At 42.1% G+C, this 51,115-nt stretch overlaps 2 protein-coding genes and 1 long non-coding RNA gene across 3 annotated transcripts; all 3 read left to right on the top strand.

The window, feature by feature from the left end:
* Positions 1 to 5,595: 5,595 nt before the first annotated feature.
* LOC124279366 lies at positions 5,596 to 17,890 on the top strand. The gene is made up of 3 exons (XM_046715182.1): positions 5,596 to 5,960; positions 16,319 to 16,465; positions 17,183 to 17,890. The coding sequence occupies exons 1-3, from the start codon at positions 5,735 to 5,737 to the stop codon at positions 17,329 to 17,331; spliced, it is 522 nt and encodes a 173-aa protein (XP_046571138.1). The 5' UTR covers positions 5,596 to 5,734; the 3' UTR covers positions 17,332 to 17,890.
* Positions 17,891 to 18,154: 264 nt separating this feature from the next.
* LOC124279367 lies at positions 18,155 to 19,689 on the top strand. Its single transcript, XR_006899347.1, has 2 exons — positions 18,155 to 19,056; positions 19,129 to 19,689. It is a non-coding gene; the product is annotated as an uncharacterized LOC124279367 (long non-coding RNA).
* Positions 19,690 to 35,027: 15,338 nt separating this feature from the next.
* LOC124279365 (sorting nexin-6-like) lies at positions 35,028 to 50,665 on the top strand. The gene is made up of 14 exons (XM_046715181.1): positions 35,028 to 35,095; positions 35,201 to 35,251; positions 39,755 to 39,856; positions 40,281 to 40,391; positions 40,609 to 40,730; positions 41,610 to 41,733; positions 42,031 to 42,126; positions 42,410 to 42,515; positions 43,200 to 43,275; positions 43,979 to 44,018; positions 44,392 to 44,574; positions 46,148 to 46,211; positions 46,525 to 46,610; positions 47,629 to 50,665. The coding sequence occupies exons 1-14, from the start codon at positions 35,090 to 35,092 to the stop codon at positions 47,686 to 47,688; spliced, it is 1,227 nt and encodes a 408-aa protein (XP_046571137.1). The 5' UTR covers positions 35,028 to 35,089; the 3' UTR covers positions 47,689 to 50,665.
* The last annotated feature ends 450 nt before the right edge of the window (positions 50,666 to 51,115 follow it).

The following is a 51,115-nucleotide window of genomic DNA, read 5'->3' as shown; positions in this document are numbered from 1 at the left end:
CCTGGCTTGCATTTCTTTATTGTCATTTCCCTTGTTAAATGCTAACATTGTTATCTCATTATTCATGCCGGGATTAACAATCCCTGGCTTCCATTTGTCCATCCACCCTACCAATTTAGCGTTAATTAAGTACTGGCTTCCCTTGTTTTCTTAGCACTGTTGTTTCAAATGTACGTCTTTAGCTTTCTCTTCCTAGTTTCTAGTCTCTTCATTTACCTGATGAAGGATAAGAATATACTCCGTAACATCGTGTTTCAGTCCGGTGTTAAACAACAAACCAACCAAACGAACTCCCGTCGGGCTTTATTGTATCAGTGATGGAATTTCATACACCCTGTGCCTTTCATCTGGTCTTTTTACGTGTGCCTATTTCCACTATTATGTGAAAAAGGTATTGTTCTAAATGTATGTGCCATCGTCTCCCATACTTCTACAAGAATGGCTTGTCTACATACTTATATGTCTGTCTGTCCCAATATCCCAACTATCTACTTGAGACAGTGCCACAAGTCATCGACCGACGTGATAGGTGTGTTTAACAAAAACGTAATATAATTATTACTTGGGGAATAAAGCACTGTATCGTAAAACACCTGTATATTGAAGATAATTTAGTTTAGATGGGGAGTTGAGAAGTTGGACGTAAGAGGGTTGGGAACTTGATTGCGTATAAGTTCAACTAAGTAAGTAGTGTAAAGTATATTGTGACTTATTGTGCAGAACAGTTCAACTGTTGCTGATAAGCTAATAAGGAGTCTACTAAATAGATGAAAAGGGGTTAAATGTTAAAACGTAGGGCTGGGGAGGCAGGGTACGGTGTTTATGTTTTGGTTGTAAAACGTGCGGTGTGTGGCCTTGACATTGTGAGTTAGTCTGGATAATCGACTTTACACTGTAATGTGTGGCTGGATAGGGATGTTTTAAAGGGTTTATTCTGAATTTAAGGGTGCCTAATTTTGTTTGGTGTTTTGATATTTTGTTTTCAGACCCAGTCTGGTAGTTATTGAGTAATTTGGTTTCTTCTAGTAACTGCTATCTAGTAGGTACTAGTCTTTGCACCTATGGCATTTTTTATATATTGTAAGGAGTTTAGTTGGGGATGAAGAAGGACGGGAACCACTCACTCCAGTGTGTACATGATAAATGTTTTGTAGATGTGTAGGAGGGTTTATTTGGCTGCAGTGACCTCAATGCTCACAAATATGAAAGATACATTTTAGAAAGTCCGATATGCTCATGTGGACTAGCAAAATGAGGATAGTTTTCACTTTTTCTTTACTTGTCCAATATATACTGTAACTCGAAATAACATGTACTTTTACCAAAAGGGATATACATTAGACTCAGTACTATTCGGAAATGCCCATGCAACTGCACCTGTAAATATGCAGATTCTTGAATCTGTTCATTTATATATATCGTAAAATCAGGCAGATTTGACGCCCTTTTCTCATTTGTCTGTCTGCATCCCAGTGAATGTCACCTATTGCTCTCATTCGATTTGAATCGTTTTGACATGAGTTGACCAAATTATAATTAAGATGATACAGGTAGATAGTTCCATGTATTGAACGAGTTTCAAGTCCTCCTCTGGAAACGAAAATGTTACGAAAGGTTAATTGGATACACGCGTAACCAATCACTTTTTCAAAACCTATGCGACCACGTCCAGCTGTAGCCTTTACTTTACTTTTATTCTCAATAGACAACCAATAGTGGTATAAGAGTACATATCACACACATCAATTATTACATACAGTCAAAATGGCGGCGGAGGGTAACAATATATTGTAGAAAACCTGTTGGTATAACATGTCTATTATCTAACTTTTGTCAGAAGAAAACATGGCGGAAAAAATGGGTTTTGATAGATATTTTGATGGCAGAACAGGTTTGAAATTGGCGGACCAAAGTGTCGCTTACATTATAATAATTGGCGGACCAAAGTGTCGCTTACATTATAATAAAGGAGTTGTATATCCATATAACTTTCCCCGTCGTTAAGCACACCAGCTTCTAAATGCCATCCAAAGATGTTCACTATATATGGCTAGACCAGCGTTTAACTGCGTACTATTTTCAGCTTTGATTAGACGAACGTTTGACTGCATCCTTTTATTTGCTTAGATTACACCATTGACTGTGGAATGGTTCTGTTACTACATTGAGGTACCAAGGTGCTTTAATGTCACGTGCGTCTCCTCCATCTTTGGGTAGGAGCGAATTGGGTTCATGTAGGTGAAGTTCTTCAGTTAATAAATTTCATCGTCTTTTTTAATTCAAAGAAACTACAGCTGTATTTTGATCACCCTGCAATACAATAAAGTGACATAAACATAAATGGTTAAGTTCCCATGCCTCATTTCTAATTCCTTCACTTATAACCAAACAGCGAGAACAGATAATTATTTTTGAATTGTCTACATACGGCTCATTTATAGTGTCACATACTTCAAAACTCTCTGAATGTGATGTATATGTAATGAACTGAGCTGCAAAAGAAACGCAATCTCCAATTTGTTTGAAATGTAAGTGTAACTCACCATTCCATTAAGTTGGAATTGAACTGGTGGCGTACAATAAGGCGTCACAAAACCATCAACAATGAACCTAAAACATGAATATTGCTCTTAGGCGACATATATTTCAATTCACACACTCACTCAGTGATTTTATTTTAGGATGATGGTTTGGATGTGGTTGATTGTCTTAGTGCTGGCCACTCATGGTGGAAATCGCCATGAAAATATACTCGTCACAATGCCTTATTTGTCATAGGTCCCTCCCGTTCATCTGGCACTTCCGACACATTTCTCACACAACATCATAATTCAAAGAAAACCATAGAAAAGAACCAGTCAGACTAGACAATTCGGAAACTTTTGGAAGCAGTACACATCAAGAAGATACGATCCGCTCTCAACAGAGATGAAGGATAGTACATTCCCAATGCCTACCATCACTTGATAAAGTAATCAATAATATTTCTTGTGTACATTATCTGTTTCAATTCAACTATGTACATCAAACCCATCTTTTGTATATACATCCACCTGGCCTCCTATAAATTCTAATTCAGTCCTTGTAGATGACCCTTCTGGCTTCCAATCAACTTACTCAATCTCTTCTACAAGCGTTGTACATCAACCTCATTTATTGTATAAACAACGCATTCCCTATCTACTGTAATAACAACTCCTGTATATATTCTCTCAATTTGTTACTCATGTATCACTTGCTTGACAACGACATTAGAACCTATGTCGAAACATCGCCTCCACAGAATAAAAGAAGTTGTATATCCAATATAATTGTCATTATATTTCATCAACTCAACTTCTAAAATGCCCATCAAAGAAACAATTCAATTGGTTGGTGTGATTAAGTTGGTTAAGACAATTCGAATCCAGTCATGTCATAAAATATGTAATTCCTGAAGTCACATCACAAAATGAACGTTTCCGTTTTTTCACGATATGACTATTGCATAAGTGCAAATTACATGTCAAAGGAAAGTCTACATCTCTATTATATATTCTCTAAACGTCAAGTCATACACCGCCATTCGTGGGCAAGAACATTACTGAAAACCATTTAATACTATCCAGAAATTACGATGGCGACTGAGCTCCCGTTTGTAGTCGATCATGCGCAGACAGCACTGAATTGTGGGTAATATAGCTTTCTCGCTTTCTCGCTCTATCGCGCAATGATATCCCTTTCTCGTCTCGTGCTCTCGCTTTCTCGTCTCGTGTTATCGCTTTCTCGTCTCGCGTTATCGCTTTCTCGTCTCGCGCTATCGCTTTCTCGTCTCGTGTTATCGCTTTCTCGCCTCGTGCTATCGCTTTCTCGTCTCGTGATATCGCTTTCTCGCCTCCGAATTTTAAGGCGAGAAAGCGATGGCCCTAATCAGCCACCATAGATCTCGGCATGAAATGAGCCGCCCGAATATACTGTAATCAGCGCTGTCTAATCCGGCGCGTGGCGAGGATTTGGCTGGATGTGTATTGTCACCAATTAAGCCTGCGTTGAAACTACATGGTTGTCGACAAAGACATTTTAATCTTAGTGCAGCATGGGTATACATGTACATGTAACTGGTGAGTTGACATGTTTTATTGTGATAGAACAATGTATATGAGAGTGACAAAGCTTGTTCACTTCTAGTCGGTAGTAACCGTGTCATCTGTACAATCCGGCGCGCTGTCTAAACCGGATTATTTCTTTAGTCCCGATATAACATACAACCTTGAGGAAATCCAAAAGCTTCTCTAGCTACGAAATATGTCTGTGAGGCAAGCCACAGCGCTTCTTCAGGGTAACACCTCTTTGCTTCGCTAGCTATATAGTCCACGTCTATGACGTTACCGACGATGCTGCTTTAGCTGTAATATACGTCTATGACGAAATCCACAACGATTTCTAGCCTTAACACACGTCTTTGACGAAATCCACAACGAATTCTAGCCTTAACACACGTCTGTGACGAAATCCACAACGTTTTCTAGCCTTAACACACGTCTATGACGAAATCCACAACGATTTCTAGCCTTAACACACGTCTATGACGAAATCCACAACGATTTCTAGCCTTAACACACGTCTATGACGAAATCCACAACGTTTTCTAGCCTTAACACACGTTTATGACGAAATCCACAACGTTTTCTAGCCTTAACACACGTCTATGACGAAATCCACAACGATTTCTAGCCTTACCACACGTCTTTGACGAAATCCACAACGTTTTCTAGCCTTAACACACGTCTATGACGAAATCCACAACGTTTTCTAGCCTTAACACACGTCTATGGCGAAATCCACAACGTTTTCTAGCCTTAACACACGTCTATGACGAAATCCACAACGATTTCTAGCCTTACCACACGTCTATGACGAAATCCACAACGTTTTCTAGCCTTAACACACGTCTATGACGAAATCCACAACGTTTTCTAGCCTTAACACACGTCTATGACGAAATCCACAACGATTTCTAGCCTTAACACACGTCTTTGACGAAATCCACAACGCTTTTTAACCATAACGCACGTCTATGATGTAATCCATAACACTTTTTAGCCTTAGTATACGTCTATATGGCGAACTCCACAAAGCTATGAGACAATCTACATTTCTGTTTTAGCTATAACACGATGCAGTTCACCAAGCTGAAGCTATTGCTTGACGACTTGCATTTATCATTGTGCATAAATGGGACGTTACTAGTTAGAAAATAGGTTACAATTAATCCAACTAGCCTAGAACGAAATGACCAGGCTTGATAGGCCAGCTGTATACAGTTGGATTGTACTTTTTATTTTGTATATTTAAATTTTGAAATACGATGACTTTATGACTAAATGTTAATGTAACAGCAGTACCTTCGCTGACGACAAGTAGGTGTTTCAGTGGAAGACACGGGCACGTACACTGTGTCAGGAGGGGCTGGATTGTAGGATTGGGGAGGGAAGTGGAGGGGGTGTTTCGGTAGAATTCGACCTTGGCAGCTGCACTGTGCTGATCGCACCACGGGCCATACATTGAAACTCATCCCCACAGGTTGCTATGGCAACTCGCGCAATTCCGGTAAAAATAGTAAACTGTGGTCGAGTCCTTCTACCAGTGGCCCACACATACGCCCCATAGCTAACTTAGTCAGACAGCTTCCTTGAACTAGTTAGGCGGGATTTGCTGCCTCTCTCCTCGACACTTTTCACTTACTGCTAGCAAGATGGCGAATTTTATGGCTGCCTCGATGTATTTGAAGATTGCCTTGGTATGCCTGCTGGTGGGGCTGTTGTTGTATATAATCGGCTTCTCCACCGTGTCTTGGATGGTCACCGCTTACACCAGATGGGAAGCCCGTGGTGTATGGAGAGTCTACTCATGCAGAGTGGCTGCCTTCTGCACATATCTGCCCTACGGTGCTTGGAATTACTTTGGACGCAGTGATCTAGGTGGGTAAATCATTTTATTTAATTCCCAAAAACTGATGATAATTGATTCTTGGTCAAATTTGTTCTTGCATGTGTGGGGAAGAGAGTTTCGCTAATGTTTCGTTAATGCTCAAGAGCCCCGATGTTTACAAGCACCATTTCTACACCTACGTGCATCTTCTTATAAATTCATACTTTTAGAGAGCAGTTTGACTGCATTTTATCCTCAGGGCCAGTGTTCCATCTGGGAATGTTTGTATACGCTTGGGTCCCCGCCCGTCCCACGACCAGCATTCCTCGGCAGTGGTTATCGATATGACGCCTGTCTCCCCCATCCCCATCACAGCCCCTCCCCTTCCTCCTCCTTCCGTTCTCAGTTCCCCGGATTCCACGATATCTGATACTGCAGTGCTGCCGTCTCATACCTTATACAAAGGCAGCGGGGGTTGCCGAGTTCAGGTAGTGCCGGCAGAGGGCTGAGATGCAGAGGTCGGGGGGCTGTTGCAGGGCTAGGTTTGATTCCGTCTTCTTACGGTGTCCTTTGTTTATTGTTTTTATGAACTAATCAGTCGAAACAGAATGTATGGCGTAGTTCTGTGATCTTTATAACCTGTTCACGATATTGCAATACAACCTTCCGTTACCATAGTTACCATGTCGCAATTCCCCAAACGTACCGCCCTGAATGTGTCTTTCCCATGGGGACTGGCCGCTGCGAGAGCCTATGTATGAAGACAATGTATTTATTCAAAAGAAAAACTGACCTATGTACTTGGTTTCTTGCTCTGCGCCTAGGCATACCTACATACATATCAGTCACTCATACCTACATACATATCACTCACTCACTCGTACCTACATAAATATCACTCACTCATACCTACATACATATCACTCACTCATACCTACATACATATCACTCACTCATACCTACATACATATATCACTCACTCATACCTACATACATATCACTTACTCATACCTACATACATATCACTTACTCATACCTACATACATATCACTTACTCATACCTACATACATATCACTCACTCATACCTACATACATACATAAATATCACTCACTCATACCTACATACATATCACTTACTCATACCTACATACATATCACTCACTCATACCTACATACATACGTATCACTTACTCATACCTACATACATATCACTCACTCATACCTACATACATATCATCACTTACTCATACCTACATACATATCACTCACTCATACCTACATACATACGTATCACTTACTCATACCTACATACATATCAGTCACTCGTACCTACATACATACGTATCACTTACTCATACTCATACCTACATACATATCACTCACTACATACATACAATACACTACTCATACATACATACGTATCACTTCTCATACCTACATACATATCACTCACTCATACCTACATACATATCATATCACTCACTCATACCTACATACATATCACTCACTCATACCTACATACATATCACTCACTCATACCTACATACATATCATATCACTCATACCTCATACATATCACTTTACTCATACCTCACATACCTATATCACTCACTCATACCTACATACATATCACTCACTCATACCTACATACATATCACTTACTCATACCTACATACATATCACTCATACTCTCATACCTACATACATATCACTTACTCATACCTACATACATATTATATCATCCTACATACTCATACCTACCTACATACATATCACTTACTCATACCTACATACATATCACATACATATCACCTACCTACATACACATCACTTCACTCATACCTACATACATATCACCCACTCATACCTACATACATATCACCCACTATCATACATATCACTCTCATACCTACATACACATCACTCCCACTCATACCTACATACATATCACTCACTCATACCTACATACATATCACTCACTCATACCTACATACATATCACCCACTCATACATACATACATATCACTCACTCATCACCATACCTACATACATATCACCCACTCATACCTACATACATATCACTCACTCATACATACACATCACCCACTCATACCTACATACATATTACCCACTCATACATACACATCACCCACTCATACCTACATACATATCACTCACTCATACCTACTTACATAAATATCACTCACTCATACATACATACATATCACTCACTCATACCTACATACATATCACTCACTCATACTTACATACATATCACTTACTCATACTTACATACATATCACTCACTCATACCTACTTACATAAATATCACTCACTCATACACTACATACATATCACTCACTCATACCTACATACATATCATAAATATCACTCACATACATATCACTCACTCATACCTACTTACATAAATATCACTCACTCATACCTACATACATATCACTTACTCAAACCTACATACACATCACTTACTCATACCTACATACATATCACTTACTCATACCTACATACATATCACTCACTCATACCTACATACATACATATCACCCACTCATACATACATACATATCACTCACTCATACCTACATACACATCACTCACTCATACATACATACATATCACCCACTCATACCTACATACATATCACCCACTCATACCTACATACATATCACTCACTCATACCTACATACACATCACCCACTCATACCTACATACATATCACTCACTCATACATACACATCACCCACTCATACCTACATACATATCACCCACTCATACATACACATCACTCACTCATACCTACATACACATCACCCACTCATACCTACATACATATCACTCACTCATACATACACATCACTCACTCATACCTACATACATATTACCCACTAATAGACATCACAACGACACAGAAAGTTCTGTTACTGGTTGCCACGTGTAACAGCATGTGTTCGGTGAAGAAAACTAACAAGTACGTAATTGACTGTGCAATATCAGGCAATTACCAATGCCCTTTACTGTTCATTAAGCCTAAGTACTGGCTGTCATTAGCACTGGCAATGTTGGAAATGTCGCTGGGACGTTTGAGTGTACAAACTCCCAGGTTGGTGGTTGGTTGGGGTGCGACTCTCCATATTGTACACAATGTTCGTGGCCTCCACAGAGGTCTCTATCCTTAGACTCACGTATGTAGGACCCTTTGTTTGGAAATCTCCGAACGGATCATGGCAATATATGTATGGCTTCGCATTTTTCAAACTTATTTAAGAGCAGCCTGTCTGTGATCAGGCAGCCCGAAGCCGCCCCGAACCCGAACTGTAGTGTCAGTAAGTGAGAACAGATGTCCGCCAGTTTTGCCAGTATATTCCACAAATATCGGGAAACGTCCACGCACTTTATTTGTGGGGAGGTAACTATTTGACCAGCAGACGATCACATCACCCCTGGAATTCACGGAGGGCATGAGTGCAGTTTATGAATCAGAGGAATATGAATATGGATGTGGCTGCGAGGATATTGATCGTCCCTAAATGGGCCCGTCATTACGATAACATTTACATTCGAAGACCTGTGGTTAGATATGATGTATATCTGCACGAGATGCTATGCCTTAGTTGATGTGGTTACGTCTTCATATGCGGCATATTCCAACCCAGATCCCTCAGACGAGGGACAAGTAACTACCTTGTGCTGATACCTGTTGGGAGTGGGTTACCGAGGCATATGAAGTGTTGCCGTCTTTTGAGCGCCTTTAACGACTATCTATGGTCCCAATGCCTGATTGTTACTTACAGCTGCAGAGTGGGTCATCGTCGGCCATTACGTCTATCACTGTCGGCCAGGACGTCTGCATTACGTCTATCACTGTCGGCCAGTACGTCTGTGTGACTTTAAATTTTAACTCACTCACTCCATTACGTCTGTTGAGGAGTGCCCCAGCGGCGGCCATTACGTCAGTTGAGTGCCCCAAAGTCGGCCAATGCGTCTATTGAGTGCCCCACCGTCGGCCATTACATCTGTTGAGGAGAGCCCCAGCCCCGGTGTTCTGGAACCGCCCCAATGGTGGTATCGGTCTCGCAGATCTACTGCTGCAATACAAAAATATCTCATTCTTTTACCTCACACTGTTATGGGTACAAATATTGTATACGAATTCTTTGCATTTGGTACATTCAAGTGAGTGGATCATTTGGGTTTCACGCCCCGTTGGAAAGGAGGCAACATTCAAACGATAATAATTCGTTGCAGGCATCAGTGAATTTCACCTGACATGAACTCTTATTACCAATGACCTGATCCCCAGTTTCCCAGAATTATAAATACCATGTTACTATCCTCAAGTATATACATGTACTTCCTTTAGGTTGTTTCATTATGAATGTGTAAGTCTGATCTCTACACCCACCTTTCCCCTGTTCTCTACACCCTTCCCGTTCTCTACACCTTTCCCCTGTTCTCTACACCCTTCCACTATTCTCTACACCCTTCCCCTGTTCTCTACACCCTTCCCCTGTTCTCTACACCCTTCCCCTATTCTCTACACCCTTCCCCTATTCTCTACACCCTTCCCCTGATCTCTACACCCTTCCACTATTCTCTACATCCTTCCCCTGTTCTCTACACCCTTCCCCTGTTCTCTACACCCTTCCACTTTTCTCTACACCCTTGCACTGTCAACCTTGTGACAGGTATACTTTCCGTTCCCTTACACCCTGGGCTGTCACCTTTCAAAGTAAACTGAATTCGATCCCTGTACACCTTTCTGTACAGTGTTTCTGCATAAACTGCCACGTCTGCATGTCTGTAACGACTGACAGGAAGTACAGAGACAGATGTGTCTGCTGTGATCATCAGGACAGCGCTGGCGCCCACACTCGTGGAATGCAGATGGATTCCATTTCAAGCAAGAGATACCGGTCCTGGAACCTGCCGATATGTGTGTGTAGAGTTGCCGGTGTTTACGGACTGGTTCGACGGCTGCTTATATGACCTTGACACTGAAGGCAGTGCTGACAGCTCTCGCGAGAGTTTGGGGCGTAGCTGTACGCGGTAGAAGGTTACCGTCTGACGTAACGCTTGTGCCAGCTTCTGCCATACACTCCCATGTTTATGGACCCGTCGTTGTGTAATACTTAATGGCGAAATGTGTATTCGTTTGGCCACGTTCCATCTGTGAGAGCAATAATTCTGCAACAATACCGTTTGACTCCTAGGAAGGCGCTCCTGGTATGTTAATGTCAAGTAGGTTGAAGGAACAACGCAACATAGAAATCTTGATATGTACACGTAGAGCCTCACAGGGTTAGAGTTGGTCTTCATAGAGTTGAATGGTGGGGTGCACCGTCGATTCAGACTTATTGCACTTGCTTAGCATCAGGCTAGTACTGTCTGGACTAATGTAACTATCATAGCTGTAACCCCGCTGACATGCGTGGATACCCCAAAAAGATACTGACAAGTATTTGATTCCATGGCGGGCGTCAGACAGGCTTACAACAAGTACCATCTCAATCTCACAACTCAACATGGGCGTGGCCATTTTGAATGCCATTGCGCAGAACCGGAAATCCCGTGCTGGGGTTTTGTAAGAATAGACAGAAATGACTCAATTGTTGTTTTAAGTTTAATTGATCATCAATAAGTATGGGGACACTTATTTTCACAATGGCACACGTAAAGTATCAGTCTGGTGCCCGATGACATATTTCTAGCCCTGGGCACACTTCTGCTGTCTGGACAGACTCAGTGTCCACTAGACCACCTGTCGAAAGTTGTGTGTAGTTTGTCGTGTTTATATAGTAACTCCACAAGCAGGCTAAGTGTTTTGTTTTTCTTTGTAGAAACACCGGTAGAACTCGTTAAGTCAGGAAACGACGCTCTTGTATAATGTGAAAAACCCCATGCGACCTGTCGTGCTTGTTGGTGTCCCCCGCCGTGGTACTGCTGGATAATTGCTAAAGGCGACGTAAAACTAAACTAACTCACTCACTCACTCCAGCTTGTATATTCTAGGTATTTATCTAAAGTACACTCAGAACAATTGTCAGTTTTTTTCTCGAAGGTAGTAAGTAAATGCGTAATTATTTAGCTAAACATTATGATTAATTGTTCAAAGTAAAGAATGTTTTCGAGGAGGACATACAAGAGTATAGTAATTAGAGCTGGCCTATACTCCGCTGCGTGTACTGTCATGCTGATGTATCATTACACCAAGTGGTTCCGCCCTTCCTTGATACGCCCGCCACTCGATGATATTGTTGTTACAACTGCAGTAGGATCCCAGTCGAGGAATCAGGATGGGCAAACTGACACCAGAGGGCGTGGCAATGAGTCACGCTTCCTCATGGTACATGTATGACATGCTTCGTCTATTTCTGGAAATATATTTTTATACCGGTTCTTGTGAAAATAATGTTAGATTAGATTTTGGAGCATTTTATTAGGCATAGCCATAACTGTATCCCCGGATTCCTGGCCTAGCGACTGAATACTATTAGGCAAGGTCCAGCCACTTCACCACTCAATCTGTGTTCCAGTCTCGCCCGCTTACATGAGGACATTAACTTTGTGCATAATTCAGAAGAATATCTGATGAGAAAAGTCTTCAAAAGCAGCACCAGCAAAACGTCCTCACAGTTGGCAATGCTTGTTAGTAAAGCCACTCGTTTCTGTTTTTCTGTTCTCGAGCGTTCAAACACACTTCCAAGCTTGGGTGGGGTGTGTTTCTGACATAGTCAAGTCGGCTTTCTAGGAACTTTTTGCGAACTGAAGTCAGCTAAAACACCGGTCTGGGCGGACGTCTCAGGTTGCTGTCGCAGGGAGAACATTTAAAAAATACCGTTGTGTTTTACTATGGTTTTAAGGGGCCTTGTTTTTACGAAGAATAACGTTCTAGAAGAGAAGTGACTTTTTAAAGATATGTGTGGCCCAGGGATGTTCTATTGAGAGTCCCCGAGGTTTCAGGAAGAGACACTTATGACGAGGATGGGGGTGTAGTCAGGAGGGGGGGGGGAGAGAGATTAAGATATTCAATCACGTTATCAACAGGCTTCAGTACATATCCAATCCGAACTAAACACCCCATGGTTTCACACTATACATCCAGTTCCGACACCCACTGAACATACGATCCCATTCCCAAAACTTTTCAATAAACATCCAAATCCTGATTCCACCCACGGCTGGCAATACGGGCATAGTGCCCCGTGAAGGGGAATCGATACTAAGGGCCTGGCGGTGTGCCTGGTATGGGAAGCGTGATTAATTCTCTCACCAAACACATGGCTCATAGCACGTGTGGCTATTGTCATAGATCAGAAACCAATCTGGCGTAACAGTCACAGTATCGATGTGTGTTGGCTTCGCTGGGCAGACGTCATCACTGGATCTAACTTTCTGTATTTGGGTTACACTTTCTCAGTAAAGTACAAAGTTCTAGTACTTTTGTTAGGTTTAGTCCCGTCCGGGATTCTAACCCTCACTCTCAGTGTCACCCACCTTATCGCCAGTACACAAAGTCAGCTACCGCAGTCTTAAACCCAACAAAAGTTACAGAATCTGTACTTTACTGAGAAAGGCTAATCCCACAACGTATGTTACATTGGCCCCTTTCTTTAATGACATTGTGTAGGGGCGCGGTGGGCGAGCTGGCTAAGGCGGAAGGCCAGTCAGGGGGTGGAAATAACCCATTGCCCGACGTCCGAGTCCAGTGTTTTTTTTCTGTCGGGCAAGCAAATTTGTATATCACACTGTACCGGTGTCAAGTTGACTTTCCAATGTTAATTATGTTGTTTATTTTAAAAAATCAGCAAGAAAACGGTCAGTATAGTGGGAATATTATCAGGGCAAGTGACTTTACATTTGCCACTGTACCGGAGTACACTATCAGTTTTAAAGTTATTTCCACCCCTGCTAGTGATCAAGCGATGTTGAGGTGTCGGGATCGAGCCCACCTGTGACCGGGTGTAAAAAACCTTGGAGTCAACTTTGTGTGCAGACCCTTTCAGTGTTGTCACAACCCCTAGTGTACAGTACACAACCCTGTGCACTTTAAAGAACCCACGAATCCGTTGGTATTTGACAGGATGGTGGCCACATGAATATGTGCAAACACCTAGTTGCGGGTACAGTTATGTGTCCCAGTCCACCCAGCTGTGAATGGATACCTCGTTAGGATGAGAAAGCCACAATAACTCGGTGCGCCTAGTGGCTGCAAGAGTTGTATACTCCCCAGGGAGTTGAGATTGATAATGCGATGTGCCGTTGAGATTTACATCCAGTGATCGAGGGAATACATACCAGCGTCTTGAGCATGCACTAGTTGCCTGGATATGTGCGCTATATAAATATCCTATAATACAAAATATCCTTTTCAATAATGAATAAAAAAAACCTGCTAAAAACGGCCATTGTATATATCATAAGCCTGTTTCTTGGGATCACTATTTGGGGCGGTGGGGTAGCCTAATGGTTAAAGCGTTGGCTCGTCACGCCGAAGATCCGGGTTCGAATCCCCACATGGGCACAATGTGTGAAGCCAATTTCTGGTGTCCCCCGCCGTGATGTTGCTGGAAAATTGCTAAAAGTGGGGTAAAACCAAACTCAGTCAGTCAGTCAGTGGGATCACTATGTACTTGTGATGGTATTTTCTGCCGCACCAGCACAAGGCAACTTGTGTTTTTTGTCCATGGGTTGTCCCACCACAGTATGGAGTAGCGTTCCCTGACCATGCACACAGCCTCCTACAGTCTGTAACCGAGGTTTCCCAGCAGAACATGTGTGTTGGACCCATGCATATGTTAGTCTTTAATTTTAAAATCAGGATTTGTCCTGGTTTGACAAGATTTGATTGTATGTTATCAGTGTTGTGTTACTGAATTAAACGACGATGTTATTATGTGGCGATCACACTTCACATTCAAGCGTAATATAGACTTGTTTACTGTCATGTATTACGATATTCCCTCTCAACATTTGCAGCGTTCGTGAGTGTATGCCAATGGTAAAGTCGCTTCAGTTTTCAGAAAGTGTCTCTTCCTTAGTACTTGCATACAGTGCAAGATCGGAGTGACAGTATTAAAGGGGAGGGGAGATCTCTACTGACACCTGTGGTTTCTCTGTTTCAGACTACGTGCGAGCTCCTACTGACACCTGTGGTTTCTCTGTTTCAGACTACGTGCGAGCTACCTTCAGACACGTGTGGTCTCTGTTTCAGACTACGTGCGAGCTTCCACTGACACCTGTGGTCTCTCTGTTTTAGAATACGTGCGAGCTTCCTACTGACACCTGTGGTCTCTGTTTCAGACTACGTGCGAGCTTCCTACTGACACCTGTGGTCTCTCTGTTTCAGACTACGTGCGAGCTTCCTACTGACACCTGTGGTCTCTGTTTCAGACTACGTGCGAGCTTCCACTGACACCTGTGGTCTCTCTGTTTTAGAATACGTGCGAGCTTCCTACTGACACCTGTTGTCTCTCTGTTTCAGACTATGTGCGAGCTATCTTCAGACACATGTGGTTTCTCTGTTTCAGACTACGTGCGAGCTTCCTACTGACACCTGTGGTCTCTGTTTCAGACTACGTGCGAGCTTCCTACTGACACCTGTGGTCTCTGTTTCAGACAATGTGCGAGCTTCCTACTGACACCTGTGGTCTCTGTTTCAGACTACGTGCGAGCTTCCTACCGACACCTGTTGTCTCTCTGTTTCAGACTACGTGCGAGCTATCTTCAGACACATGTGGTTTCTCTGTTTCAGACTACGTGCGAGCTTCCTACTGACACCTGTGGTCTCTGTTTCAGACTACCTGCGAGCTTCCTACTGACACCTGTTGTCTCTCTGTTTCAGACTACGTGCGAGCTTCCTACTGACACCTGTGGTCTCTGTTTCAGACTACGTGCGAGCTATCTTCAGACACATGTGGTTTCTCTGTTTCAGACTACGTGCGAGCTTCCTACTGACACCTGTTGTCTCTCTGTTTCAGACTACGTGCGAGCTTCCTACTGACACCTGTGGTCTCTGTTTCAGACTACGTGCGAGCTTCCTACCGACACCTGTTGTCTCTCTGTTTCAGACTACGTGCGAGCTATCTTCAGACACATGTGGTTTCTGTTTCAGACTACGTGCGAGCTATCTTCAGACACATGTGGTTTCTGTTTCAGACTACGTGCGAGCTATCTTCAGACACGTGTGGTTTCTCTGTTTCAGACTACGTGCGAGCTTCCTACTGACACCTGTTGTCTCTCTGTTTCAGACAACGTGCGAGCTTCCTACTGACACCTGTTGTCTCTCTGTTTCAGACTAACGTGCGAGCTTCCTACTGACACCTGTGGTCTCTCTGTTTCAGACTACGTGCGAGCTTCCTACTGACACCTGTGGTCTCTCTGTTTCAGACTACGTGCGAGCTACCCAGGCCTTGGAGTGTATTGGTTTCATCTTTGCCGTGGTGGCGTTCATTGTGCTGGTGCTGTACCTCCTCGTGGACAGCTGTCGGCGCAGGAACGCCCTCATTGCCTTCCTGGTCTGCGTGTTTGCTGCAGGTTAGTCTTTGAACGACGGAGTGAATGAGTCAATGAATGGGTGGGTGAGTGAATAAGTGAGGGTGTCAGTGAGTGAGTGGATGAGAAGGGGTATGCTAGCGAGTGAGTTAGTGGGTGAATGAGTAGATGCGTGAGAGAGTGGGTGAGTGAGTGAATGGGTGGATTGGTGAGTAAGAGGAGACGGATGGGTGGGTTAGTGAGGCTGCAGGCAGCAGAAGACTTTAGACACATCATCTCTGATTTGCCTTCAGACTGAAAGTGAGAGCTTTCACATCTTGACCAGCATTGTTATGTGAAGCGGAAACGATTCGTCCATGGTGCTTGGTGCCTGCTGACTATGAAGATATCACAAGCGTATAATGCACGTGTATGGTTCTGGGACCAGTATTTATCTGTAGAGACGGATGCTGGATCAATGCGTAATACCGACTCCGTCTGTAACAAATAACAACCCTCTCTAGACAATGTCGATAGGTCTGATGATTCAGATTATGGATTATTAGCTGACCAAATATAATCTCACTTTCTGTAATATTCTATCCTGTATGTATCCCTAGTTATAGTAGTTTGGGACGTAAGTGTTATTCCAGACATGAACGGTCTGAACGAAACTGGAGTTTATGCTATGCTGCGCCACACTGTGGGCTGCGGTCGGATTGCGAGACCATGTTGCTTCTCTGTATGCAAATGTAAAACTGGTGGCCGGTTGTGTTTCAGTGTTCTTCATCATTGTCGGTGTTGCCGTGTTCGCCACCAAGCATGGCGACCTTTACCGTGTCGGCTGGTCCATGGGCTTCGCCATCGTTGGCACCATCTTCATGTTCGTCTCCGGCATCATGGGCATCCTGCAATTGACTTGCCGGTAGTTTGGTCACGTGATAGACATTCTAACCAATCAGGGCTCGGGGACATGCTGTGGCGGTCACAGGACGGGACTGATGGTTTGCTCGCTCATGTCATTTGCTTTGACGGTGTACTCAGAAGCAAGGAGAGGAAAGTGCTCTTATAACATTTTTCCGTCAGTCACTATTTTACTATATTTATACTTTTTTCTGTTTTTCTATTGAATTTTATCTTTGTAGGCAACTTTTAATATGCGTTTTTTATCCAAAGATATGAAGTGAACATTCTATATTTTGCCAACTGAAAAAAAAACATTGTGGAGGTGAACGCGGGTACAATTTGAACCATGTTATTCCTCAAAGCATATGTGACCGTGAAGCAAAACTCACTGATTCATGTGTTTGAGTTTCAGGTCATTTGTTCACTGGTCTCGCCCCATGGTAAAAGTGACCTTTGGTATGGATAAATGTTATTCATTCAACGACAAATACTGAAGGCCTCGGGTTTGGGATTGTCTAAAGGAGGGCCCAGAACACGTTAGGTCCGAGAGTAATGCTAGAAATGGATTGCGGTATAATAAAATGAAACATGTGTTTCTGGGAAGTATATGGGGTGTGATGAACCGCAGGTCTTGTATTTATACTTAAATATTAAACAATCTTACGTCAGATTCGTTACAACAAAGACTATTATATTTTGTGAAGATTTTCAAAAGCGCACACATTTTCAAATATAAGTCGGAATATTATTAAATGGATTTTTAAAGCTATCATGATTCATTAATGTTTTGAAAATAGATCTGGTGTGATTTCAAAAACCAACGCGAATACAATGGTATCAATTTTCAAAAGCGCACACATTATCATAGATAAGTTGGAATATTATAAAATGGATTTTAAAATTATCAGGATTCATTGACGTTTTGAAAATAGATCTGGTGTGATTTCAAAAACCAACGCGAATACAATGGTATTAATTTTCAAAAGCGTACACATTATCATAGATAAGTTGGAATATTATAAAATGGATTTTAAAATTATCAGGATTCATTGACGTTTTGAAAATAGATCTGGTGTGATTTCAGTATTCAACGCGAATTAAATATTCACTTGTCTGGGGGCACGGTGGCCCTCGTCGTCCAAGAAACCATAATTCACTGTTCAGAGTTGCGTCCCTTTGGCACACCGGAAACCTATTCTTGTGGGTTCGAATCCCAGTTCGCAACGACTATGTTTCTAAGTGTATCGGCATCAGACCAGTGCCCGTGGGTTTCACTAAAGACATAAATGTCAGAGACCGGCATGGCGTCCCACAGTAAACTTACGCGCAGTTTATAACTGGAATACCGTCCACATTACTGTAGCGGGAAGACAACTGAAGGACATTGACAAAGACCGTTAACATAGTCATGTTAATTCTCTGTGCCTGTATTTAGGGTTACAACTAGTCTTAACACCAGATGTGCTTTAAGGCAGTAACATGTTGACTAGTTGAGACTATTTCTGTTTGTTATAATTATGTACACATTTTCACCGTTCTTCTTGAAAAACTTTTGTATTTTGTATTGTTATATCAGGATGTAAGTTTTTTCCGTTATATCGAGCCTGCTTGTATACTTTGCAATGGGTTTTGTTCTTCTATACATTTACAACTTGTTATACTCTGTCACTATACAAGGGCTGTCTCTATTCGTGATCTCGGTTCTAGCGGTTATTATTCTGTACTAGACGTTGCTAGTACTAGACGTTGTTAATACTAGACGTTGTTAGTACTAGACGTCAGTACTAGACGTTGTCAGTACTAGACGTTGCTAGTACTAGACGTTGTCAGTACTAGACGTTGTAAGTACTAGACGTTGCTAGTACTAGACGTTGTCAGTACTAGACGTTGCTAGTACTAGACGTTGTTAGTACTAGACGTCAGTACTAGACGTCAGTTCTAAACGTTGTCAGTACTAGACGTTTTCAGTTCTAAACGTTGTCAGTACTAGACGTTTTAAGTACTAGACGTTGCTAGTACTAGACGTTGTCAGTACTAGACGTTGCTAGTGCTAGACGTTGTTAGTGCTAGACGTTGTCAGTACTAGACATCAGTACTAGACGTTGTCAGTACTAGACGTTGCCAGTGCTAGACGTTGTCAGTACTAGACGTTGTCAGTACTAGACGTTGTCAGTACTAGACGTTGCTAGTACTAGACGTCAGTACTAGACGTTGCTAGTACTAGACGTTGTCAGTACTAGACGTTGTCAGTCAACGCAGATGTACAATTTGAAGTCGGCACTTGTCTCTCACCTTGCCATAGTTATTTAGATGTGGTGTTAATTAATAGCAACTGCTGTCCTAACCTTTGTGAGTTGAATAAATGTCTTTTGTAATAGTCAGCAATCGTGGTTATAGTTTGTGCTCATCCCACTTAAGGTCAGGCGAGTGCGTGGCGAGTGGTCAGTCTATCGTTTCACATTTCCGACATCTGCCCAAACCTACAAAGCTTATGGAGATGAGAATTGTAATAAAGATGTATCTCCAAACCGTGCGTCCATATTTGAAATACCAGTTTTGCCTAACACTCTGTGACTTTTCCGTATGTATGATTATGACACTGATGTTCAGCAAGTGTCAGGCCACAGACTAATTTATTATCTCTGTTTCACAATCCTTTGCGCCATAAGGTTGAAGCGACAACACGTTATATTGTTTTATCATAGGTCAGGTTAGCTTCAGAGCCTTGCGGTTCTCTGTTTGGGGATTTTAATATACCAAGCATATGAACAATGTAAAGAAAGCTGTAACCCCTCTGTGGTCTTGATGCAAATTGAGTAAGCTAACCCATGTGATTATGTAAACCGACCAACAATAGTGAATGCTGACCCCACGTCCAGTACCATCAACACCCCAACAATCAACACATGAGCGCTGACGTGCATATATAACCAACTAGCAACACCTGAGCGCTGATCCCACGTGCATATATAGCCAACTAACAATACCTGAGCGCTGATCCCACGTGCATGTATAGCCAACCATCAACACCTGAGAGCTGATCCCACGTGGCTATATAGCCAACTAGCAATACCTGAGCCAACTAGCAATACCTGAGCCAACTAGCAACACCTGAGCGCTGATCCCACGTGCATATATAGCCAACTAGCAATACCTGAGCGCTGATCCCACGTGCATGTATAGCCAACCATCAACACCTGAGAGCTGATCCCACGTGGCTATATAGCCAACTAGCAATACCTGAGCCAACTAGCAATACCTGAGCCAACTAGCAATACCTGAGCGCTGATCCCACGTGCATATATAGCCAACTATCAATACCTGAGCCAACTAGCAATACCTGAGCGTAGATCTCACGTGCATATAAACCAACCATCAACACCTGAGCACTGATTCCACGTGCATATATAGCCACCTAGCATTACCTGAGAGCTGATCCCACGTGCATATATAACCAACTAGCAATACCTGAGCGCTGATCCCACGTGCATATATAGCCAACCATCAACACCTGAGCGCTGATCCCACGTGCATATATAGCCAACTAGCAATACCTGAGCCAACTAGCAATACCTGAGCGCTGATCCCACGTGCATATATAGCCAACTAGCAATAGCTGAGCGCTGATCCCACGTGCATATATAGCCAACTAGCAATACCTGAGCGCTGATCCCACGTGCATATATAGCCAACCAATCCAACTAGCAATACCTGAGCGCTGATCCCACGTGCATATATAGCCAACCATCAATACCTGAGCGCTGATCCCACGTGCATATATAGCCAACTAGCAATACCTGAGCGCTGATCCCACGTGCATATATAGCCAACCATCAACACCTGAGCGCTGCCCAGGTGATCCCATCGTGCATATATATAGCCAACCATCAACACCTGAGCGCTGATCCCACGTGCATATATAGCCAACTAGCAATACCTGAGAGATGATCCCACGTGCATATATAGCCAACCATCAACACCTGAGCGCTGATCCCACGTGCATATATAGCCAACTACCAATACCTGAGCCAACTAGCAATACCTGAGCGCAGATCTCACGTGCATATAAAACCAACCATCAATACCTGAGCGCTGATCCCACGTGCATATAAAACCAACTACCAATACCTGAGCGCAAATCTCACGTGCATATAAACCAACCATCAACACCTGAGCGCTGATCCCACGTGCATATAAAACCAACTAGCAATACCTGAGCGCAGATCTCACGTGCATATAAAACCAACCATCAATACCTGAGCGCTGATCCCACGTGCATATAAAACCAACTACCAATACCTGAGCGCAAATCTCACGTGCATATAAAACCAGCAATACCTGAGCACTGATTCCACGTGCATATAAAACAACTCGGAATACCTGAGCGCAGATCACACGTGCATATAAACCAACCATCAACACCTGAGAGCTGATCCAACGTGCATATATAGCCAACTAGCAATACCTGAGCGCAGATATCACGCGCATATAAAACCAACCATCAATACCTGAGCGCTGATCCCACGTGCATATAAAGCCAACTCGGAAGACCTGAGCGCTGATCCCACGTGCAAATATAACCAGTCAGAAATACCTGAGCGCTGATCCCACGTGCAAATATAACCAGCCATCAATACGTGAGCGCTGATCCCACGTCATAAGACGGTACACACGCGTCACGACCTTCACGTTCACTGGGAAAACACCGTGAAATTCAATCACTTTTCACATGGAAGTCACAGAATTAACATCGTGTACGTTAAATACATGCCAGTGTCAACAGGAAACAGCATCGCGTGATCAGACCAAAGAGGGAAAAGATATCAACCTACATTGGGAATAAGTCAGCAAACTGTCAGACAAGTAAACGATGTAACCAAACATCTGTGCACACCAACGGATATACGGTACATGCTTGTACCTGCCTCAGTACCATGGCGAAGGTGCCGCCCATCTTCAGTGCGGTCAAGGGGACATAACTCTGCATGCCCTCCAGCACTACTCATCGTGTAAAGACTGATATATCTTCTCTCTGATATGAAAATTATACTCAAAGAAAACAGTTGCCAAGCTATCTTAATGAAGTATGATCAAATAGACGGAGCAGATTTTCATTTTCAGACCTAAACCGACAGTATTCTACATTTGCCAAACACCATACGCTTGCGTTTTCTGTGTAGACGATCTGTGTTTCAGATCCCCGTGGTTTCCATGCCGACGTTAATCATATCAGTCACGTTCTGTCCTGATGTGAAATCCGGCACGTGAATGAGATGTTAAATAGTTTGTCATTTGCGCAGGTCGGTCGAGAAACCAGTTGGAAGTCTGTATTTCTATACACTTTAGTCGGGTCTGCATCTGTTGGAAAATAGGTCAGTCAATTCGTCACAGTGAGTTCGTCACAGATTATCTACGGTTGAAACCATAGAATTAATTCATAGCCGGAACCATCTAACACCCTTCACCTCTGACTGTACTCTCACATAAAGCTAACACCCTTCACCTCTGACTGTACTCTCACATAAAGCTAACACCCTTCACTTCTGACTGTACTCTCACATAAAGCTAACACTCTTCACCTCTGACTGTACTCTCACATAAAGCTAACACCCTTCACCTCTGACTGTACTCTCACATAAAGCTCGTAGCTAAACCCGTCTAACACCCTTCACCTCTGACTGTACTCTCACATAAAGCTCATAGCTGAACCCGTCTAACACCCTTCACCTCTGACTGTACTCTCACATAAAGCTGACACCCTTCACCTCTGACTGTACTCTCACATAAAGCTAACACCCTTCACCTCTGACTGTACTCTCACATAAAGCTGACACCCTTCAGCTGACACCCTTCACCTCTGACTGTACTCTCACATAAAGCTCCCGTAGCTGAACCTCTGTCTAACACACCTTCACCTCTGACTGTACTCTCACATAAAGCTAACACCCTTCACCTCTGACTGTACTCTCACATAAAGCTCATAGCTGAACCCGTCTAACACCCTTCACCTCTGACTGTACTCTCACATAAAGCTGACACCCTTCACCTCTGACTGTACTCTCACATAAAGCTAACACCCTTCACCTCTGACTGTACTCTCACATAAAGCTCATAGCTGAACCCGTCTAACACCCTTCACCTCTGACTGTACTCTCACATAAAGCTAACACCCTTCACCTCTGACTGTACTCTCACATAAAGCTCATAGCTGAACCCGTCTAACACCATCACCTATGACTGTACTCTCACATAAAGCTAACGCCCTTCACCTCTGACTGTACTCTCACATAAAGCTCATAGCTGAACCCGTCTAACACCATCACCTCTGACTGTACTCTCACATAAAGCTAACACTCTTCACCTCTGACTCTACTCTCACATAAAGCTAACACCCTTCACCTCTGACTGTACTCTCACATAAAGCTCATAGCTGAACCCGTCTAACACCATCACCTCTGACTGTACTCTCACATAAAGCTAACACCCTTCACCTCTGACTGTACTCTCACATAAAGCTAACACTCTTCACCTCTCTACCGTACCTCTGACATACTCTCTAAAGCCCTTCACCTCTGACTGTACTCTCACATAAAGCTCATAGCTGAACCCGTCTAACACCATCACCTCTGACTGTACTCTCACATAAAGCTCATAAAGTCTAACACCCTTCACCTCTGACTGTACTCTCACATAAAGCTAACACTCTTCACCTCTGACTGTACTCTCACATAAAGCTAACACCCTTCACCTCTGACTGTACTCTCACATAAAGCTCATAGCTGAACCCGTCTAACACCCTTCACCTCTGACTGTACTCTCACATAAAGCTAACACCCTTCACCTCTGACTGTACTCTCACATAAAGCTAACATCCTTCACCTCTGACTGTACTCTCACATAAAGCTCATAGCTGAACCCGTCTAACACCCTTCACCTCTGACTGTACTCTCACATACAGCTAACGCCCTTCACCTCTGACTGTACTCTCACATAAAGCTAACATCCTTCACCTCTGACTGTCACTCTCACATGCTGAACCTGCTCATACACCTGACTGTAGACATACAGCTAAACGCCCTTCACCTCTGACTGTAATCTCACATGAAGCAAATACACATGACGTCCAACAGGTAGCTGTGGTCATCTACTGTACCCTAGCCGCTTGACTCCCGACATTTTGTCCAGAATAAACATAAAAGTACACGCAACTTCAGCGATATCATGCAGGTTCTCCAGGGTCCCACGTCAACATCACACCACAGTAGCCGTATCGCCGCGGGTACCCATGGCTGGCAGAATACAGTGTTTAATCCCAATAAAGCACGTTTACCCCACCCAAACACTCGCGCGATAGGCTCTCTGTATCCTTTATTTCCAATCCAAATCTGGTTTGTTAGTAAAACGTGTCCATACATTACATGGCTATACTACATGATCTCGTATAGAACTGTGACCATATAAAACAGGCTATACTACATGATCTCGTATAGAACTGTGACCATATAAAACAGGGCTATACTACATGATCTCGTGTAGAACTGTGTCCATATAAGACGGGGCTATACTATATGATCTCGTGCACAAATGTGTCCAATTAAAACATGGCTATACTACATGATCTCGTGTACAACCGTGCCAATACAATACAGGGCTATACCACATGGACTCGTGTCCATACAATACAGTCCTATACTCCATTGTCTCGTGTAGAACTGTGTCCATACAATACAGGGCTATACTGCACGGTCCCGTGTCCATACAATACAGGGCTATACTGCATGGTCCCGTGTCCATACAATATAGGGCGATACTGCACGGTCTCGTGTCCATGCAATACAGGGATATACTACATGGTCTCGTGTACAACTGTGTTCATACTATACAGGGCTAGACTGCATGGTCTCGTGTACAACTGTGTTCATACTATACAGGGCTATACTGCAGGGTCTCGTGTACAACTGTGTTCATACTATACAGGGCTAGACTGCATGGTCTCGAGTCCATACAAAACAGGGCTATACTGCATGGTCTCGTGTACAACTGTGTTCATACTATACAGGGCTATACTGCATGGTCTCGTGTACAACTGTGTTCATACTATACAGGGCTAGACTGCATGGTCCCCTATACAACCGTGTTCATACTATACAGGGCTATACTGCATGGTCTCGTGTACAACTGTGTTCATACTATACAGGGCTAGACTGCATGGTCCCCTGTACAACCGTGTTCATACTATACAGGGCTATACTACATGGTGTCGTGTACAACTGTGTTCATACTATACAGGGCTAGAATGCATGGTCCCCTGTACAACCGTGTTCATACTATACAGGGCTATACTACATGGTCCCCTGTACAACCGTGTTCATACTATACAGGGCTATACTGCATGGTCTCGTGTACAACTGTGTTCATACTATACAGGGCTAGACTGCATGGTCCCCTATACAACCGTGTTCATACTATACAGGGCTATACTGCATGGTCTCGTGTACAACTGTGTTCATACTATACAGGGCTAGACTGCATGGTCCCCTGTACAACCGTGTTCATACTATACAGGGCTATACTACATGGTCTCGTGTACAACTGTGTTCATACTATACAGGGCTAGAATGCATGGTCCCCTGTACAACCGTGTCCGTGTTCATACTATACAGGGCTATACTACATGGTCCCCTGTACAACCGTGTTCATACTATACAGGGCTAGACTGCATGGTCCCCTGTACAACCGTGTTCATACTATACAGGGCTAGACTGCATGGTCCCCAGTACAACTGCGTTCATACTATACAGGGCTAGACTGCATGGTCCCCTGTACAACTGTGTCTATACTATACAGGGCTAGACTGCATGGTCTCGTGTACAACTGTGTCTATACTATACAGGGCTATACTGCATGGTCTCGTGTACAACTGTGTCTATACTATACAGGGCTATACTGCATGGTCCCCTGTACAACCGTGTTCATACTATACAGGGCTATACTACATGGTCTCGTGTACAACTGTGTTCATACTATACAGGGCTATACTACATGGTCCCATGTACAACCGTGTTCATACTATACAGGGCTAGACTGCATGGTCTCGTGTACAACTGTGTCTATACTATACAGGGCTATACTGCATGGTCTCGTGTACAACTGTGTTCATACTATACAGGGCTATACTACATGGTCCCATGTACAACCGTGTTCATACTATACAGGGCTAGACTGCATGGTCTCGTGTACAACTGTGTTCATACTATACAGGGCTATACTACATGGTCCCATGTACAACCGTGTTCATACTATACAGGGCTAGACTGCATGGTCTCGTGTACAACTGTGTCTATACTATACAGGGCTATACTGCATGGTCTCGTGTACAACTGTGTCTATACTATACAGGGCTATACTGCATGGTCTCGTGTACAACTGTGTCTATACTATACAGGGCTATACTGCATGGTCTCGTGTACAACTGTGTTCATACTATACAGGGCTATACTGCATGGTCTCGTGTACAACTGTGTTCATACTATACAGGGCTAGACTGCATGGTCTCGTGTACAACTGTGTCTATACTATACAGGGCTAGACTGCATGGTCCCCTGTACAACCGTGTTCATACTATACAGGGCTATACTGCATGGTCTCGTGTACAACTGTGTTCATACTATACAGGGCTATACTGCATGGTCTCGTGCACAACTGTGTTCATACTATACAGGGCTAGACTGCATGGTCTCGTGTACAACTGTGTTCATACTATACAGGGCTATACTACATGGTCTCGTGTACAACCGTGTTCATACAATACAGGGCTATACTGCATGGTCTCGTGTACAACTGTGTTCATACTATACAGGGCTAGACTGCATGGTCCCCTGTACAACCGTGTTCATACAATACAGGGCTAGACTGCATGGTCCCCTGTACAACCGTGTTAATACAATACAGGGCTAGACTGCATGGTCTCGTGTACAACTGTGTTCATACTATACAGGGCTAGACTGCATGGTCCCCTGTAGAACCGTGTTCATACTATACAGGGCTAGACTGCATGGTCTCGTGTACAACTGTGTATATACTATACAGGGCTATACTGCATGGTCTCGTGTACAACCGTGTTCATACTATACAGGGCTAGACTGCATGGTCCCCTGTACAACCGTGTTCATACTATACAGGGCTATACTGCATGGTCTCGTGTCCATGGAACCAGGGGGTGTTGAGTAATGACACACAAGTCGGGTTTGAGTTTCAAGGATTTATTTGCGAGTCGGAGTCAGAACAAACGCTCCTGTGGGTTTTGCTGGGGCGCTACATGGTCTCGTGTACAAATGCGTCAATACAATACAGGGCTATACTGCATGGTCTCGTGTCCATACAAAACAGGGCTATACTGCGCGGTCCCGTGTCCATACAATACAGGGCTATACTACATGGTCTCGTGTAGAACTGTGTCAATACAATACAGGGATGTACTACTGAAAAGATGCCATTAATACAGCTACTGGACAGAAGGAAGTGTTCAGAATTGCCAACAGCTTGTTGTTTAAACGGAACTCTCTTGTTCTCCCATCTCACACATCTATTGATGAACTTGCTGATCGGTTTTCGGGCTTCTTCACTGACAAGATCAACATCATACGCCAATCCTTCAAATATCACCATGATGCCGCGAAAGTTCCAGTAATCACGAACTCCCTTCCTTTGTCCTCGTTTAGATCTGTGACGGAAGATGAAATGTCCAAACTTGTCTCCAAATGTCCAGCGAAATCATGTTTGCTTGACCCATTACCAACGTGGCTCTTGAAACAAACCATTCAATCTCTTCTTCCTATCTGGACGTATATCACCAACAGTTCGCTAAGCCAAGGTGTAATGCCTGATCAACTGAAGACAGCAATTATCACTCCCCTCATAAAGAAGAAGAATCTCGATCACGAATTGTTAAAACACTACAGACCAATATCCAATTTGACATTCATTTCTAAGCTGATTGAGCGCATTGTTGCTTCTCAATTCAGAGACCATATGAGCAGAAACAGCTTCTATGAAGAGTGCCAATCTGCCTACCGATCCTTCCACAGTACGGAAACTGCGTTGCTGAAGGTTCAGAACGACATCCTAAGAGGCATAGACACCGATGGAGCGGCCATTCTTGTATTGCTGGATCTCTCAGCTGCTTTTGACACTGTTGACCATTCTGTGCTACTCTCTACCCTTGAAAACAGGTTCAACGTCAAAGATCTTGCATTAAGGTGGTTTGTCTCCTACTTAACAGACCGGAGGCAGGCAGTTGTCATCCAGGGTGAAAGGTCAGAGGCAACGTACTTGAAGTTTGGAGTGCCTCAGGGCTCCGTCCTAGGCCCCCCTACTTTTCACATGCTACACATCTTCCCTCGGTGATATTGTAAGGTCCTACAACTTAAGTATGCACCTCTATGCTGATGACACGCAAGTCTACTTATCCTTCAAGCCATCTGACGCATCTTCAACCAAGTTCTCCTTTTCAAGAGTAGAAGAATGTGTTGATTGTATCAAGAGTTGGATGTCATCGAAATATCTTAAATTAAATGATGATAAAACTGAGCTCATTGTGTTCCACCCTCTTCGACTTCAGAAAAAGCTTCTGCTTCCACAGTTTTGCATCGGTGAATCTGCAATAAAAGTGCGGCCACATATTCGCAATCTTGGTGTAATCTTTGACTCTGCCCTCAGCATGGAACCCCATGTTCGCAATGTCTGTCGCCAATGTTATTTCCATCTGCGCAACATTGGTTTGATCCGTCGATACTTGGATGTGAAATCTGCACAAGCTCTAGTTCAAGCATATGTAACATCCCGCTTGGATTATTGTAACTCTTTGCTGTCTGGTGTGCCAAAACAAGTCCTCTACAGGCTACAGAAGGCACAAAATTCAGCCGCACGATTGATCTGTCAAATTAAAAGGACTGAACACGTCTCTCCTGCCCTCAAAACCCTACATTGGCTTCCAATTCGCTTCAGAATCGACTACAAAATCCTGCTCCTTGTTTTCAAGTGTCTAAACGGTCTAGCTCCAAAATACCTCTCGGATCTCCTTACACCATATCACCCAACTAGATCACTCCGCTCAAGGGACCAGTCTCTCCTTGAAATACCACAAACTAGAACTAAGTCATATGGGGACAGGTCTTTCTCTAGAGCAGGACCCTTCCTCTGGAACAATTTACCATCCATCCTTCGTTCCGAAACAGAACTGTCAAATTTTAAAAGTGGACTCAAGACGCACCTATTCACCTCTGCACATGGATAAGGTGGACTCAGATAGCGCTTTTGAGCAATTAGATTGATAAAAAGCGCTTTACAAATATTTGTATGTATGTATGTGTATGTACATGGTCTCGTGTACATACAATACAGGGCTATACTACATGGTCTCGTGTACAATTTCGCCCATACAATACCGGGCTGTACTACATGGTCCCGTGTACATACAATACAGGGCTATACTGCATGGTCTTGTGTACAACTGTGTCAATATAAAATAGGCATTTCTACATGGTCGCGTGTACAAATGCGTCAATACAATACAGGGCTATACTGCATGGTCTCTTGTCCATACAATACAGGGCTATACTGCGCGGTCCCGTGTCCATACAAAACAGGGCTATACTACCTGGTCTCGTGTAGAACTGTGTCAATACAATACAGGGCTATACTGCATGATCTCGCGTACAATTGTGCCCATACAATACCGGGCTGTACTACATGGTCTCGTGTACATACAATACAGGGCTATACTGCATGGTCTTGTGTACAACTGTGTCAATATAAAACAGGCATTTCTACATGGTTTCGTGTCCATGTAACCGGGGAGTGTTCAGTAATGACACACAGGTTGGGTTTGAGTTTCAATGATTTATTTGGGAGTCAGTGTCAGAACAAACGCTCCTGTGGGTTGTACTGGGGCGCGGACTGACTGCACCTGTTGATTATACCAACTGCATTCATTCTCAAGGACAGAAATAGGAAAGTGAAAAGATGACGTTTATGTGAATTAAATTATGAATAGATTTACTGTTTTATTTAATTAATGTAGATAATATTAAAACATAATTTGGAAAGATTACCGCCCGTAGCCCCCGTATTTCTTTTTAATCAATCTATGCCTAAGAATATAGGCCTATGTTTTTGTTTCATAAAAAGCCTAAGCCTTAACATAAACCCTAACCATAAACCTAAACCCTTCGAAATAATCCCAATAAATAGAATACATTTCAAGCGGGGGAACTCTTGCCTATGATTTTACTATAAATGATTAAGTACATAATTGTAAAAACATACAAAGTACATAACTTACCTGTAGGAACGTCTGGTCAGTCTCAGTCTACAGTGGCTTGTGTGCTGTGCTGGTGGAGTGCTCAACATTAGTATTTTAAACAAGGCCAATCAGGCGTGAGCTGTCTTAAACAAAGGAGTGACCCAAGCTGTACAATCTTACCCCACAGCTACCCAAAGGCAGTTAAATAATATTAAAGCTGAATTAAAGACAAGTCAACCAGGAGCTGAGTAGAAAGCAAGTTTATTTATTCTGTACATCATGGTAAAAGCTGTATTATTATTTCATTACAATATGATATATACACAAATAAAGTATAGACATACATGTATATGCAGCACTGCTACATGGCCTTGTGTACAACTGTGTACACACAATACAGGGCTACACTACATGGTCTCGCGTATCTGTATACTATACAGAGGTATATTGCAGGACCTCGGTCCAGCTGTGGAGCAATCCCAGGTTGAGTTTGTGAGGAAGGTTTCCATCACCACACTGTCAGTTATAATCTTACAGGACACACGGACATACAAGAGCGGATTAGCCATTCTGTGCCTTCACCATTGTAGATGTAACCAAAGCATTAGAATCAGTCAGGTGGTCTTTCTGTTGATCTTGGCTTTAAAGTGTGCTCAAAACAAGCACCTAGACCGGGTAATCATGTGCCACTTTCTCATCCACAAGGTACAGCTGAACACTTCTCTACGTCCGTATTAAGGGAGCTGGTAACAATGGAGTACTGTAAGCTTTAACAGCTCCTTGAAACGTCGGGGTATTATCCTGGAGGGTACTCTGCACTGATCAGGACAGATCTTTGTGGATTGAGGAAAAGAAGTCAGAAAGTGTCTCCCCACCCATTCCACATCACAGGTCTTTCTGGTAGGGAGGGGAGGACATCGTGACGCTGCATTCCAGTACAGGTTTGTTGGGGTAAGGCGTTCTGTGACTGAGTCAAAACTAGAGACCTTTGGGAATCTGATCGAACTACAGGTAACATCAGTTGAGCATGGTTACCTGTGACAAACTTAGGGTCTTTTAGGTTTTGGGAGATCCACATATTCGGCCTAGTGCAGCTCCTTAGAACTAGACTAATGCTTAGTCTCTGAATATATATTAATTTTGATAGTAACAAACAAACCCATTTAAATTGAAAAGGATCCCCAGGGAGACCAGAGATTCAGAACCTGAGGAAATCTAGACTTGCATTATTTAAGGCTGACAGACTAACTTGGAGCCACCGAGCTGTTCTCCACACTGGTGACACCAGATGCGTCGTGAAGCTAAGTTGTCACTGGAGGAAGCCGCGTGTGCTTCACGGATCTGTTGCTTATGGGGTGTATCAAGTAGAGCTGTCCGTCTGTCTTGGGTATTCTTTCGCATTTTATTCCAACTAGGTCGATGTTTCTGCTGGACGATTAAAGTCACCGATTTCCAACACAAGCTCAGTAGCATATGTAAGTATGCTAAATCAACTATAAAAGAAACGTTTGGGTCGAGACGTTAACACTGACCCCTAGTGTGTTGTTGAAACAAAATCTACTTCCCAAACGTGTTGCTTTACTTATAAGCATCGTAATCTCTAAGCTTCTACACGCCAGTCATAATTCATCGTGACCTTGAAACGAAACATATCAGTGGGACATATATACAAGATACCTGAAAATGTCTGATAATAACAGGTGTTCGCGAATAGGGACTAAATTTCTGCTGAAAGCTGGGTTCATTGTACTAGCATTTGCCTGTGAATCACTGTCAAAAATAATGTAACCATGTGTTGGTCAAAAGGTGAGAATATCCTGTCTCCTCGTCACAAACACTCGCAAAGAATATAAAACACGGGAATCTGTGGCAGAAGTCGCAATAAGGAATGACGTCCGACATTATTCCCGTCATCAGTCCGACAATCTGGAAATGTCCTCCAACTGCTCACCATAAAACCTATTTAAAAGTTTACTGAATCCTTAAATGTAGAAACTTTGATCAAGCAACGTTAGAGCTAGAGTCGCATCATATTCTTTGAAATCTGTGTTGAAAGGGTATGCCTAGTTAATCACTTTACAGATTTAAATTGCTCAATGCGGAGGGTGCGGGTGATCTTGGCACAGCCATGCTGGTGAAGCTCACCATCAGTTCAGGGTCCTTGCACTCTTTATACGCAGCACAGACAGCGAATGCAACTTCTCCCAGGAAGCGCTGCCTTCTCGAAATTACAAGAACTTTCCTAAAGAATAAGGAGACTCCCCAACACTGCCGGATTCTGCTCTACGTAGAGTGTCAGAAGGGGTGTGCTCCCAATGGAGAACCCAGGCTTACTCCTAATCTGCGCCAAGAGATCAGGAGGTACCCAAGGCTTCAATAGGAACCTGAGGACAGTGTACTTGGGATGCAAGCGAGACATTACAAAGGCGAGGTCCGCATATTTGCATGTTAAATCAATACGTTATCTACTTTCTATGTTTCCATTTGGCGTAAAATCACACCTTGACGGTGAAGATGTTGACAGTGTTAGAACCTACACCGAAACGTACGTCGCTCTCATTTGTAATAAAGAAGTTGTTCACATATATATATATATAGTGTTATCCATCATTACCTAAGCGAGATGTGCATCGGGTGCAGGATATTACATTTGTTGAGTCCACAAGACATGAAATATATGTATCAAAATGGTTTCATTAATAACTGAATCAGTACCTAGAATGAGTTATGTTACTATGAACTGTGACGTCATTTGAGTACCGTACCCCAAGGGTTAAGTAGTTATAGACTAGCTACAACCGAAGCATGACGTCAGTCAGTTAACATCAGTTTTGTTTTCGTTCGCTTACGGCACGTAACGTCCTCATGAGACCTACAGTACAACCAGAAATTATGGAGAATTTAAGATTGTAATTTTTTTAAAAGAAATTTCACTCATTACTCACGTATTAAATGTGAATATTACCGGAACATAACTCCAGATTCAAAGACAAGTGAACAGTTAGTATTTTGTCAAGTCACCATGGGCAGCAATGCTGGCTTCAATGCGGCGGGGCATACTACTGATCAAAGACGTCGTGGTCCATGCTGTCCCAATATCGGACCACCTCTTCTTTCATTTCAGCAATATTTGTCAGAGTTTTCTTATTGACACTTTCCTTCATAAGTCTCCAAACATATTCTAGTCTGTCATATTTTGGGTCTGAAACCAGGCCAGTGAATGCTTTGAATGATGTTTTGGGTCGTTGTCCTGCTGGAAAATCCAAAAGTTTCCATAGAACACGTGAGTAGATGGAAGTAAATGTCCCTCGAGAATATCTGTGTACTGCTAACCGTTCATATTCCCTTTAAATACATAGAGCGGCGTTGCCCCTAACACAGATATTTTCAGTTTTTCAGTTTGTTTGGTCCAGAATTTCGGTGTATTAGGGAACAGCCACACAGAACTTTCATCTGAGAAAATCACATTGTCCCAGTTCAAATTTCTATGCTGTAAGCACCAGTTCTACCTTCGCTCCTTTTGTTCAGGTTTCATGATCGGTGATGGAATTCCTCGACTTTTCTGCCAACCCATTGCATGCAGCTCAGTTCTAATTGTCTCCTTACAGACAGCCACAGTTCCTCTATCAATCATATCCAGCCTTAAGTTTTCTAAACTCCTTCGTTTGTTTTTAGAAACAAGAATACCAAGCCGCCTCCTGTCACCGACAGTCAATTTTCTGGGCCTACCTGCGCCTCCGTGGTGCTCAATGCCATATCCATTTGCAATATTTTTCAAAACACGATAAACAGTGGACAAAGGGATGCCTGCTCTACTTGAAATCACTTTAGCTGATCTGATGTCCTTGTTATAATACTCTAAAATCAACTTCCTCTTCTCTAAATCATCCATACTGAGGATCACTGAAAATGTCGTCTGCTAGCAAGTAAACAAAGGGGGATAACTGTTCACAAACTATTGAAAAAGGATTAATGGAGTTGTCTCTCTTGATTGAACCCAAGCACTTGATAGCTGGTCAAGGTTGTTTATACTAGAAATCCAATTAAACATATTCCTAAAATTCTCAATAATTTCTGGTCATACTATATAATCACTGTTGCAAATACATCTTCCCCGGTGTTTAAATTTCCATGTACTGTATTTCATGTGTTGGAAGGATGATAAAGTTGTTTGGTTTCGTTAGTTGCAAGGGTCGATTTCCTGTCAGAAACATTAAAACGAAAGAAATGACTGCTCCCTTGCAGGCAAAAATAATGGTAGATCCCTTGCTTCGAATTTCGCGTGATCTCAATCCACTCTAGCAGATTCTGGTGAAGCTATACACTAATCGATGTCCTTTTCATGTACTTTGTGAACAGTGTTTTGCAATAAATTAAAATCTCCACACAATCCTTTCAGATAAAGCATGACTCAAAAATACGAAAATAACAATATAGCTCTGTGTCACTCATTTCGTCACGTGACAAAAGCTGCAGCCATGATGGTGGGTGTGCTTCTTGTTTCGGGTACCTTATCAGACATTTTATTACCAGGTTTATAATATGTTGTGTAAGACTTTGATAAAAATGTGTTGTTGTTGTCTTTTAAGGACGGAATCGATGACAGTCCTGACCTCTTGGCAGAGGATCATGGAAACAAGGTACGTGTGAATGCCGGCAAAGGAGGGTAGCAACGCCTACCAGCGACCTAACTAGGAAATGGGATATGGAATAAGAGCTTATTCGCTTGTTGACAGCTGTATATTGTGATCCGCGTATTATAGGTAGATAATTAAAGATGAGGCCAGTTTTGCTGAGGTATATGAGTTATCAGTGACAGCTTGTGACTGGCTTATTGTATGAGGCATGACATTCGAGTTATCGGATCGTCACTGAAGTGGGTGTTTCTGAAGTGGAACATGGGTGACTGACAGTAATAATTATAAAATGGAAAAAGTGGAGGTTTGAGAGTCTTATTATAAACCATCATGCGGATTGTAAAAGTGCGAAGGGCTTTTGTTGTCACTCAAAAATTAAATCATAATATGATGCAAAATTAACATTTGCGCTTGTTGAATAATAACAATGGTAAGACTTCCGCCCGTATCCCCCATACATTTTAACGATGAGGAACAATTTCTTTCAGTGCCACTTGTGGAAGTTGGATATGTATTCAAGTATGTTCCGATACAATTAAAGAAACATATTAAAACTCATTTATTATTCCAACAAAAATTCACCTATCAGCTTTATATTGGGAAATAGATTGTTTGCAATACACGTATCAGTATTGTGATATGTTTTAAACTAAGTGTTTTATTACACATACAGATGTTATTTTCTACATACTAAAGCTCTGAAAATACATCTTACGTTTCTGATAAGTGATCTCAAAATTAGGTTGTATACATGGAGATTCTTCCTTTCCTTTTCATAAATATATATTGGGTAAAACTGAATTATTGTAAAACTGTATTCAACACTTTTGTGAATTGTGTTGATCAATGCTCATGCTGTTGATCACTGGTATGTCTGGTCCAGACTCGATTATTATCCCCACGGCATGTAATGCGGGGGGATATAGTCGTTGCCTAGTCTGTCTGTCTGTCCATCGTCCGTAATCATTTTATTTCCGGAGCATAACTCAAAGACCATTTGATATTTTTCAACAAAAATTGGTAGATATGTCAAACATAGCCTAAGGTGGTGCCTTTTGCTATTTACAGATTATTGTCATTTTTATTTTTCTCGGTTTCCATGGAAACGTTTTGGACTTAGTCTTAAAGAGGGGTGGGCTTCGTTTCCGGAGCATAACTCAAAAACGTTTCAATATTTTTCAAAAAGACTTGGTAGATATATCAAACAGAACCTTAAGTGGTGCCTTTTGCTATTTGCAGATTTTTGGCATTTTTATTTTTCCCGGTTTCCATGGAAACGATTTAGACTTAGTCTCTAAAGGGAGGGGTGGGTTTCGTTTCTGGAGCACAACTCAAGAACCGTTAAATATTTTTCAACAAAACTTGGTAGATATATCAAACAGAACGTTAAATGGTGCCTTTTGCTATTTGCAGATTTTTAGCTTTTTTTTTTCCCGGTTTCCATGGAAACAAATCGAACTTAGTCTGAAAAGGGAGGGGTGGGCTTCGTTTCCGGAGCTCGAACTCGAAAACTTCTTAATATCTTTCAGCAAAACTTGGCAGATACGTGAGGCAGATCCCCAAATGGTGCCTTTTGCTATTTACAGAGTTTTGTCTTTTTTATTTTTCTAGGTTTCCATGGAAACGATTTAGACTTAGTCTCTAAAGGGAGGGGTGGGTTTCGTTTCAAAAACTATGGCAAAACTTGGCAGCTATGTGAGGCAGATCTTGAAGTGGTGCCTTTTGCTATTTGCTGATTTTTGTCATTTATGTTTTTCATCATTTCCATAGAAACGATTTGCACTTAGTGTAAAATCAAGCTAGACTTTAAGTAACTGTCAGATGAATTGTTCTTTCAAAGATGTGGGGGCCGGGGGGATATGTCATCGTCTGTGTGATGTTAGACAACAATCCAACCAATGTTCTACTTTTAACTCAGTTTTCACAAAAGAAGAAAGATTTTGATTTGCTTTCAACAGTACCAGTGTGGACTGTTTCTCCCTGTCTTTGTTTCTGTCCATTGGCTCAGAATTCCATACAAGACCACTATTACTAGTTCCAGTGTTAATGCCATCTTCATTTTCACTCACCATATTCAATAATACAATCAGTTTTACTCTATTTTCTTTTCTGTGTGAAGAATAATAATTATTTACCATGATGTTCAGTAAAGTTAAATGGTCTGTCATACTCATGTCCTGAGCATGATTAGATCAATCCACTGCATACAGTAATAATATTCAACATCTTACAAGTGATGCCTACAAACCTCTAGACCAGACTACCTTCGAGTTGCTGACACAGAAGACTATGTTCCTGCTTGCGCTAGCCACGGCAGCTCGAATATCAGAGATACATGCGCTGGACTTTGTTCGAACCAGATTCGACACGGGGCAACATGCTGCAGTTCATCTAGGACTTAGATGGGACTTCATTGCTAAGAACCAACTACTTGGTCAGCCAGATAGACGTACCAGCGCTATCTACAATCCTCGGACCAGAGGATATAGAAGACCTATCCCTGTGTCTGGTCAGAGCCCTGAAGGTATATCTTCAAAAGACATAAGACAAGGAGAAGAAAATTCAAGCGCCTGTTCATCCCATTATCCACAGAGACATCAGCAGAAGTCTCAAGAACGACGATATCGTTTGGGATGAGAGCCGTCATATTGAGAACCTATAAAGCAGCAGGACTAGAACCTCCTGGAGCTTCCAACCCACACGAAGTCAGAGCACTGGCGTCAACACTGGCTCTGCACGGAAATTGCTCTATATCAGCAATTATGGAGGGCTGCTTTTGGAAATCGGACACGGTGTTTGCCAACCACTACCTCCGAGACATAGCCACCGAAGACATCTCAGGCATTCACCAATTTGGGCCTCTCGTTGTAGCACAGCAACTCTCACAGAAAATCTCACCCTTTATCATGTTGAGTTGTTGATAACTTTTACTAAGAAAAGTATTAGTTTGGAAGTCCATGCGCATAGTCTAGGACAGGCTTGCATGAGTGATTAACTTATTTATGATAAAATCTTATCATAATCTATGGGTTGTTATAAGATATCTACATACACACGCATGCACGTCGTCATATGAGCGAAATATTCTCAAGCACGACGTTAAACCCAATTTCACATCACACATATGAGATATCTAGTAATAAGAAAATACTAGTTTATCTGAAGCCACATGAATCAAGATGATTCAAGTTGTCTGAGATTGAAGTAAGACAAGAAGTGGTCCCCCCGAGTTATAACGGAAGTTGGAACAATAGGATCTCGGAAATGCCGCAACGCAGTTCCCATGGGGGGGATACAGGACGTATCTAAAGGACAGCTGATGAATCCAGGAAGTGGCCTGACCCACCACCAATCCGAAGGATTCTATAAGCAAAAGATCATGAGTCAGGATAAGAAAAAATATGTAATTTTTCAAGTAAAATTGATATTTTATACTTATCCTGACTCATGAGGTCAAGCCCTCCCGACCTCCCGCTCAAACACTTTGGATTGCACAGCAGATCCAGTGCTTGGGCAGAAAAATGAGGAGAGAGTGACATGTAAGGCTGGTCACATGACTGTTTACGTGGGAAAAGGGAGGTAACTCGTGGGTGAGTGTAGTTTTTACGTCCCCTTTGAGAACTTCAAGGGATTCAAGTGTTCCACTACCATTTGCAAGGGAAAGGGAGATAAGCAAAAGATCATGAGTCAGGATAAGTATAAAATATCAATTTTACTTGAAAAATTGCATTTTTCTAAAATAGGATTAGAACTACTGCAACAACATGTAATGAATTTCTTTTAATCTTACTTTTTTCTAAAAGTTTGGCCCTTTGACTTAAGTCTATGGCCCTTTTGACTTTCTGTTGACCCTTTTGACTTTTTTCAATTTTGTCCCTTTTGTCCTTTCGCCCTTTTGACCTGTTCCTGTTTCATGATGATTGGAAAACACGTGTTCAAGCAACTGTCTGAGCAAAGTCAGTTTACAGTCATCCATTGCAATAATGCCCTTTGCGATACTGCAGTCTCAGTTAAGCCACAGGGTAATCAGTGGATCCGACAACAGTTCTCCAGCAATCTTCACATGAACATAAATAGCATACCCCAGCAGATGCCATATAACGCGGGCTGTCATCCATGGATAACAAGGGATGACTATCATGAATAACACATACATTTCGGTTGGAATGATTTATATGGTAAATAGGGTTTTACTGAACTTCAAGATGTACAGTAAATATTAAGATGTCAAACAGCAAGATCAGTTATTCTGTTGTCATGGCTAGGCCTTCAAGGGAAGTAATTGAGTAAAATCTGCTGACTGCTTCTGTACACTGTTGGATACTGAAGCAGCTGGCTAGAATCCACCAGATGTTTACCTGTCACACTTGTCCTTATGTCCACACTTCTTGTGGCATCTAATTTCAACATGCTCAAATGTCATAGCAGGTCATTGTCAGACATGGCAAGTCATATGCATTAAAAACATTCTGGTCGTATGGACATGTTTATGTTTTTTTTTTCCAGGGTCGATCTGATACTGTGGACTTGACAGACACCTCGCTTGTTGTTGATATTTCGGATGCTCTGAGTGAGAGAGACAAAGTCAAGTTTACTGTTCACACAAAGGTTGGTAATGAACTTTTAGAAATGTGAGGTTTCAGATGTCAGGAAGAGCATGTTTGACTGTTTGTCCCCAAAGTGTGATGCATATTAACATTTCATACAGCCATCATGTTAATGTTTTGAATTTTTATGTGCATCTTAAAAAGCAAGCTGGGCAAATTAAATAGGCAGGTGGCAGTACTGGTCTAATTCTTGTTATTAGCTAAATATGAAGTATGAAATTAGGTTTTTGCTTGTTGAGGCATTTTTCTTCATCAGCAAATTTAAGAAAAGGAGATGTTGAGATTCAAACCTAGATTTGTTTAGTGGTAAAGTCATATCATGATTCTAAATACCAGTGAGCCAAGCTGACGTTTTGATAGCTTCTCTTAACGATTTGATTCAACCAAGAAAAAAGAAAAGTGAATATGATTTATTTCACTTGCAGACGACTTTGCAACAGTTCAGAAACCCTGAGTTTTCAGTTGTTCGTCAGCATGAAGAATTCATTTGGCTTCATGACAGATATGGCGAGAATGAAGAATATGCTGGCATCATTGTAAGTTTGTCTTTTTAGAACTTTTAATTTTGAAATGATTATTATTCTATGTTTAGAAAGTGCTACTCAGCACAGAAAGTGTAACTTCTTATTTCCTGATACAAACAAACATGACAAATACAGTCTTGATATTATTTTGTTTTAGCCACTGATGTGAAGTATCTTTAAATGCATTTGTAAGATGTTAGATAACTGAGTGCCATGATGTCTGGTGTAGATCCCGCCAGCGCCACCCAAGCCTGACTTTGATGCCTCACGAGAGAAGCTGCAGAGGTTGGGAGAGGGGGAGGGGACAATGACGAGGGAGGAGTTCACCAAAATGAAACAAGAACTAGAAGCGTAAGCAAACTGATGTGGTGACTTTAACAAATCATGTAGATCCATCAACACTGTCTGAATCCTAGGATTGTAAGAGGCAAGTGTATTATGACCTTACCAGTGGAGATGCTTGTATGAGGGGGCTGAAATTGGGATGCTTGTGGAAGGCACCTCAACTGGGGATCAACTGGTCACAGTGCTGTCTGATATGGCAGGAAGTTATGGACTGCAACCCAGTTATGTGTTGTCCCCGCCAACAAGTTGCTATTTCCTTCTGTATAAGACACTGGTTTAAGCACTACTTTTGTTACTGGAAAATCTCGCACTAACACATGGAACAAAAATACTAATGTGTCATACAAAATTTCAGTTTCAAGCATATTATAATGTAGGTAATCTCTCACGAAGGTATCTGCATTTTTTGCTGATCAAGATTATATAAGACAAAACATATTCTGCACAAAAGCTTTGTCATGTGTATGTTCTTGTGTTCTGTGAAGGCAGTGAGTGGTCAAGGACAGATAACTCTGATTAGTTACCATGGATCACCATGGATGAAATAGGGGCACTGTGTTCTGTGTTATATAATCAATATGAATGAGGAATGAGGGAATTTTGTTGTCTTAGGATAAGTATGCTGATATCATGAATGTCCAAGTTTGTAGGTCTTTACTTGTGATAATAATCACTTGAATGTCTGGTCCAGACTTGATTATTTCCTACTGTATCCATATATGGCTCGAATATTGTTGAATCTGGTGTTAAACAGCAAATACACAAACATTTTGAAATGATGCTGGGAATTTTTTTAAACCTATGATCAACTTTTGACTTAGTGAATGAGCTGCACAGACTGTACGTGTCAGCTGTGTAGATACTGACATGAAACGTGTATTACAGAGAGTACCTGGCTACATTCAAGAAGACCGTGGCCATGCATGAAGTGTTCCTGCAGAGGTTGGCAGCCCACCCGGCTCTCCGGAATGATGTCAACTTTGAGGTTTTCCTAGAGTTTGATGGGGATGTATGTGGAATTCTTTATGTAAAACTTTCCATTCATGTGTGTAACATACTCAGAGCACATGTTAATATTGTTAGTTGCACAGAGACAAAATAAGAAAATTCCGCCTCTAGTTTATACCAGTTTCAAGTATTTTCTTCAGCAAAACTGAAGCAGGCCATGTTCCTATTAGCTCTGTTTCATCATTTGTCATATTTGATTTACTCTAACACTAGAATATCCGTAACATGTATCATGTATTCACTAGAGGAGTGTGTATCCCTGTTTGTCTCGCTGCTGCATGTTTGGGTGTATTTCCAGCTCAGTGTACGGGGAAAGAACAAAAGAGAGAAATTAGGAGGATTTTTCAAAACTATAACAAAGTCGGCGGACGAGGTGCTGCTGTCATCCCAAAAGGTAAGGTGATTGTTGTCCATAGTCACTGGTGACTGTTGAACAGCCTCACTGGTTCTGAGGACTGATTGTGTTTAGTGGGAGATTGCTCATTACTTCAACCACTGGTTTATCTGGTCCATCATGCTATGGCTGAAATATTGCTTATGTTGAACGACCGACAAATAATTGTAAGAACTGCATAGATACACGTTCTTTCTACTTGCATGTACAAAAACTATAAAGTCATTTGTGTTTAGTACTTTCACAAGGAAACATTGTAGAATTTTTTTATCATTTTTTGCAGGATGTGGATGACTTTTTTGAAGCAGAAAAAGTATTTTTGGTGGACTACCACGTCAAGATCAAAGACAGCACTGGCAAGTCAGATAGAATGACAAGAACACATAAAAGTAAGTAGAGATAGAAGGCACTTTGCAGTCTGTTGGTGATTCACTGAAAGTGTACGCTGGCTTTATACTGACCTTGTAACTGTTCATGTTCCTGGCAGTTTACACTGACTCAGTGACTGAGTGTCTGAATATGCCGCTTATCATTGTGTCTGTGAATTTACACTGGTTTGTTGTGTCGTTTCTCTCACCCTGGGATTTTCACTGACCGTGCAGCTTTTCACTGACCGTGCAGCTTTTCACTGACCGTGCAGCCTTTCACTGACCGTGCAGCTTTTCACTTCCCCCCGTGGCTTTTTTCTGACCATGTGAATTTTTGTTGCCACCTACTGTCTTCCTGGGTGCCGTTGTAGAAAGTGATTTTAGCGCTAAGGTGACTGTAACTCCCATACCTTAACATAGACTTAAGGTAGTCTTAACGCTAAGGTTGTTTTGTACAGCAGCACCCTGATCGTCTTATAACCAAACAGTAGAAGGGGAAAAATTTGCATCCTTAATTATGACAAGAACAACAGATATGATCCCATAACCCAAGTCAGGAAGGCATCACCCTAGCTGCCATGAAAGAACAAGTTCGCTGTTGACCAGCTGGGTACCAGTGCTATATCTGTGAATATTTTGATTGATTTAGTAAAACATTTGTTGGGTGTATATTGTTTAGTCATTGTTTTGTGTTACTTATTTCAGATGTTGCTGACACATATATTCAAATATCATCTGGATTAGTGCAGCTAGCGACTATTGAAAATACTGAACTTAATAAGTAAGTCATGTAAACCTTTAATTCTTGTGATCTTCTGTAGATACCAACTCCGGAGGTTATCAAATGTAATTCAGTTGGTATGTTTGCCCCTCTTGTGTATTCGTAACAGCTAAGATCCACCCAATCTGTACATCATCCTTATAGTGGACACTTGACATCACATCAAAGTTGTGTTATCATGTGAATAATTTTGGGGCGTAGAGGGCGAGCTGGTAGCGGCGCCAGTCTAGTGATCCAGCGAGCATGAGGTGCTGGGATCGAGCCCACCTATGACTGGGTATAAAAACCTTGGAGTCAGCTCTTTCAGTGTTGTTTAAACCCCTAGTGTACAGTACACAGCCCTGTGCACTTAAAAGAACCCACGAATCTGTTGGTATATGACCAGATGGTGGCCAATTGAATACGTGCAAACACCTAACTTGGACAAAGTACTGTGACTATGTGTCCCAGTCCACCCAACTGTGAATGGGTACCTCGTAAGGATGGGAAAGCCGCAATAACTGGGTGGGCCTTGTGGCAGCAACAGTTGTATAATCCCCAGGGAGGTGAGATTGATAATAAGATGTGCCGTTGAGATTGACATCCAATGATCAAGGGAAAAAATACCAGCGCCTTGAGCATGCACTAGTGCGTGGATATGTGCGCTATATAAATATCCAATAATAGTAATATAATAATAAATAAAAATAATTTGCCTTTTCAGAATTTTCACAAAAGTAGCTGAAGCCTTGGAGAAAGCAAGGGTAAGTTGAGCATGACAGATGACTCTGTCATATCTGACTGCTGTAGGCTGCAGTTTGTGTAATTTAATCTTGACCAGACAATCTGGTGATTGACATGCTCATTTATCTGTGCCATTAGAATATGAGACATGCATGAACCAAGTAACTGAGTCTGAGTCATTTATCCAGCTGGTCATCTCTTGCTTCAATCGTGGGTTGCTGATGTCCAAATTTTCACAGGGTATACTATTAACACATTGGCTCTGGGTGTAAAAAATATTGCAAGGTGCGCATATAACCACCAAAGAGTCACAATCACATTAATGTGTTTCCCCGGTGTGAAAACGACACAAATTCACTCTACATGGTACATGTCTATACCTGTCTTTTGCAGAAACTAGAGGGTCGAGTGGCATCAGATGAAGATCTCAAGTTGAGTGATACACTGCGATATTACATGAGAGATTCCTCAGCAGCCAAAGACCTCTTGTACCGCCGCACACGCTCCCTTGCAGACTATGAAGCTGCCAACAAAGCTCTTGAGAAGGCCAGAACCAAGAACAAAGAAGTTCAACAGGTGTGTTCTCACTGTACATTGTCTTCAGGTCATTTAGGACTGTCACTGTACATTGTCTTCAGGTCATTTAGGACTGTCACTGTACATTGTCTTCAGGTCATTTGGGACACCCACTGTACATTGTCTGCAAGTCATTTAGGACACCCACTGTACATTGTCTGCAAGTCATTTAGGACACCCACTGTACATTGTCTGCAGGTCATTTAGGACACCCACTGTACATTGTCTGCAGGTCATTTAGGACACCCACTGTACATTGTCTGCAGGTCATTTAGGACACCCACTGTACATTGTCTGCAAGTCATTTAGGACACCCACTGTACATTGTCTGCAGGTCATTTAGGACACCCACTGTACATTGTCTGCAGGTCATTTAGGACACCCTCTGTACATTGTCTGCAGGTCATTTAGGACACCCACTGTACATTGTCTGCAAGTCATTTAGGACACCCACTGTACATTGTCTTCAGGTCATTTAGGACTCACTGTACATTGTCTCCAGGTTATTTAGGACACCCATTGTACATTGTCTGCAGGTCATTTAGGACACCCACTGTACATTGTCTGCAGGTCATTTAGGACACCCTCTGTACATTATCTGCAGGTCATTTCGGACTCTCACAGTACATTGTCTGCAAGTCATTTCGGACTCTCACTGTATATTGTCTGCAGGTCAATTAGGACACCCATTGTACATTGTTTCCAGGTCATTTAGGACACCCTCTGTACATTGTCTGCAGGTCATTTAGGACACCCACTGTACATTGTCTGCAAGTCATTTAGGACACCCACTGTACATTGTCTCCAGGTCATTTAGGACTCTCACTGTACCTTGTCTGCAGGTCATTTAGGACACCCACTGTACATTGTCTGCAAGTCATTTAGGACACCCACTATACATTGTCTCCAGGTCATTTAGGACTGTCACTGTACATTGTCTTCAGGTCATTTAGGACACCCACTGTACATTGTCTGCAGGTCATTTAGGACACCCACTGTACATTGTCACCAGGTCATTTAGGACTCTCACTGTACATTGTCTGCAGGTCATTTAGGACTCTCACTGTATATTGTCTGCAGGTCATTTAGGACACCCACTGTACATTGTCACCAGGTCATTTAGGACACCCTCTGTACATTGTCTTCAGGTCATTTAGGACTCTCACAGTACATTATCTGCAGGTCATTTAGGACTCTCACAGTACATTGTCTGCAAGTCATTTCGGACACTCACTGTACATTGTCTGCAGGTCAGTTAGGACACCCACTGTACATTGTCTCCAGGTCATTTAGGACACCCTCTGTACATTGTCTCCAGGTCATTTAGGACACCCTCTGTACATTGTCTGCAGGTCATTTAGGACACCCACTGTACACTGTCTTCAGGTCATTTAGGACACCCACTGTACATTGTCTACAGGTCATTTAGGACACCCATGGGTGTGTTTACCTTGTCTCCAGGCTGGGTGTGTTTACCTTGTCTCCAGGCTGGGTGTGTTTACCTTGTCTCCAGGCTGGGTGTGTTTTCGAGTACTTGTTGCTTGTCACGGTGTGTTCTCTGTTTTATCTTCAGGCAGAGAAAACACAGGAGACATGTTGCAAGAAGTTTGAGAAAATATCTGAGATGGCTAAGAAAGGTAGGTGTCTCTTCTAGTATGTCATATGAGAATGAACTCTTGTGGGGGTGTGGGGTAGCCTAGTTGTCAAAGCGTTCAATTGTCACGCCAAAGACCTGGGTTCGATTACACACATGGGCAAAATGTCGGAAGCCCATTTCTGGTGTACCCCGCCGTGATATTGCTGGAATATTGCTAAAAGTGGCGTAAAACCATACTCACTCACTCTTGCAGTATGTATCAGAATTGAAGTGTTCCAAATTGTGTCAGTATCATTCCAGTTCTTGGAGTGTTTTATTTTGCAAAATTATTAAGCTACTGTTGTGATTTGCAGAATTAACAGAGTTTAAGACACGGAGAATAGCATACTTTAGGAAAAACTTGGTGGACCTAGCAGAGTTGGAGATGAAACATGCGAAGGTAAGAGAACTTGGGGCCACTGGAAGTGTAGACCATGAGAATTATTCAGAAACTTCATGCACAGAAAGTGTAGATGTTGTAATTGAGAAGTCATGGGACGCTGTTGATTCTAGACACAGAGTCAGTTACCCCTGATTCTACTTCTGAACGCTACAGATGAGAGCAGTATTTCTGACTTTTATTTGTTACAACTGATATATAATTTGTGGAAAACCCAGTGAATTCTTGGCTCAGAATCAAATGCAATAACAATAGGGTGACCTCATCATAATGGTGTACCAAGTATAAAACACCTGTAATAACGTTAAGCACCACAGTTATAATTTGTAGGCTGTTAGGCCAGTGGTTGAGTGTTTGCCTCTCACATCGACAACCAGGGATTGATTCCCATGTGATAGTTAAGGCTCATACTTTATTTCATGTTGCCTAATGAGGACAGACTAAGTCCTTTACACTTCACTTTTGCTGGTTGATATACCATATATCCCTGTATGTTAGGCGTGAACCATGTGTTCTTTAATCTTATTGGTTGAAAAACATGATCGAATGGTAATCGATTCCCGGGAAATTGAAAGACTATTCACTGCGTATTGACACGTACAAATATCGCACACAGTTGTATTGTCGTGGCTTCATTCAAATCATATTGTGACGTAAAGTCAAAATGACGTCACAAACGAGCAGTTCCGGATGCTACCATGGGAACCAGCTGAAAGGCCAGCTGATGACACGTCACTGCTGTACTCGTACTCGATGTAAATTAATGCAGACAGTAAAACCCATGTGGGCCTTTTGATTTACTTTTGTGTTTACAATTTTGATAAACATCATGTGTTGGCCAATTTCCGGGTGTAATTGAGTATTTGAAGCACAGGAATATTTCATTTGATACATCCGGGCTAACGCCATCAGTACATGTATACGATTACTGTTCACTTGCTTTTTATGATCATAACTTCCACTGGTTTCTACTCTGCACAAACCACCAGTCATGTCTATTTTCACATGGTGTTTCCAGGCTCAAGTACAGCTACTGAAGAACTGTATCACAGCACTGAAAGAAGAAGCCCTGTGTTGACCTCCCTCAGTCATGGAGTCAACCTCCTTGTAGCTCCGGGATACCCTGGAGGAAGTGCTCATCTTGTGAACTCGATAATGAAGTCAGCAGCACTGCATGTTGCTGACTGTCCCTGTATATATTGTACATAGCCATCTGAATAGTAACAGCAAGTGCTGCTTCTGTCGACGATCGATCCTTTCTACTGTATCTGACAAAATAGCCTTACAACAAGGAGGTCCTCACACATGTAATGCCATCAAACTGCAGGTTCTGATGGCCAGATGTTAGCAGAGTTTTATCAGGCCAAAACATACATCTGGCTACAAGGCTTTCTCAGCTGGATTTTTATGAGTCCTAATGAGTGGAGGGTTAATATGAAACTGTTTTATTTGTTTGAATACAGTAAATATAACACTTTATTCCATTTAATACTGTTAATATTATGCACAATGCCTGGTAAAGCTGGGTAAACAGTGATCATGATCCATAGTTAATACAGTAAATATGGTCCTTATTTCCTATTCATACAGTAAATAAAATCTGTGTTGCCTATTGAGACACGAGTCCCTTGCATACAGCTTGAACTGTGAATATGGCCTCTCTGGCTGTGGATGTTTCTGTCTACTCATAACATGTTAATGTCACAACCCACAGGGACACCATGATAAGAACCAGAGTTTATGGGTAGCCTCTCTCTTGATTGATTGTGTCATGAAGTAGATAACTGACAGCAGAAAGTTATTGTATATAAATATATATATACTTACTCACAGCAAGTGGTCTGAATGTTTCTAGCTACATTTATGGGAAGCTGCCAGCAGCTCATGTTCCTTTGTATTGTGTATATTATGAAATGTTTGATAATGATGTCAAAATTGTACAGATGTCAGCTTGACACTGGTAGTAATTTTTAATGACAGTTGTTCATCGTATTTTGTATGGAATTGTTATAAAATATCTTGTGTATGAGTGGAATGAACATATTTCCATAAAAATGATCAACTTCTGACACATTTTCTCTTTGATGTGAACTGAGGGAAACCAGAGAGCTTCATCAATGCTTGGCTTGGCATTCACCAAGAACTGGGGGAGTGACCATTCAGAAAGCCTAAAGTTACTTAGACTTAGACCATCTCACTATTCCCATACACAGATGTCGTCTCACACGAGTTAGATGAAGGCATGTGAGAACTGACTGAGTGTTGGTTTGAATCACTGATTTGTCCTGGTCATACTCACTATATACCACACACGTGGGTTATGAAACCCATTCTTTGCATGAAGCGTTAGAGACCAGCTGGTAGTCTTGCATGTGTTGAACCTGTAAGTTTCCAACTCACTACATAAGAACCTTCACTTAATTTATGGTCCTGTTAACTGATATTAATTTGATGTCATTTTGTGATGAAAGTCATGTTTATAATGTGTGTATTTCGCTATGCAGTCGCTGCAAGGATAGACGCTGCAGTGAAGGCACTCATACTTACACATGACAGACACTGCTACTGCTGCTGAACATCACCCATGTCATGCATACACTCAGCTTAACAATACAGATGGGTCACGTCCAGGTAGCACAAGCCCAGGCTCATCTTCATCAGTATCAGGGTGTTGAACTTCAGTCCACAACAAGTAATCAGCTTTTGGATATGGTGGAAAGCTTGAGAAAGCTGCTTCCGATGCCCAGCCCTGATTGTAGGCACAAGATGACTTTCATGCTGTTCTCTAGGTACTGAATGATTTATATAATTTGGTGTGGGTCTATTTTCCACAACAGTATTTGTAGATGACTCTTGTATGCAAGATGTTGCCAGGTCCAGGATTATGCATGAATGTTTTGCAAGTGAGAACACTGAATATTATATGCATATATACGTAAGTGTGAGCATTCTTTCTCAGACATGTTTGTTTCTTGTTTCACCATACTGCAGCAGGTATAGTTACGTTCCCCTCGGATTATGGAGCTCAAGATTAACCTGAAACTGTCTCTTGGTTGTTCCATTATTCTTGGTAAGAGATTACAACATGTATTATTTCATTTATTGAATTATTGCAAGATGAATTGGTCTGTTTGGTGGCCATTATAATGAGTGGCACTGAGTATAACATGTTATTTTACCGTATCAGTAATTTTCCACGTACTTGCATTCATGGGGAAATGGAGTCATTAAGTTGTTGCTACATTTAACAATGCTTCAAGATGTCTTCATATGGACTCTGTCTCTCAGAAATGTCTTGTAGAGTAAGAGGTGGTTTTATCACTAACCTAAAAAGTCCAGGATGTAGAGAAGCCAATCATTCAATGCATGTCCTTTGAGAAACTATCTGGCTGGTGCCTGAGTTGGTCAGGACAAAACGTGATGAATCTGATCGACACGCATCGTTCAGCAGTAATACTGAACTATGTATCTTGTCAGCAGAGAGAATCGGGTTTAGAATCGGTGCCCAGGTAACCTATTTTGGTCTTTAAGAAGCAAGCAAACGATCCCAGTGGTAAAGCTTGTTGACAAAGTTTGCATGTTGTCGTACACCAGTGATGAGAATAGTTGCTCAAAATTTTAATCCCTGAATTGTCTGGTCCAGATTGTTTTCATGTGACCGTCATCTAACTGGAATATTGCTGAGTGTGGCATCAAATCACAAACAAACATTGTGGGGAGGGGGGAAGGGAGGGAGAAAATACTGTTTTGTATATATGTGACCATCAGCTGTGATTGACAAGAAGATTATATTTATATGGGGGATCATGTGAACTAGAATACATGCAGACTATCTGAGTTGTTCGGAGAAGACACTGTAGCGCCAACTATATCTGCTTTCTATCTCGTCATGTCAAGACACTTCTATAACTTGACTGTGTTGTGACGTTTCAGACTTCGGGAACAAATGAATTCAAGTCATGAATGTCAGGTACTCTTTACATCACAAATTATGTCATTATTGTAACATAAAGTATTTATATACTGAAGGCAATAAATGATGGTCATGATGTGTACAACTTGTTATGTGATGCTGTAGCCAACTTGGTGACTGTTGTCAAGGCAACCAGAGGAAGCTAATCATTACCTTTCCATTCACTTCTCCTTCATCACAGGCTTCCCACATGTTCATAGTCACACACTTTATAATCAACCATGAAAAATCAATAGCCTCATTTGTAATGATTATCAATAGAATGCTAATTAAAATATTGTGACCTAATTGATGTTAGATGTTACTAGATCATGGTGAAGCTGGCCCACGTTTTAATGATATTTCATATCAAAACACTCTTATCTAGTTATCATCCTTCATTTGTCAAAATTTTTCATTTTGTCAACAGAAAGCTTAAAAGGTACAGCTAAGCAGGTCAGGTGTCAGAGCGATGAGTGATGCCATGGTTTATTGCCAGTCTATTGTAGTGATATCCCTTTTCTTGAACTACATTCCAGATCACATGCTTGTT

This window comes from Haliotis rubra, unplaced genomic scaffold, assembly GCF_003918875.1.
Source record: "Haliotis rubra isolate DU_JTF1 unplaced genomic scaffold, ASM391887v1 Scf25, whole genome shotgun sequence".
Taxonomy (NCBI): domain Eukaryota; kingdom Metazoa; phylum Mollusca; class Gastropoda; order Lepetellida; family Haliotidae; genus Haliotis; species Haliotis rubra.
This window is presented reverse-complemented; position numbering and strand designations above follow the sequence as displayed.

Coding starts and splice junctions, on each gene's coding strand:
- LOC124279365 (XM_046715181.1), top strand. Junction 42,516..43,199: donor AATGACAAGAACACATAAAA/GTAAGTAGAGAT, acceptor TACTTATTTCAG/ATGTTGCTGACACATATATT. Junction 46,212..46,524: donor ATCTGAGATGGCTAAGAAAG/GTAGGTGTCTCT, acceptor TGTGATTTGCAG/AATTAACAGAGTTTAAGACA.
- LOC124279366 (XM_046715182.1), top strand. CDS start 5,735: ATGGCGAATTTTATGGCTGCCTCGATGTATTTGAAGATTGCCTTGGTA. Junction 5,961..16,318: donor CTTTGGACGCAGTGATCTAG/GTGGGTAAATCA, acceptor TCTCTGTTTCAG/ACTACGTGCGAGCTACCCAG. Junction 16,466..17,182: donor GGTCTGCGTGTTTGCTGCAG/GTTAGTCTTTGA, acceptor GTTGTGTTTCAG/TGTTCTTCATCATTGTCGGT.